A 58,248-nucleotide genomic window follows, 5' to 3' on the forward strand; every position below is an offset into this window, starting at 1 on the left:
CTCAGCTGACGCACCAATGGGTTGAAGGAGGAGTGTCAAGGAGTGTGCAGGAGGGAGCTGTAGACAGTCAGGAGCTCACATAGCATATTGAAGAATTCCTTTCCACTTCATCATGGTTCATCCACTCCCACATAACCTGTCAGCTGGCTGTTTTTGACGGTTATGAGACTTGAGAGGCCAGGATATTGATAACTGTGTACAGGTAGTCCTCGCTTAATGACTCTAATTGGGACCAGCAACTCTGCCACTAAGCAAAGCAGTCGCAAAGTGGGAAACCACGTGACTGCAACTGTGCTTTCCAGCTAGAAACAGACAAGACTACTCAGTTTCACATCCTCGGCTTTTGTTTGCCTCCTTTGTTTTGTTTTGTTTTATATAATTTTTATTAAATATTTTTTAAAAGGAAGATAAAAACTAATAAAAACTAATATAAAGTAAGAAAAAGAAAAGAAAAAGAAAGAAACAGCTGAAAGTGCAAGAAAGGAAAAAAGAAAAGAAAAATAGAAAAGAAAGAAAAAAGATATGAAGAAGTAACTTCTGGTCTTCTTCACACAGTTATAAGTAAAATTATAAATTTACCTCTTCCTCTATGGTTACAACATAACTCCCTTCCTATAATCTATCCTGTCTAATCATCAAAACCATAAATCATAAGTTCATTTTTTTCTCTTTCATGCAAAAAGTCCATGAGGGATTTCCAGTCAGCAATAAATGTAGATATTGTCTTTTCTCTGATCAAAGAAATCCATTTAACTATCTCAACAAGTTCCATCATCTTCACCAACCATTCCTCCATTGTGAGTAGTGCCTAATCTTTCCATCTTTATGCATACAATAGTCTCGCTGCAGCTATCATGTACAAAAACAAAGTCCCATAACATTTTTCCAACTGTTTGTCCATTGATCCCAAAAGAAAAACCTCTGGTCTCAGCTGTATATTAATCTTTAAAATCCTCTGAATCAGTGTATGTATTTGAATCCAGAATTTTCTAATTTTTTGACACATCCACCAAATGATAACATGTTCCTTCTTGTTGTTCACATTTCTAACATAAATTTGAAGTGCCTTTATACATTCTAGACAAATTCTCTGGTGACATATACCAAGGGTACATCATTTTATAAAAATCCTCTTTAAAATTATAACTTAGTGTACATTTAATTATTTTCAGGCACCTATTTTCCCATTGTTCCATCTGTATATTATAACCAAATTTTAGCCCACTTTATCATACATTCTTTCACTTCTTCTTCTTCTGTTTCAAATTTCAATAAAAGTTTATACATTTTAGCAATTAGGCTTTTGTTTGCTTCCTAACCACTCCCCTGTTCTTTGGAATGCCCAGGTGCCTGCTTACTGTCTTGTACACATTGAAAGCTATGCAATCACACCACAGCCCCGGGCTGGGAGCCACAGGTGTGCTATGCGAACAGCTTACTCTCTTGAAATCCCTTTTCTCCAATCTCTCCACTCTGTAAGGGGGAGGGGGGAGAGAAAAAGCAAGTGATTTCTGTAGGCGATCTTCCCTTTGCCTGACCCTTTCTTGCTGCCTGCGCATTCGCATTGCTTTCGATGTGTAGAAGAACAAAAATCTTGAAATCCCTCTCCAATCTCTTTGCTTTGTGGAGAGGGGGAGGGAAAGGTTCAGGCAAAGGAGAAGGAGAGATTGTCTACAGAAATTGCTTGCATTTTTTCTCCCCCCCCCCCCACAGAGCAGAGAGATTGGAGAGAAAGAGATTTCAAGAGAGTACTGTAAGTTGTTTGCATACATGCCTGTGGCTCCCAGCCCTGGGCTGCCAGTGGGATCGCATTGCTTTTGATGTGTAAAAGAGCAAGCAGCTTATTCTCTTGCAATCCCTTTCTCTCCAATCTCTTTACAATGCAAGGCGGGGGGGGGGGGGGAGAAAAAAACACAGATCAGGCACAGGACAATGCATACTAACTGTAATGGCAATCACATGACTGAGGGAGGCTGTGAAGGTCATAAATGATCATAAATGGGCTGTAAAGCTATTTTTTCAGCACTGTCATAACTTTGAACGGTCACTGAATGAATGGTCCATAAGTGAGGACTACCTATATACCAGTCTTTCTGTCACTTGAACTAAAAGAGGAAACTGGCAGAACTTGTGCCAATTTCACCCAGCTCCCAAATATCCCAATCAATAAATGCTGCAAGGAAATGGCAGTTCTGGCGGTGAATGGTAGCACCTGGCAGTATCCCATGGAATATGCAAAATGACATTAATGCAGAATGACACTGCCTTCCTCCCAAAGTAATAAAAACAGTAGAAAGCACTGCTGTGTAAAACTCCCCCATCAGCAGAAAACCTTTAATGCGCTGATGTGAGGCAGAACCATCAATATATCTTTTCTCCTATTCAGCATGACTGGCTGCTCTGACTACCTCTCCTTTTTTGAAAACAGACAGGTTTACTGGTCTTTTGAAAGACTGTTGAACATACATTTAGTAACAGATCTAGTGGTCTTTTTTCTTACCTCATGTCCATAATTGGTTTGCTTATTTCTAACTCCTTTTCTGAGTTTTGCATACTATTTCTTACACTGTGTAGAGGATAAAGAGGATGGACTTGAAGAACAGAAGGAAGCTCCATTACCAAGACAATGATCAGATAAGCAAGGCTTGAGACCATACCAAGAAAGAGATTTACGAACATGCCTCAGACAGCGCGCTCTCTCCCAATTCACATGAATATAGTTGTTCTAATAAAAGTAGCTTTAGGCCTACACAGTGTCTGTTTCTTAGTCTGGTCTACCTTACAGGGCTGACACACTGTAAAAGAATAGTATGATAGGGGTGGGTGGGTATGAAATTTTGTCACATATTTCTGAGAGCAGATTTTTGAGATCTGTCAAAATAGACTCCCAAGCATAGACATCAACAATGAAGAGAATCAATCAGCCAAAATCAGCAGCAGCACCTTCCCCCCTGCCCCGCTCCAATCTTTTAAAATCCTACATTGCAGAAATTTATGTTCAGGAAAAAAAATGTGTTAGAAACTGGTTTCTTGGAGAAGAAACAAGAAAAGGTAATATTGCCCTACTAAGTTTTGGTGGCGAGGGCATTCTTTTTCTGGGAGTTTGTTTTGCACAGTCTCTGTATTATTCTATTTTTAACTGCATTATGTATACCATTCACAGTTGGGATAAATAAATAAGTAATGCAGTCAGCCAGTTTATTAAATAAATAAAGGAATAAATAAATAATGCAAACGGCAAAGCAGATGTGATTTGTCCATTCTGAGTCAATATCTAGATTGGGGATGGATAAACTGTGATGATATCAAGAATTGCATTCCTTTGTGAAAGAAGAAATGTATGGGGACCGCATGGTGGACAAGGCTGATACAGGTGGTGGATGGAGCCAATGTCAAAACAGGGGGAAGGTATTATCTCTTTGACATCCCACTTTTTTTGTAACACCTCTTCTCTCTATCAGCAAGCAAGTGATAGTCTATTCTCAGCCATTCAGGCCAAAGCAATATTCAAACAAAGAGTTCTGGATGTTAATGCTCAAACTGATCTTGAGTCACTTGCAAACATCAGGTCATTGAAATGGCTGGCCAAAAATAAAATGTCCTTCCAAACAGAAAAAATACTTGACAATGGGTTTGACTCAATACCATAGGACAGCTCTTACCAGAGCAAGATTCAAGCAGCTAGATTCTATGGTCAAATATGAACGATTCCACCAAGTGCTATAACCTGAGAGAATATGTATTTGTGGAGCATTAGAAATAGAAGACATTGCACGTGTCCTGTTCAACTGTCAATTATATGTTTCAATAAGAGCTCAATACTTACAGACAGTACTTGACAGAACTATACATTGGGACTTTAACAAAAGATTATCTTATTTCCTTCAGGGCACAAACAAATATATAGCCATTAGAACTGTCAGATTTATAGTTAGGGCTGTCTAACACAGAACACGTTTTATAGAACACATCAGGGTTGCATGCAAAGGTGATGAATTCACCTAAACACATACTCCTTTCTAATTTTAATATTTATTTTATTATAGTATATATCTCTGCACTCTATTTTATCTTATACTATTTTATCCTACTTTTTATCCTTACTCTATCTTACCTTACTACATTTATGTATTTTATCTCACTGTAGTCTGTTTTATCCTATTTTACTGTATCTCACTTCACTCCATTTTATTGTATCTTACTCTGGCTAATGCCTATGTTTTGATATGGTCAAATGACTAATCAATAAAGTATAGTACTACATAACATTTCCAATGGCTATGCTATAGAACAGTATTTTTCAAACTTGGCAACTTTAAAATGTGTGGATTTCAACTCCCAGAATTCCCCAGCCAGCATTCTGGGAGTTGAAGTCCACACATCTTAAAGTTGCCATGTTTGAAAAACACTGCTATAGAACCAGAATGATGTAGGATCTGGGTTAGGGTTAGGGTTTGACTTACAACCCCCTCCTTCTGTGATGTCAAGTGGGATAGGAAGACAGTAGTCTAATGGTAATCATGAAAAGCCAAGCTGCCACAAAGATGACACAAATTGCAGGAAAAAGTGCCTTTGCCCCTTTTAAATATGCCTACATGGAAACATACAAGGATAATTGCTCATATTGCATAAGATCACATGAAACTAAAGGTTATAGAAAACAGCTGGAATCTATTATTTAAAGAATAAGCTGTATTGCCTAACCTTAATGTTTAGCATCCATATTATAGTAGTATTCAATTCATATGGAAGCAAGCTCAAAGGAGAACCCTGCAAACACACTACAGTACAGGATCTAAGGACATGGATCAGCTGTTTTGGACAGAGAGAAGATGCTGGATTTAGTCATCTCTGCTCTTCCTTACTTTTTAGTTGACCGATCTATGCAGCCAGAGCTGTTTTGTACAGTACATACACAGAAATTTAGATGTCTCTTGTAGACCATAGAAATTGTGCTGTTAAGGGCACTGAAGAGCTCTTATTCTTTCATTTCCCCCTTTGGCAGTTTGAGAATATTTATGACTTGGCAGGTGGCAACGGCCGATCTTCCTTGTCTGGACTCTGATACTCAGCTGGGTCAGACTTGGATGTACGGAACCACCCAGAGATTTCAAGGCCACAGGCTAAACTGGAAAGTAAAAGAAGACCAAGAAAGGGCAATGGAGAACCACTTCTGTCCTATTGCACAGATGGATCCATTCAGTCACCAGATATCAGGCTTCTGACACAAAATACCTGCTCTGGATAAGAAGGTGGGAGATGGATACCTATTTTTTGATTTGATAGGTAAAGGTAAATGGATTTTTTAAACTGATGGGATGCTTTGTTTAGTTAATTCTGTAAAGACAGCTGTCTTGACATGCAACTCATGTTCAAGTTTATTATACATGTATTGTATAATACATGTATTGTTATATAGTCTCTTTTGTTATATAGTCTGCCAAATGGTTTTAGGTTATTTTATTGACCAGGCATATTATTTATGTTGTCTTAAATATGAAGAAAAACATTTGTTTCAAATATGAAAACCTCACACTTTCCTAAAGAGCCCATGGATATATTCTGAAGAGATTATGCATTGCATATTGTAAGGTGCGATGACACTAGTCTATAAGAATAAGGTTTTTGCACAGCTAAATTCTAAACTTGCAAGACACTCAGTCACTGATTTTTATTTGATTTCATATTCAGCTCATGGATCACACGTATAAAGAAACACCATTACCTGTTAAATTATTTCTGACATTTTGGAGAATTGCAATTCATTTTTGATGATAATGATATCCAACCACAATTGAGTTCAATAAATACAAAAAGATGCATTCATATAGTTATTGAAACTGAGTATCACTTTTTTCATGGAATGGTATCTTTGTCTTTATGAGAAAGTATACAGAAACAGAGTAATAGGCTTGCAGCAAACAAACCCTTTTTTCTTAACTGAACTTGATGTTTCTGCCTGTGAAAAGTAGATAGTGATGACAGTCCAATTATTCTTTCCTAAACAAGCAGCACTGATAGCCAAGCTGTGAAATGCGGGTAGGAAAAAACTAGTCGGTGAGGAACAACTCTTCTTCATACTCTTAAGGGCCAAAATGATTCCTCGTATTATACAAAATTATATAATTCAAGGGTATTTAATACATTATACTTAACAATAATAAAACATATTTAAACAATAAAGAACACAGAACACTCATCCATTCGGATAATTATTCCTCAGAATATAAAAGGAATCAAGGCTTTTCTTGATCTTGGATAGCCAGTGAACTTCTTCAAATAATACCTATAAGAAAACATATACAAACATGAAAATGCAGACATCTCCCCTAAATTACTATATTATATTAGTCCTGCTTTATGAAAGTAGAATCTCATTTCTCAAATCTCTTCTGTTACACAGCTGTTCAAAAATAGATCATAAATGGATCTAGAAGTTTCCAAAGGATGTTAACATTTAAGTGATTAATGAAAAGTTAATTTTATGTCCTTCTAACGAAGGACCGTCCACCACTATGGAAATAATTTTGACGATGTTAAAACTCACTGTTTTATATTCAATAATTTATTGCATTGATTTAATTACTATAAACATTTGATATATTTGTAATGAAAAATGGTATAGAATACTACAAATAAATTTGTTTGTGATTTTTATACATGTAATTTTGCTTTAACTTGGAAGCCACCTTAGAAAGACTCAATACCTCTGAAAGACAAGATTTAAAAAGCCATCGGCAATGTTGTGTCTTCCACTGGGTTGGACTACAACTCCTGTTATGTGTAATTTGAATAGCTGCTAGCTGGTGAAGGCTGATACAAATCACCTTCAAACAAATTACTGAATGTTAATGTCAGAGATCTTTTTTCAGCACTATTTATCCGTCATGAGAAAAGTCCAGCTTCAGTAAAATACTTTTGAAAAAATAAAAGAAGAAACAGTGGAAGAGCCAGTATTTACAAAACATATTTTCTACACAGTTTTTATACCAGGCTAAATGAATCTTAAGTAGCAGAACAAAAATGTATATATTCCAATTAGGTTCCCTGTTGAATGTTTACAGAAGCCTCAGATTTAAGGATAACATTAAAAGAAAATAAAGTTCTTATTCTAATATTCTAACTTGTCTATTCAGTGTGGCTCCAACAGAAAGCATTAAGTAAATATGTATTCATAGTGGCATACTGTACACAATTCAACATTTGAAGTTTCAGGGCCAAAGTAGGAAAGACAAAGGGAATGCTGTGGGCTATGTCCAATACATTACACAAGTCAAGCAGATCTGTGTGGTATACAAGAGAGTAAGGGCAGATGGGACAATCTGAAGCTTCAGCAGTTTCTATTCCACTGGTAGAAGGCCACAACTGGATAAACCCCTGACCATATCTTATGCAGTTTGACAATAGCAAAGACAGCCATAACGTTCCCATCTAAACACAAACACATCTATATAGGCCTGTTGTTTGCCTTCTAGAATAAAATACAAAGGGACCCATATGTTCTCATGTGCCTTGTGCTATAGGCAGATCACACATAGATTTCCTAAAAGAGAGAAGCCCAGACAAAGTTCCTCAGGGTCACAGTGCCAGTCCAGACAGAACTACAACCTGCAGTTGCATTTGTCATTTTAAAGGCCCACAGATTATTTTACTGCACTGGAATCAATTTTGATCAAAGGCAGAATATTAATATTTCAAATAAGTAAGCATCATCTTACTGATCTTCTACTATTTTATTTATTTATGCAATACTGAGGGACAAATATTTGAGCAAGCTACATTGAAGCATAACTGCATGCTGCTTGCAAATAATGCAAAGCAATTTTTATGAGGGAGAGGGAAATGTAGTGAAAACTGGCAGGTAACCATCAAGGCAACTTACAATGCAATAAAAATGAAACAAAGATGTGGCTGAGAGTGTGCATAATCTGTTCCCCAGAACAAACACGCACTGTCACAATGTGTGTCTGGGGAAGAAAAGAGTGCACAAGCACGGAGGGTGAAATCTGTGAGAATAGAACCAAAGAAGGAATGCAGCTGCTTTAAGAGTTGCTTTAGCTTAAACAGATGGCACCATTTTTTAGACTTGAGCAGAAGCCTGAAAAAACTGGGCTGCTTTAATAAACAGCAAAGAGGCATCACACTCATGCATGGTCCAAAACACTTATTCTGAAGCTTTCACAGCTCTAATGAGTTTGCCATTTCGTTTGATATACGAAGGCTCCTATATATTATTTCTTGCTTCTGAACAATATTATTTCCTAGAATGTTGACAGATACCATATCATATAATTTATATACTATAAATACCTGTGATGATGATAAGCACGTGGTCCAATGAAGCAGAGTGTAAAAAATGCAAAGGCTAAGGCTGGTAGAGACCAGGTCGCTATAGCATACCCGAACCATTCCAGGATTTCCCCAAAGAAATTTGCTCCTGAGACGTACGCAAACAATCCTCCTGCGTGAAAGAGATTTGTTTAAACGCTCTTGAAAAACAATTAACCTTTCTGAATTCTTCCTAGTACTACCAGCTTGATGTTTTGAGAGAAAGATTCTCATCCCCCAAATGCTAAGTGAAATTAAGGTTGCAATCCTGCAAGCATACAGGGTATGGCTTTTCAATCATAATGATTCTCAAAGCTGCTCACAGTGATATATTGGATTTACAGACTGATAATACTGATCTCACAGTGACCAAGTAGGAATGTGCTTCTGCTTCCTCCAAAGGAGTGGTGTGGGCAGGATTCCCACAGCAGACTTATGTCAAAAGCCTCTCCTACTAGGAAAGCTATTTCTGCTGTTACTACAGCAGTATCTACTGCTCTGAGGCTATCATATCAACAGCAACTACTAACCTTAAGACTCTCTTGGCAATTACCATTTGGAGCCATTTGAAAGACAATGTTCTATTGTGTTTTTTTTCCTTCAGCTCCTCTGTTGACACAGTATGAGCCAAGAGACAACGGTTGCAACAAATCTGATCACATGGGCAGGGCTATCATATGCTGTGTGTAGGCTGCAAAAAGCTAGTCAGAAGAGTCAGCATTTTCTTTAACTCCTTGCCATGTCTAGGAATCATCTAAATTTCAACAGCCTACACCTGGGAGCTCATGCACAAGGCCCCAATACTTGTAGCAGAAGACCAGTGCAGAAGGAAAAAGGGGGTTAAACAGCACTCAAGGCATGCTACATTTGATGGGCTTTAGACTCATCCACATGTCCTCCTTGCCACAGCACGAAGAAGCCCACCAACCATTTGCCAAGGGTATGTCTTCATAGCAGAACTCCATCTCATGGCCAGCCTATTGCTGAGTAGGCTGAAGTCAGGCTAAGGTGTTCTGGCATAAAAGGAATCTTTTCCATCTTATGCTGGTACTAGACCTCCCAGGCAGGGCACCGGGAGGAGGAGCCTGCAGCAGTCAGCAATTTGGGTTCTGACTGACCACCATGGGGCAGCTCTCTCCCATCCAGCTCTTTTGTGCCTCTACGGCCATTTTGGCTGTGGCTACCAGAGGGACTGGACACCTCACTTAATTTTTTAAAACTCTGGTGTGGTAAGAGGTTAATATTCCTGTGGCTAGCTTTTTTTATTATTATTATTGCATGGTTTTGGGCCCCTGCCTCAGGATTAAAGGGTTGCAGCTTAGGATGCTGAGTGTTCAAGATCATGCAAAGATGAAGCTTGCTGAAAAAGACTTCCAAAGACATTCCAGGGGGTTCCTGAAGCAAAGCATCAAGGGTGGACAGAGCAGAGATTTAAGGGCAGAGGGTTCCCAACTGCAGCACCTCTGGCCAGATGGTGCTAGAAGGCAAGGTGGACTGGTGTCATCTCATAGATGGGAGTCTGGCAGGAGGACACCAGGCTGGTGAAAGATGAATTAGGCAATGATAGGATGGCTGGCAGAAAGAATGAGACTGAAGCCAGGGCATGCCAACCAGCAGCCAGACAGGCAGCTCAGCACGAAACTGAGGACAAGAAGGAGTGGCAAAGCCACAAGGCAGCTGGGTTGGGTGCTTCAGTGCAGCAGCTTTGAAAAATAAAGGCTATTTCTGCCATGGGAAGATCGATCCTCCAGTAGATAGAGAGATCAATATTCCCATTGCAATACGTACAGGGATACTGACCCTGAGCTGTCATCTAAGAAAGCGAAAGGAAAGGAAAGGAAAGGAAAGGAAAGGAAAGGAAAGGAAAGGAAAGGAAAGGAAAGGAAAGGAAAGGAAAGATTTCAGCCACCTGCTGATAAAGAGATAGGAAGACTCAGAGTCCCCCATCCCAATTTGTCACATGTCTAGGGAGCAACTGGTGGTTTTCTCACCAAGAGATGACCAAGAGAAGAAGAGGGAAAGACAGCAGGGATTCTGCCAACCACCCCATGCTACACTGCATGTGGGGAGTAACTCTGATGGTTCCTGTTGCTAAGGCACCATGGGCAGACTGTACGGGCACTGCTTTACTTTCCTCCCAATGCAGGGATGGGAAAAAAGTACACTATGAACAGGAGGAGGAACCCTTTCATTCACATATCTGTGCCATTCCCATATGAAGAGGAATCTTCCTGTATCCCAAAATTATCTCTTCTTACTCCATTACTTCAGCGTACTGTATTTCTCTGATTTTGCCAAACATTTAGTATCAGAGCCAGAAATGCAGAAAACTATTTGAAGAAACAGGCTGGCAAATGGTAAGGTGCAGAAGAGGACTTTCCGAATCCTTCTCTCATGTCTTCCCTTCTTTTCTTTTAAATCAGGATTCCCCAGAGTGATCAATATTGACTCCCAAGAGTTGATGGGACTATCCAAGGGATCAATATTATTATTATTATTATTATTATTATTATTATTATTATTCATAGTACTATTAGTTAAAGTAGTATTTATTAAATTATTTTCATATAACAAATATTTGGGAATCGATGAACAATCTGAAACTTCATGAAGGGGTCAATGAGCTGAAGAGTTTGGGGACCCCTGTTTTAAATCAAGAGTTCATTGTCACCTGCTTGTATGTGAATAAGAAAGACCTGAGGAAAAAAGGATGTTCAGCTGCCACAGCTGTTTCTCATAGCTCCTAAGTTGATGTGGGTTTACTGCCTAAGATCAACATCACATTAGAGACATTTATTATCTGTAGAGAGCCAGGGAGATAGCCTTGAAGCAAATATTCAGAAACCATTTAATAAACAAAAAGGACAGAAACATTTCTTAAGACCTAGGAAGGGAGATAGTTTTAAGAAAAGACTCGGGCTGGTGGCTCCTTGACTCACTGGAGTATAAGAGGGAAGGGAGGAAAATAATAATAATAATAATAATAATAATAATAATAATAATAGTAGTAGTAGTAATAATAATAATAATAATAATAATAATAATAATAGGTGGTGGTGGTGGTAGTCACACAGTCAGTCAAATATTTAGAATGGATTTGGCATTTTTATCCACCTATCGAGTTTTGCCTAAGGACCTGGGATAGGCAGATGTTGTTTGCTGGTGTTAAAGATATCATTGTAGGATGTAAGCTGTTCCAAGTAAAGTGGCCTTTTGCCAAAGTAAGCGTGATCTTTTCCAGTTCTCCATTCTGACTTCTGAGCAAGCCTTTCTCATGAGGATCCCATTATTTTGTCTGATGAGCAGGAGGCTAATTAAATGGTTTCACATTTCCAGCTACTTTCTTCTTTACCACGCCATAAGGATGGGCTCTTGTGGTACAAGCAGGGTATTCAGCATTATGCTATATTTTTTGAAATTTGGAAGGAAAATGATATACCTTGTGGAATTTTGTAAGTGAACTCTCCAGGCTTTCTTAGTTGACGCAGAAGAAAATCACTGTGAATATTGACTCCCATGCCAAACAAAAACAACAAGAGGCCTAAAGAAAAAATAAATATTTGTGAGTTGGATAGTACAAATATTTGATCTATAGACTTTATTCAAACAAATATTGCACTCTGGCTTTATTCTTTGGCCACTGGGAGAATATAATCCCTGTTTTTTTGTGGAAAGTAGGCAGAAGAGATGCCTCAAGAGCAACTCCAACCAGACCCATGTAAGAGTCTTTCTTCAGTCTTACCTTGTGGCAATAAAAGCAGTAAAACGTGCTTATTTCTCCACCCTTACTGCATCCTCCAAGAGATGGCTGGCAGCCCTGTTCAGAGTGACGTGATCCTTCCTAAGTAGGGAGGGACCAAGGAGATTCCTACAGGATCATTAGGAGGATTATTCTTGACACTTGGTGGATAAAGTTGCTTGGCTCCACTTTGAATTGGATTCCAGGTTGTATACATGGTCTTGTGAATGCTGCTGATACTCAAATGTATCTCCATCCCTGGCTGAGCAAGTGAGGCTGTTGAGGCTCTGCCTCAGTGTCTGGAGCTGTGGGGGCCTGAACAGGAAAAGCAGTCTTTGGCTCTACCTTGCCAAGACTTTGGGTTTTCAGCCCTCTGAATCCCAGAACTGAAGATTTTCCATCTTTGGTTCAAACAAGGTGACGCTCCCCTGCTGATATCTAGTGTACAAGAGGGGGTCCTACTTCTACAGGACTCTAAGAGCAGGTGGCAGCTGTGGTCAAGAGGGCCTTTGTACAATTTTATCTTGTGAGCCAGTTGAGTTATTCCTGGATTGGGAGGCCGTGCTCATTGTCACTTACACCCTAATTACCTTCTGGCTGGACCACTGTAACACACTCAGCTTCGGGCTGCACTTGAAGACCATCTGGAAACTACAACTACAACAAACTACAATACAGCAGCACAGGTAGTTATGCATGCATTTATTATGCCCGGGTATCACCTCTACTTTGTGAGCTACCATGGCTTACATAGGCTTCCAGGTGCAATTCAAATTGCTGGTAATCACCTATAAAGTCCTACACAGCACAGGAGGAGGTTTTTGCAGGACCACCTCTCCTCATAGTATCTACCCATCCCACATGCTCCAATAGGGTGGGCGCGCTTTTTGTCCCTTCTCTGAACAAATGCCATCTGGTGGGACCCATAAGGTGACTCTTTTCTATTGCAGCACTTGCCCTTTAGAATGACCCCCACACACAAGATATAGTTGGCCCCATGTCTGTTGGCTTTCAGAAGGCAGTAAAAATCTGGCTTGTTCCTTGGGCATTGGGCCAGGATGATTGGAGTCCCTGTCTGAAGTGGCAGGGCAGGGGGGTGAGAATAAATGTGAATTTCTGATTGTCCATCAATGTCTGGTTGGATTTTAATTGAAAGTGTTTAACTTGTTTTGTTTTTAGTCTATTGTACACTGTCCAGAGTCACAATGTTGAAGTTGGGCAGCCATATAAATTCTTAAGATTAAGAAAAACCCAGCACATTATGACAAGAGGGAGATGTCATAATGTAAAGTAGGCCACGTCAACCTACTTTTCTCTGCCAGAAGGAACTGGGACCACCCTGTCTCTAGCCTTTGTCCAGAACAGAAGTTGCAGCTTCAGTGCCTCATCCTTCCTCACCATTCCTGTTTGTATCACATCCATTCCACTGTGAACTCACAAAAAAGGACTCTTTCATTTTTTGGTGTCTGGACAGCACTTAGAAAGTGTTAGATTATTTATAAGTAAGAAAGTACATATGTACATAGCCATCGCATGATTTCTTTTCAGGGAAAGCAACATTATGCAAAGTGCAAAAAAAGAATAAACATGACCTGCATTGCCCAGGCTGGTTTTGATCAATTGAGCCTTTCACATAATGCTCTACTTTCAGCAGGGATTGTATAGACTAGGTTACCAGCTGATAATGACATAATTGTAATGGAAGGCATGTGTGAGGAGGATACTGGAATGGAAGATCAAGGCTATCAAGAGGGAGGGAGTGCATTCCAGGAGAGGGTACAAGGCAAGTGCTTTCTCAGCCCTCAACAAGACCGTGAGAAGAAGAAGAGGCTTAGGCTAGCCCCTCCTAGAATCTCACAGGGTATATCCATTAGTTGCTTTAGCATAGATTTAGTCTGGCGAGATTCTGTCTTTAGAATGTAAGCAAATAAAGGAACTACACTGGACTGAACTGTCTCATTGTTGTTCTTGGGCTGGGCCTGACAACAATACTGGTCAGTTTTGGCAGATTTTTGCTAGTACAGGCAGTCCCTGGGTTAAGAATGTCCAATTTATGGACAATTCCTACAGACTGCCATAAAGCCTATTATATTAAAGCGGTTTGTTGGCTTGAGGAAAGAAAACACCATTTGCCATTTTAAGTTGGATCATGAATGCCCCTTCTGGTATGCAAGATGTATTAGTGTATTTGGAAGTATTTCTTAAGTGTGTTATATGCATAGAAAGGTAAAATATATACTATATACTAAGACAGACATTTGACTAACTGACGCTACATAACTGTTCCGACTTACCTACAAATTCAACTTAAAGACAGACTTAGGAATGGATCTCATTTGTAACGCAGGAACTGCCTGTATGACACATGTCTGACATATGCCACATGCATGACATAGTTCATATTATTCTATGCAAGCAAATATCTTTAAATGAACAATTCCATTGCAAGCTAACTAAGAACTAAATGCATATATAATAACACTCAGCATTTATGTAATGCCTCATAAATAGCACTTTTAAGTAATATTTCATAAGATAGACAAGGGAGGGGGACATAATACTGTATATCTCTGATATACAGGCCCCATAGATTATTTATTTATTTAAAACATTTATATGTACCTCTTGTACCAAACTCTGGGCGGCTCACAACCCAAAGATAAAACAACATCTATTTACAATAATAAAAAAAAATAAAACCACAAATATTAAAACCACAAATAAAACCTGTGATGGACTGGAATTGTGGGGGCCAGAATCAGGGAGTAAAGAATGCGCTTTCATCTCCCGAAGCGCGGGGAAGAGATAAGCGGATGAGGCTGGCACCTCCCTGAGGAATTCACTCTGTTCTGACTGGCTGATTTTGGGAACTGAGGTTTCGGTCTGGGAAGATTCGTGGTAGAGGTTGCAGCTAATAAACCTTGTTGGATTGAATCTGCATGGTCTCCTGGAGTTCCCTGGGCTAAACCTAACAAACCTGACACCATAGCTAAACTTTCACATGCAGCCCACAAGTTCCTCTCACCAATCTCACCCGATCCCAACACTTGGGAGAAAAACCAGGTCTTAAGTGCATTTTGGAAGACTAAAAGGATGGGGGCCTGCCAAAGAAAAGGCACACTTCCTAGATCCCATAAGATGGCAATATTTAAGGGAAGGGACTAGGAGCAAGCCCACCCTATCCAGTCTGGTAGGGTGGGCAGTTGTCCTTAGGGAGAGGTGTTCCTGCAGATAATCTGGTCCTGTGCCATATAGGGCCTTAAAGGTAACAACCAGTACTTGAATTGCACCTGGAAGCTTGCACAACAGGGGTGTAATGTGGGTATACCTAGGGGCATCCATCACTGCATGCGGCATTCTGGACCAGTTGCAACTTCTGGGTGGTCTTCAAGGGCAGCCCCATGGAGAGTGTGTTGCAGTAATCCAAGCAGGTTTAATAAATTATATTAAATGTTTGAATTGGTCGACATTTTCTTCTAAAACTTCCTTACTTGTTTGAGGCATGACCTTTGAACATTTCTAAATACAGTAACATTTTCTCTGAAAAAGATTAATTAATAAAAATTAATAAAAGATATTGTGATTGGCCTATAGGGCCTGACTTTGAATTTAAAATGTTTAGTATAGACAAAAATACTCATTACGCCTTTAATTTTGCAGGGTTTTAGCCTGGCTGCATGAAGCAGAACAGAAAGCCATTGTACATAAACTGAAGAAAATAATACTTACATTAGGTAGAAACTTACTCTCAAAAACAATAGTATGATTGGGCAAAACTGTCAAGTTTTATTTTGCTCAGTTTCTCATTTTTCAAACCTTAAGTTTATTTTGTCTGTTTTCTGCATAATTTTGCAAAACTTTCCACATGAAAAATGTGCATAAAATAGCATATACATTTTTTCCTAATATCCACAAACACATTTCCCTAATACATATTTGGGCAAAGTATTCTAAGCAGTGAATTGTAGTGTCAAATGCAGAAAAATGCTAGTACTGTAACAATGTATAATTGCATTTAGATTCACAGTCATAGCTTTTAAGAATACCAGCTCCTATTAAATGTCATTCATTTCTTCCATTTAAGAGATAAATCCCTTTTGATATTAGCCTGAAATGTGTTCAGAATTCCCTCTGACAACTATCACTATGAGTGCAGACTCTATTTTGTACCTATTGCATAGCATTAGTATGAGGTTATTGCAGGAAAACAAGCTTTTTGTTGATTTTTTTAAACTTTTCTTATTTCATTTTTCTGCCTTAAGATTTTCACAAGTACTTTGCCCTCCTCTCCTCCTAACGTTGGCAGAGTTTGGTTGAACTGGATTGCAGATAGGTGACGTATCATAGACAATACCTGACATAAATCGTATGTCTTTGCACCAGTCATCTGGGTATTCAGCACAATAAACCATGTAGTAACCTTGGAGGAAGCCATTATAGATACAGAACAGTACACCAAAAAACAGTATCTTCAGTGGGAAAGGCCTGCCTCTTCGGAAGAATGAGTAAATGAATGTCCTGAGGTACACCATGAAAAAAAAAGAAACAGAAATCACATAAAAATTAACATTAAACCTTTCATTCACAACAGGTTCAAGATCTCAAATAGTTTTACCTGTTGCTAAGCATTCCATGAGCACATTCTCATTAGGACCTTAAAAATATTTACGTACACCTTCAATTGCAGAATGAGTCTGTGCTATCAGATGAAGCTTACAACAACCCCAACCCCATCACACTCCCTGTTGTTTTATAGCATTTCAAAAATACACAACAAAATTAGTCATCACAAATAAGACGCCTGACACACTTTTTAAGCACAGGGCATCATGTATGCAAAATTGTTTTCTCCTTTTCAGAGACATCTACTTCCTGAGTTTGATGTTTTGTTTTGTTTTGAGTACTGTAATCCACAGGGATTGTGGTGCCGGGATGAATATTTCAGAAAACCAGGTGTTTTGGCCCATGGTTTTCCCTCCAGCTATCCTTTGAGAAAGATCCCTCTAGGGAGAAGGATAATCATCAAGAAATCTTCTCTGCTGAATTTCTATTCCCTCTGCACAGGACCATCACCACCAAATGCATTGTTGGAAGGTTGTTATTAAATAATATGTATAGCATTTTTATTTACAATTGTTTACGTTGCTTGTAAACTACTTTGGGGGGGCTGTTATCCTGAAAGGTGGGATATAAATAATTATAATAAATAAGTATGCATAATCCCAAGTAACACGTTGCCTTTAAACATAAATAAAAATAAGACAGGGGGGAAGGGGGGGAAGGAGGGGGGGCATAAGAAAGAAAGAGTAGCTTCCGACTTTCCTTGATACAGGTATAGATACAGAATATATTCACCTCTTACTCTAATATCTAAAAGTTTACATAGTAAAAAATAGTTTTTAATCTAATATTCAAAAAGATTCCTAAAATCAATCTATTTGGATAATACATATAATTTGTACAAGATATTTCTGTAAGTATAACATCAATCAGCAAATCCCAAAATCAAATCTGGATTTTTTTGAGTATCAAGCAAAAAGTCTAAAAGTGATTTCCAATTAGAGACAAAGTTAGATAGTGCCCTGTCTTTGAGGACAGCAGTGAGTTTCACAATCTTTGCCAATTCCATTAATGTCAACATCCATAAATCCATAAATTTCCGTGTTGTCTTTCCATTTGTTTATCCATCATATCTAAAAGAAAAGCCTCTGGTTTCAATTGCAAGTCTATTTTTAAAATCTTTTGAATCAAAATACATATCATATTCCAATATTTCTTAGCCTTTTCACAAGTCCACCATAAGTGCTAGAATGTACATTCACATTGATTACATTTCCAACAAACATTTGAGGTTCCTTTATACATCTTTGACAATTTATCTGGTGTCAAACACCAATGCTACAGGCTGCTGAAATCTCTCCAGAGTAAGGAGAGATCACAAGATTACCCATATGTACTCTGCACAGCTGTTTTTTTGTGAGCAGATGGCAGGAACTGAGTTTTTGCAGTCAGCTTGCAATTGGCTGGGAGTCGAAGGATTTCAGCATGCTCATAGCTGCTAATGTCCCCTACAGGTAGTCCCCAGTTTAAGAACGAGTTCCGTTCCCAAGGTCTGTCCTTAAGTTGAATCTGTATGTAAGCTGGAACAGTATTATTGTATAATACTGTATAAGTAGTATTGTGTAATTAACTCAAACCATTGTATATTTAACTCAAATCATTGTGCATTTAACTTGAATTTTGCTACAATAGGCTCCATTCTTAACTATGGGTTGTTTGTAAACTGGGCATTCATAACCCAGGACTGCCTGTATATGGACTTTAAGTTCCACTTAGGATCATGTCTTAATTACTTTGGATTTAAAAAAAAATTCTGCTGTTTCTTTAAAGATTGAGAACCTTCAGAGTGGCAAGTTTTATTGAAATCACTGGGTGAGCCTCCTTCAATCCTTTAAAAAAAAAGTTTAACTACAAGTTTAAAGATTTGTAACAAAACAAATTTTTTGGGACTATACAGCAAAAGGATGACTAATGTTGGCTTTAGAAAGTTTTAAATGGATTAAGGGTTCAGATGGAGTTGATTTAAGACTTTGAAGCTAATTGAAAGGATCCTTTTTCATGGGAAAATGTCTTAGTTTATACTTTGAAATGACTGATAAGACGACTTTGAAGGTTGGACACTAGAGGGAAACAGATGGCTACCTTAAAATTTTTGATGAGTGGGCTAAGTTATTTACCTTTACAGAAGAATCAGAAGGTGTTACTGAAGAGGAACAAGCCCCACTGAATAAAATTGAAATGGACTTGGATTCAAAATGATAGCTTACAAGAAAGAGATGGAAATAATGGATTTCCAAATGAAACTGGATGATTTTAATAATTTAAAAAGACAAATAATAAATCAGAAGAGTGACATGGATACTTTTTTTACATTGGATTTTCAAAAGGGATTTGCTGGAGTTGCCACACTGGAATTACAAAAGGGGCTTGATGAAGATGTCAGGAACTTTGAGAGAAGACAGTACGGGAAAGCAAATGTTAGAACTTTCTTTGAGGAATTTAAAGATTGTTGGGAGAAAGAAGAAAGAATACAAAATCAGTTTATTTGATCAAGATTAAAATAATGGGTTGTTATTTTTGGCAATGTCTAATGGTTTTTGAATGGGACTGGATGATGATGTCCTAAAGATTTTGTTTATTTGAAGAGAGGAAATAGGGGAGATATAGAAATGTAGATATAAATATAAAAAGGATTCAAATTGGGTGTAATGGGTACAGAGTCTAATAGTTATGTTGTTATTTCTGATACCCCTTAATGGACTTTTACTGATTAATATTGAGAGATGGGTTTATAGAGAATGGTGTGAGGTATGGGATAAAGAAATGTTTGGTTTTACTTTAAAAGATAGTGATAAGTTGTAAATGTTGATTATACTTGCTGGGGATGAAGGGGAGATTTCTTTTTCTCTTTTTCTCTTTTTCTCTTTTCTTTCTCTTTTTCCTTTTTTTTTCTGCACTTTCTAATTTTTTAAAAAAATTTCTTCTTTCTTTTTTAATATATCCCTATACTATGTAGATAGTATTAGTTTTATATGTATAATATAATCCTTAATAAAACTATTGAAAAAAAGAATTTATTTTCTCTGAAACTTCCCAACACTGGGAACAAATAGCTCCCAGCATTGTTTCTGCTTAACTACAGTCGTGTGAAAAAGTAAGTACACCCCATGTAAAGTTTTTTCTTTTTTAACATATGTGGACATATCAGTAATTTATCTTCATTCAAATGGTATATAAAAATAAAGGTGATATAACTGAACAAAAAAAAAGTGAAAAATAGACTTTGCAATCATTTATTCAACAAAATATTAACAGATAGGCCATTTCCTTCTGTGGGAAAAGTAAATACGCCCTTTACTCTAATATCTGGGCTTGCCCCCTTTGGCAGAAACAACCTCAAGTAGGTGTTCTTATAACTGTCTGTGGATTGGGAGGTATTTTTTTCCTACTCCTCCATGCAGAATTTTTTCAGCTGTGCAATATTTGAAGGGTTTCTTGCATGCACAGCCCATTTCAGATTATCCCACAGCATCTTGATGGGATTTAGATCTGGGCTTTGACTTGGCCATTCCAGAACCTCTTTCTTTCTTTCTTTCTTTCTTTCTTTCTTTCTTTCTTTCTTTCTTTCTTTCTTTCTTTCTTTCTTTCTTTCTTTCTTTCTTTCTTTCTTTCTTTCTTTCTTTCTTTCTCTCTCTCTCTTTCTTTCTTTCTTTCTTTCTTTCTTTTTCTTTCTTTCTTTTCTTTCTTGCTCGCCTGCCTGCCTGCCTGCCTGCCTGCCATTCCATGGTACAATCAAAAATTCATAGTGAATTCTGGGATGGTGAGCTGCCCAGGCCCTGATGCAGCAAAGCAGACCCAAACCATAACATTTCCACTACCATGCTTTACATCTGATACCAGGTTCTTCTGGTGACATGCTGTCTTTGGTGTTCACCAAACTTGTCTTCTGGTACTGTGGCCAGGTAACTCTATCTTTGCTTCGTCTGTCCAGAACACATTGTTCCAAAAGTCCCGGTCATTGCCTAGGTGTTCATGAGCAAACTTTAGGCTTGCCCTGATGTTCTTTCTAGACAGCAAACGTTTCTTCTAATTTGTGCAGCTTCTTTCTAATGGTAGATTCATGCACTTTGACATTAATAGTAGCGAGAGCTATCTGTAGGTCATGTGATGAACTTCTAGGGTTCTTAAGAGACATCTTCATTATTTTGCATTCCACCCTTGGGCTGAACTTGCTGGAATGGCCTGGCCAAGTTGGCAGTTTGAAATCTTTTCTACTTGTAGATGATCTTCTGGACAGTGGAATGATTATTGTCCAATTGTTTGGTGATAATTTTATATCCCTTCCCAGACTTATGCACATCTGTAACCTTCTTTCCGAAGGCCTCAGAGAGCTCTTTCAATCTGGGCATGGTGATACCACACACTTCAACAACAAACAGCAAATCAAGCTAAACGTCTGAGGTTAAGACAGATTCCTTCCAGATCCTCTCTAACAATGTTCTAATCATTTGCACCTCATCTGATGCACCTGATTATAATTTTAGGTATTTGAGGTAGTGATAAATGTAGTGGTGTCCTTCTTTTTCGATATGTGAAATTTGCAGTTGTGTTTATTTATATTATACAATAGGCTACAAAATGTAAACAGTGCATGATATTTGTTATATTATATCCCTTGTATCTATCAATATTGTTGAAATGAAGATCAAATATCTATATGCTGAAATATGTTGAAAAAGTAAAAAAAAAAAAATCAATGGAATGCACTTACTTTTTCACATAACTGTACCTCCATCCCCAAAAACGGTAGTCATGAGTTTTCCTGCTAAAGCCTGAGGGTTTGTTTTGTTTTGTTTTGTTTTGCAGATGAAACTTTGTGATGGTATTCCATAGCATGATGCTTCACTTCTGTGTCATAATTATGAGCCCATGTTTCATTGGCTGTCATAATGCTGTGAAGAAATTTCTCATCTTCATTCTCATAGCATGACAATTGCTGGCAAATTCCAACTCTTGAAGCTTTTATCTCTGTTGACAGCATGAAAGGAACCCATCTTGTACAAACTTTCCAGTACTGAAGAACATCAATAATGTGACCCACTCCACTGGCAAATTCCCAATGAGTCATCTGCTGATTGTCTTTAATCAGTTCATCAACTTTTCTCATGTGAAACTCATTGGTTGCTGCCATAGACCATCTGCTTTATTCTCGATCAACCCAATCAGCTCTTCCCAGTTCACCATCTTCCTGTGCTAACAAACATGTCAGAACTTCTAGCACATCTGTGCTGTTATCTGTTGGTGACTTATAACAGTGAAGGCATTACTTTTCATTCAATCCTCCTATTTTTTCATAAATATTTTTAAGCATAGCAATTAATCAGACTTTCTTGTGCCGAATCTGAATAGAATTTCTAATGCTGAGTGCTGAGCAATAATTTAGTTAGCTGCCAATAGCAGGAACATGACCAGTTTCTTTTATGATATTATTATAACCATTGAACAATGGAGGATATTCACTTTATTTAGTCACAGGATTTATTTCATCAAAAACATCTCCCCGGTATTTAAGACTTAGACCATCTTGTAACATGATAAAGATCTCTCTTCCACTTTTTGTCTAACTGTAACCTCAATTACATTCCAAGTGAAAAGAGATAATTTCAGCGTCAGATGTAAAATGTGCCTTTGGGGGAAAAAGTTTCTTTCACATGATTATTAATAATGGAATACTGCCACCTAGTTTGCCCTATTCCTAGTGATTTTTTCATGAATAAGGGAGAAAAATTTTGATGCAAAGATGTAGCTTAAGAATATGTGTTTTATTACCACTAAACTGATAATTTTCTTTTTTAGCCATTCATGCTATTATTAAAGCAAACATTTGTTGTTTCTGGTTCAGTGTTTTAACAATTTGCAGTGCATTCATCAAGAAGAGAGCTCTTACAGCTCAACAGCCAATTATGTCTTTCTCATGGCTTGAATTATGGCTGGCCACACCGACTAGGAAAGATGGAAGTTGTAATAAAAACACATCTGGAGGGCATCAGCTTTTGGAAGGTTGCAAACATAGCTCATGTTCAATGCCCTTATTTTATTTTCACAACTCAAAAAACAGAGCCCTGTGAAGTGAGTTGGCTTATAAATCTTGTGAACAAATAAATAAATCTAAACTCCTGTAGAACAAATCTGACATAGAACCAGTGGAGCACATCCTATTTTTTTCTGCTCTTGGTATAAACATTTAAGAGAATCCTGCATCCCTTGCTTAGATTTTCTGGGAAGACCATCATGTTTTTTTATGTAATATTATTTAAAAAACAAATGTATTTTTCTTAATACAACCAAATATCTAATAGCAGTGATCTACCTTAAAGTAAAAATTATGTGACTTAGATTTGATCTTAATAATAATTCACAATCTTTTTAAGGCTGTATATATGCTTTGATTGTTTTGTTGTGGTTCTTGTTTCAGAATTTATAACTTAAAGGTTTTTTTTAATGTTTGATTTAATTTTGTATTTGTGATTTTTGTATTTCCTGGATTTAATATTTCTTGTAATGGTCAATAGACTATATAAAGTACATTGTTACCTCATCTATTTTCTGGGATAATTTTTTGTAATGTTTTAAAAGATAGAGAACCAATAGATATGTTTCAACAGCACCCTTAACTGGGTCATGGGATTAGAGGGCTAAGCCACAATTCCCTCCCCCCTCCCCGCAATATACACATACACACATGCACAAGGGGAAAAAAATTAAGTGAGGCCTTTTCCCAGACCCCACTTATGCACTTTCCTTCCATCCTCAAGATGGAAGAAAAGCATACAGCCTTGAGGGACCCTGCCCCACAGCATTCTCGCTACTCAAAGTTTTTGCCTTCATGTGGCTGTAACTGCTGGAGGCTGCTGTGGGGAATCATGGAAGTAAGGGCAGGTGCAGGGAAGAGCAGAAGGGGACAAACAGACATTTGTTGGAGAAGAGAAAAACCTTGCTCTTCTCTAGCAAGCCTCCGCAACTGCTGAAGAAGAGAAAAACCAAATAGCGAGGGTTACTGGTAGGATTAGCAACCTTTTGGAATACCTTCTGGGAGACTGCTATTCTTATCTGAGTCTAGAAAGACAAAAAGAAAACTCTGGTTGCCAAAGAGTTTCTGTTCTCTCCAGCAGCCAAAGCAGAAATGTCCATGGAAGCACAGACCCCTGTTGCCAGATGAGGGCGAATGGCCCTGCAGCAGGCCCGCAGAAGCTGTAGAAGGCATAGTGTCATGGCCAAGGATTCAAACTCGGACTCTGATGAAGCTGCTGCAGCTGAACCTGTAGAATGTCAGCCTCAGGAAACACCAAGCCAAGAATCACCTGAGGCTGATCAAACACAGGCACCACCTGAACAGCTGGAGCAGTCAGATGATGGGGCGTGGCCCCCAGGCCCGGCGCATGGAGTGGAGAGCAGATCAACAATGCTCAATGAGACTTCTTGCCAAACAGAGGGAGAAGCCTTTGTAACTGAAGGCAGCTGGCTGCAGCCAGATTTAAGAGACAGCTTTGACCCAAGTTATCTTGTTGGAAACAACTGTCTGATCTCCAGCTCTTGCGTGACATTCTTGTGGATTCTGCTTTTGAAACTCTGACCCTTGAACTGGCTGACAAACCTGATTTGGCTTTCTGAATTCAGACTGGATTTTGGACTTCTCCCCTGCTGAAAGCAAAACCATTAAAGTAAGCCTTCTTCCTCAGAGGCTTTTGTGTTGATTTATGATCCTCCCTTGTCTACTGTTATCTGTTTAACATTGAAGTAAATTGCTAATCTCCATAACAATTGTGTTTGAGTGAGTAATTGAAACCTGAAGCAGGATACATAGGGAATGGCCTTGAAGGATAGGAGGAAGAGCCACTGCTAAGGCAATGGCCAGATAAAAGGAGCTTGAGTTTGTTCCAAGAAACTAGTTTGAGTAAACATCTCAGAAATGACCCTCCCTAGTTCACACAAAGTTAAGGTGAGGGAGGGATGGTGGGAGCACATTCAGACTTACCAGATTCTGTTATCAAAGTTGTTACAATTAAAAATAGTCCTGACCTATACAGCATTGGTTTCTTAGTGTGGTCTACCATATAGAGCTGACACCATCTCAGTGCCAGGGCAAGAGGTGTATATGGATAAGACCTGAGAGGGAGGATTTAAAAAAATAGTCACTGAGGGATAGATCCAGTTAATCCATGTCATGTGCTGCAAGCACAGAGCAATGAGTTTATTGTCTAGAAGGCATGATGATCAGCTGGGTTAGCAAACACAACCAGGGTAAAACCAATAGTATTCACTTGGAGTAGGAAGCCTTCCCTGTAGATTGTATGAAAAAGAAGAACCATACCCACTAAGACTGATGAACTGCACATCCTATATCCCACAGTGGCCAACCACTGTCAGGCGCAATAGAGGGCACTATTCTACCTTTCCTCCAAGAATTCAAAGTGGCTTAAATAGGGATCTCCCTTCCTTTTATCCCCACAGCAATCCAAGGAGGGGGCTGGACTGAGAAGGAGTAACTAGCCTGATGTCACTCAATAAGCTTCTATGACTAAGAATAGACTTGAACTGAGGACTCCCCTATCAACCTCTTATACCTCTACCACACTGACTCTCACTAGCAGCTGGTATAAGGAAACATGCTGTTTCTCAGACCCTGGGACAGCATGTAGCTATCATGTGTGTAGGTACTTATGTATGACAGCATGGAGCAGCCTCATGCTGCTGACATCTGGCATCTTAGCCTCAGACCATTAATTCTTCAGGAGGACTTCAGAGGTTTCTTCAGGAAAATGAACTGGAAGCTAAGAATTGCTTCCTACTAAAGTGCTCACACTGAAGTTCCATCAACTGAGGGTCAGAAGATTGTCCTGGTTCCCCAACATCTAGTGGAGACCTTGTTAATCCAGGCAACATCTGAGCTGGCGTGACTTTCTTAGTTCGTGTCACTCTCATATCTGAGGCAGGCAGGTGAAGCGTTAGGTGGTCTTTGCCCAAGGACTCCTACTGGTAAGGTAGGTAGCAGCTGGGATTCAAACTCCCATCTCCCGTATCAAAAGGCAGCGCTCTAGCCACTACGCTATCCAGCTGCTTCATACATATATATCCTGAATGATAATTTTGCTTTGATTAAAAAAAAAAGTGCTTTATCCATCTCTCTTCCCCACTATGGTTGTGTTTGGATGGACATTCTAAACAACTTCAAAAAATAAGGATAGGAAATGCTGCTCTCTACAAGGTTGGAATTTCAGTCTTCATTAACTCTGTGCCAGAATGGCCAATGCCAGGGATTTGTAAGAACTGTGGGATAATACAAAAGTAATTAGCCTTTTCTTGTTTCTGACTAAGCATACTCCCACTATGCAAACCAACCATGAGTGGCTCATCCAGCAGTTTCTAAACCAGTGCTTCTCAACCTTGGCCTCTTTAAGCCATGTGGACTTCAACTCCCAAAATTCCCCATGCTGGCTGGGGAATTCTGGGAGTTGAAGTCCACACAGCTTAAAGCAGTCAAGGTTGAGAAACACTGTTCTAAACATTTGTAAATGGGTGTGTGGTATTATCCTTCTGAAAGAAGGCTGCAGTCCTATTGTGAAGAGAGAGGGTATCACCAGCTTCTGATGACTATTGAACTTACTTAAATATAAGATTTTATTGTCAGGAGCACACGTCCTTGGGATATATCTATTATATTATATAAACAAAGCCTTTTCTATAATTTAAATTTAAATAAGACTTTTTACTGCCATGGCTTGTTTTAAGAACTATAGAACAGCCCATGTGTTGTTGGGCTATACAGTATGTTTATACCATATACTTGAGAACGTTCATTCTTGGAAAATTCTACCAAAATGCTCTTTCATGTCTACTTTCCATTTAGACTTATTCTACTAATCTTTTTTATCTACTAGTTTGAGATACATATTAGTTTACAACCTAGCAGATAATGCAAAATTGTCATTCTTGTGTTTCAACAAACTATCCTTTGCTATTTTTCTAGAAAATAATCATATGAAATTTTATGAAGACAGATCAGTTTGTTCCTGTTGCTATAATGGGTGTCATATATCTGCCAAAGGATGAAAGATGTGCCAAAATGGCTTAACCAGACTAGACACTTCAAAAAGTTGGTCCCTGGAATAGTGCAGGGTTCTAAGTTTCATTATGTGGTTTTGAAAGTTCTAAGATTTATTATGTGGTTTTACTTATAAGAACAAAAAGGACTTTTTGCATATTAAAATGGAACATAAATGCCATGGCTACATATTAGTTGAGTTCATGCAACAAAAAGCATAATTAAATTTTGTGACATGTCTGTACAATACATAACAAGAAAGACCATGAGTAATTTATGAACATTTAGGTTTGTCAACATGTTTGTAAATGGATAAAGGAAAAGAATGTAGACTGAAGATCAATTTTATTTTTAAGAAACAAAGTCTTTGCATTCTGGGTCTTTAATTCATTTAATCCATTAATTATTTTACATTTTGAAGATCTCCTCTGCAAACATGAAGTAAGGTATATGAGGACAAGATTCTTGATTTTAAAATTCTACTGTTATGAGCTATGGAATAAAAATTGAGTCATGCAGATCCTATGATCTTATTTGTTTTTAACATTCTTTAGCTTCTCCTACTGGTAACCTGTGTACAGGCGAGATTTAAGGTGTCATCACTGATGATTACACACAGGCACCCAAACTACCAACAGATATTAGTGCTCTGTAAAAGAGATCGGATATACCATCAATTATATTTTAAACCTGGTACTTTAGGGGACTCTGTAGCCCATGCAGATATTAAAAGCACACTCATTAAGTGCAAGTTATTTTACTCATAGCTCTTACTTAGAGTGAATGCTTTGAAGCTGTATTTTCTAACTTAGTGCTCTCCAGATGTGTTGAAGTGCTCCAAAGTCTAATTGATCTGACTGAGGGCGGAAGGTTAGTTAAGACTGCTGCAAATTTCTTCCTATTGAAGAAGAATGCAAGAAATGTGAATTTAATTTTAAAAATCTCACTTTCTTATTTTCACATAAACATGAAAAGGATTGGTTTGTTAGCTTAGGCATCCCTGGAAGTCACATTTAGCCCTGAGTATGCTCTCACTTTCTTGCATTATCGAGTTTTCATAGGCGGTCTACATTCTGGGAGATTTATACCAGCCTAACAGAGAGCTGGCGAATAGGGAGTGTCTCAGTATCCATTCTGTGGTGCTGCAGGATATTTACTGGCCACAGCAGGATACTGCAACAATACAAAACAAAACAAAACAAAACAACCACCAGCAGCATAAAAAGCTAGCAAGTATCAATTTACTAACTTTCTCTTTTGCCCTGTACTAGACTCATCTTCCTTCTGTTACAACTCAGTTTCTTCCCAACTGATAGCTTTTTTATCAGACTCCACTGTATACCAAGTGATTATCTTAAAGCAACTTTAGGAATGACACATAGAAAGGTCTGTCCAGAAATGCTCAGGATCAATTAGGTGGAAAAAGGATGGAAGGAGAACTCTGCTGTTGTGGTCATTCCAGTACACAATGAAGCTTCAACCCAAAAGTCAATGTATGTATACTAGATCAGTGTTTCTCAACCTTAGCCATTTTAAGATATGTGGAGTTCAATTCCCAGAATTCCCCAGCCAGCAGGCTGGCTGGGGAATTCTTGGAATTGATGTCCGCATATCTTAAAGTGGCTAAGGTTGAGAAATACTGTACTAGATACATAAAATAACACTATGCAGCAAAAGCTGCGTCAAAACCTTACTCTAAGAAGTTTCCTATTGAGCCATATCTGGCTAACCCATACAGATGTTCCAAAGCCTTGCCATAGAAAAAAGACCAATTCCCTCCCCAAAAGCAATTCCGTACAAGCAGAAAAGGCACACCCCAAAGCACAACCTTTTTGGCAGGTTGTTCCTGTGGATGGCAATGCAATTTGGGATCACAGAGGAGAAATCCCCTATCACAGACAATTCAGTCTCATGTGGTTGAGTTGTATGGACAGTAGTCTAGCACAGCTCCATCCCAAAGGGATGGAAAGCACGCACTCTGGAGTCCTTGGGGTTCTCTGAGCTTGGTTGTTTTCTTGCAAACATTTCGTTACCTAGCTAGGTAACATCTTCAGTGCTAGAAGGGAGTGGGTTTGACCCCACTCCAAGGACTCCACAGTTCAACCCTGAGCAACACATATTCTCTTCCATTGGAAGCACACACTGTGAGGCAGCTCCTGTGCCTGCATGTTTTCCTCCCAGTTCTGGGGCAGAGGGAAGGAAGGATATCACTGCTGCTGTGTGGATGAGCCCAAAGAGAGCCTCTAAAGCAGTGTTTTTCAACCTTGGCAACTTTAAGATGTGTGGACTTCAACTCCCAGAATTCCCCAGCCAACATCTGGTTGGGGAATTCTGGGAGTTGAAGTCCATACATCTTAAAGTTGCTAAAGTTGAGAAACACTGCTCTAAAGAGACCTTACCCCTTTCTCAGTCACTTTCACGGCAGCAGCTCCCTGAAAATTGGGTGGGACAGAACCAAAGGAAGGCTTAAACTGGCTAAAAATGAGGAAGTATGCATTGTACAGGGTCATTGTCATCAAATTAACATTTTAGCATACTTTGATTTTATTCTTTCCCACACTAGGCCATTTTTGTTAAATATATATTTTACACAACTTTATGAATTTGAATCCTATCGGAAGTATCTGTCAATACCATACTCTTATTTTAATCTTAAAAAGCCAGCACAAATGTCAGATCATTATACAGTTGAATATTATAAGCTGTATCTTCCAAAACCAATTTTAAAGGGTAATTAGAAATATTCATTTGATTTTTTTTATCAAGAGTAAAGTGTTGATAACAAGATTTAAATCATTCTCAACCTGTTTTTAATGAAATTATGTAACAAGACATTTGCACAGTGCCTTTAGCACACACTTATTAAAGGTTTTACTTTTACTTGCCCTTTCAAAGTAATTGCATCAGAAACATTACACCCATCCAAACATTGCCTTTCAAGAGAGACAACTTCCAAGGGCAACCTTAAAACTGCACTTATAATTCTTATGCAAGGCTATTAAAACTGCAGCTGTACATATTTTGGAAGCAGGTACCACTGAATCAGAGAGTGTAAGGACAGGAATTGTCCTTCAATATCATAATTCATCCTTCTGCCTGTGCAGGAATTCACTACTACAACAGCAGCAGAACTTAGTAGGATTTTGTGCACACAGATACACGTGGAAAAACCCACAAATGGGGCTAACAAAAATCTTGGTAATTGGTTCCCTCACCCCCCAAATTTTAGACTGAGCACTATCCCAGTGTATTGGACTTCAACTCCCACAATGCCTAGAAGCAATTGCTGGATAAGGATTGTGAAAACTGTAGTCCATATCTGGCCGGATGTGTTGGGAGTGGCTATCCTACACAGGAACTTGGTTGGGAAATTTAGTCAAGAAATTTATCTGTTTATTCTTATACTTTTTAATGTGCCATCTTTTAAAAAAATATTGAAAAGGATTAGGCAGACAGCAGCTATGAGACTGTGGAAGGATAATGGTCGTAGAAGGTGAATGGTGTAAACTTTTCAATAAAGTGTTACAATTACAAAAACAGTTTCATATGGCACCAAGGGCTTAGTATGCCAGGGAAAGCAAGCTGTTCCATCCATAGTTTTACTCTTCTTTCTTCCTCATCTGAAAACCATTTTTCGAAAAGAAGCTGAACTTTTATTGCAATAAATTACAGCAGAGAGGGAAGACCAAGACTTCTCAAGATAACATCTCTGCATGTGTGCATATTTTTAGACTGCTCTCTTAAAAGACAAAACATAAGAATTAAGGGTCACAAAGCCCAAGCCTTTCAGCTAGTCAAAGATACTGTTTGCAGGAACTGCAGATCCTATGCACTAAACCGGGCAGTGACAGCACCACGAGTCAAACTCGACAGGAAGATTTTTTTGAGAATTCAGCGGGATTTACTCGGCTAAAACTTTAATCCCAGTGCGCGGGTCCACGATAGCACAAGCCTCAGTTGAGCTCAAGATCTGACGGGATAGCGGAGGGCGACTTCTCAACAACAGCCTCATAATTCTCACTGAGCTTAAGGCTGGAATCCTGTGCACTTGCTTACATAAGAATACCTCGCAAATCCCTGTACTTTTTGCGGAATTGCAACGTACTAATATCCCTCTCCCTTAAAAAAATAAAATAAAAATCTGTGCGGGGAGTCAGTCCAAATGAAACGGAAAAGTTTAATTCTTTCCAAATCGCTTGCGGCGGTTCCAGCTTGGATCGCCTACTCTAGGGCAGAAGAAGAGGAGGTTTAGTTCCACGCTCCGTAGTTCACGCAACGTGCAGTTTAACCTTGGAACACAAGCCCATCGCGCGTTAGAGGACCGGGATGTGTAAAAAGCGCCTTGCAGACCCGACATCCCTATGGCCACCCCCGCGCCTCAACACATAGCTAGTCGAGTTAACTACAGGCTAGAAGAGCGAGCAGAAGATCTAGCGCATCTGCTTGAAAAAGCAACGCAGGGAGGTCCGCGCCCGCGCTTCGGCGCTGCTTTCCTCTCCTCTTCCAGTCCGATCTCCTTCCCTCGCGGTTACCTGTGGAAATAGTGGCCGCAGAACATGCTGCCCAGCAGTCTGCAGCCGAGCGGCGCGAAGCGTGGCGGGTTGCGCAGCGCCAGCAAAAGCACGGGCACCAGGAAGGCGGGCAGCTCCTGCAGGAACCAGGCGCAGCGGGTGGGCAGGTGGGCGCGGCGCGGCGCCCTCGCGGCGGGGTGTTTCCCCTCCTTTGGCTGGCAGGGCTCGTGCTTCCCGTAGCAACTGGGCTGGTGATGGAATAGCCACAAGTGCAGCACCCCCAAGGCCACCAACAGGGCGCTGAGGGCCATCACCAGGCTCGGCAAGCAGTGCATGATACTGAGTCCTGCCGAGGGGGCGCTCCGCAGCGATGGAAGTGGCAAAGGCGAAACTCGCCATTAATAGAACCGCCTCCCCTCCCAAAGAAGGGTTGGTCGGCTGGGAACGCCGAGGTGGGAAGAAAGGAGGGTCTTGCCTAATCCCGCGTCGTCGGAACCCGCCTCTCCTCGCCGGGGCGCTTGCCTCTGCTGGAGGCCTGCAGGAGCGAGGCCACCCTCCGCTTCTGGCTGTAGAGGCTCAGGTTCAAAGTTAGCGGATGGACTTCGCGCCCCTCATTTGTAACCCGCCTGCTCCTATTCACCGGTCTCCAGCAACTTGTGCCTTCCTACTTCAGCCTGAACTCCTGTACAATTTTCAGGATTCCCAGTCTGGCTGGGGACCGCGTCAGTGCGCTCAGACAACGCGTGTGCGGAATCAGCACATCTGTGGTCTTCCTCAGGTCGGAGGAGGCTGCGAAAAGGCAACACTTGCTGAGTTTTGAGATATTGTACATAAAAGTTGTAATAATAAAAACAAGCCATCCTGAGTCCTGTTGCTGTACTGTTTTCTGGTCCATCCTTATCTCAGCTAGAGATAATTCCTTCAGATTAAGTCCCATTGATCTTGGCAGAATTTACAACAGGTCCTTTCATATTCGTCTTTCCTTTTGATTGTTTATGTGCCATCAAGTAGTTTTCAATTCCTAGTGACCACATACCTAGATTTTCTCCATGACAGTCTGTCCCTAACCTGGTCTTTCAGGTCTTTCAATGGTGCACTCATTGCCACTGTTAACTGAGTCTTTCCACCTTGCTGCTGGTCTTCCTCTTCTCTTTCCTCTCATCTTGCCCAGCATAAAATAAAAGGTGGAGCTATGACAGCATCTTTGAAAGGGATACTGGGACCTAAGAGCTGAGTGTTGTGTCTCCTTGGGTGTCAGTGAGTCTCCAGCCCAGGTGGCCCAGAGATGGTTCTTGCACACAGAAGTCAGCTAGACTTGCAGATCGGCCTTCAGACTCACAGCAGCAAAGCATCTACCATCATATGTGAGCCAGTTATATGGCAGGCACACTTCTGAACCCAGTGTAATAAAGATAAAAGGATGGCCTGCAAGTTTCTGTTCTAAAATCAGTCTCTTCCAAGGTGCAATACCTGAGGTGAGTCAAATCTTGCAAACAATTTGTGGCAGGAGGATTGCAGAAGTAAGTGGGATGGGGGTGAGGAGAATGGTAAAGCATCCTTGCTTCTCTTTTCAAAATGCCCCCTCTCAAAGCAACTTTTTTTTTCTAGGAATGGTAACTTCTAAGATTTTTTTATAAGTATTTGAATATAGCAGCAATGTTTACATAACCTGCTAAGCCTTAGCTGGCTTAACCATCGTTTATTGATTAATAAATGCAATTATTACAGTATTAAAAAAACAACTACCAAGTGTATCACTCTGACTATACATATTATGCTATACCTCCCCTTGTGCTGTGAAACTGCAACATTCAAATATTTGAAAACATAGATGTCATATATGTATATTTATCATGTCTGGTTGGACTGTTTCTGAGGCCTCTCTGCATGTGACATCATGGTAGTAGACAGGGACCAGAAGACAGTGGTGGTGATAGATGTAGCAGTGCCAAGTGACAGCAACATCAGGAAGAAGGAGCATGAGAAGCTGGAGAAGTACCAGGGCCTGAAGGAAGAACTAGAGAGGATGTGGAAAGTAAAGGCCAAAGTGGTCCCAGTGGTGGTAGGAGTGCTTGGGGATGTGACCCCTAAGTTGGGAGAGTGGCTCCAAGAGATCCCAGGTACAACATCTGAGCTCTCTGTCCAGAAGAGTCCAGTGCTAGGAACAGCTAAGATACTATGCAGAATCCTCAAACTGTCAGGCCTCTGGTAGAGGACCCGAGATTGAGGAAGACACATACCACCCAGAGGGATGAGAGGGGATTTTTTATTATTATGATTATCATGTTAAAAACCTAATGGCTGGGTTCACTAATCATGCTGTGCAATAAACCATGTTTTAAAACTCCCAGGGCCCACAACATATTAAGCCAAGGCTACACTAGTCACATAATGGCAGGGGTCTAGAATTTTTTCTCCTCTGTGTGATCCTGCACAAGGCATCCCCCAAATTGTAAAAGTTTTAAATCTCATAAGATTTCAGAATCCTACCATTGCAAGTTTGTGATATGTGTGTGTGTGTAGATAGATAGATGATTGATAGATGATAGATAGAGTTTAGGAATGCTATTTAAAGGTTTCATGGTTTTTAGGACTTACTCTAAAGTTTTTGACTGTTTCCTACCTCCAAATGATGGAGAACTGTAATAAATAAAGTATTGATCATTGTGATCAGAAAAGCTCCTGGGAACATGGAAGGGCTTCCGGGGCCACATGCAATCCTGAAGGTTGAAGTTTCCCCCCTCCCAGAAGACTATAACCAAGCCATTGTACTATAGCATTTGCTACCACTTTACTCTTCCTGATAATGTGAGAACCTAAATAATTCAGAAAGATTTCTAAAGCATATTGTCTAAACTTATGATTCTGGCTTGTTCTAAAACAACCTAGTAGTGTCAAGCCAGAAGCTATTTTGTTTGTGATAGGCACTAGGTGTAGTGCTGTAAGGGGAGAATGGATGGGACCTAAGAGAGACACCAGTAGGCCCAATGGGAATCTTTGTCATCTGTAAATGGCCCATAATCCAGAGATCCCACAAATATTTACTGAACTTGTTCAGTGATTGTTTCATATGTTGCTGCTGCTCTGCACAATGTTCAGAGATACTAATCAGACTTCCAGAAATACTAGTTCTTGAAGTTGCTTGTTGCCTGCAAGTAGTGCAACCTGGAATAAAATCTCCTGTGTGATTTCACTAAGAGCCAAGTTGCAATTATTTCAAATTCTCAGCAGAGTTAAAGAACTCTTGTTTTGTGATGCCTCCAGGCTTCTTAGGTAAAGATCCTGTCCACAGCAGCTTGTAATAGGGAAACTTTTGTTTCTGCCTGAAAAGTTGAGCATTGTGTATGAAAGATTTATATGCAGTAATTTTAAAACATAAAGGCTTTTATCTCCAAATTGTGTTGGCACATATCCCACAACAAACAAGTGCTTAGATTGGCAAAAACACTATTAAACATTTCTTCACTTGTTGAAAGTGAAGCTGAATTATTTCTGTTCTCTTAGAATTCCTCAAGACTGGAAAAATCTGACTCTGCTGCCAGGTATTGCTGCCAGGATGCTACTGGAGCTCTGATGTGGGTGCAGGTCTATCTATCTATTGTTGCAAGATTTTTTAGGGGGCTCAACTATTATTGCTATTTTTTCATTATGCCATTTTTTAAAATATCGATTGCTATTGTTGCTTTTATTTGTTTGCCACCCAGAGTTTTTTGGTAAGTGGGCAGCCACATACGGTACTGTGCAAAAGTTTTAGGCAGGTGTGAAAAAATGCTATAAAGTAAGAATACTTTCAAAAATATATATTGTAATTGTTTATGCTTATCAATTTACAAAATGCAAAGTGAGTGAACAGAAGAAAATCCCAAATCAAACCAAAATTTGGTGTGACCACCTTTTGCCTTCAAAACAGCATCAATTCTTCTAGGTACACTTGCACAGAGTTTTTGAAGGAACTCAGCAGGTAGGTTGTTCCAAACAACTTGGAGAACCACAGATCTCCTGTGGATGTAGGCTGCCTCAAATCCTTCTGTCTCTTCATTAATCCCAGACAGACTCGATGATGTTGAGATCAGGGCTCTGTGAAGGCCAAACCATCACTTCTAGGACTCCTTGTTCTTCTTTATGCTGAAGATAGTTCTTAATGACATTGGCTGTATGTTTGGGGTTGTTGTCCTGCTGCAGAATAAATTTGGGGCCAATCACATGCCTCCCTGATGGTATGGCATGATGGATAAGTATCTGCCTGTATTTCTCAGCATTGAGGACACCATTGATCCTGACCAAATCTCCAACTCCATTTGCAGAAATGCAGCCCCAAACTTGCAAGAAACCTCCACCATGCTTCACTGTTGCCTGCAGTCACTCATTATTGTACTGCTCTCCAGCCCTTCGGTGAACAAACTGCCTCCTGCTACAGCCACATATTTCAAATTTTGACTCATCAGTCCAGAGCACCTGCTGCCATTTTTATGCACCCCAGTTCCTATGTTTTCATGCATAGTTGAATCGCTTAGCCTTGTTTCCATGTTGGAGATATGGCTTTTTGGCCACAATTCTTCCATGAAGACCATTTCTGGCCAGACTTCTCAGGACAGTAGATGGGTGTACCTGGGTCCCACTGGTTTCCACCAGTTCTGTGCTGATGGCACTGCTGGACATCTTCCAATGTCGAAGGGAAGTAAGCATGATGTATCTTCCATCTGCTGCATTAAGTTTCCTTGGCCGACCACTACAGCTACGGTTCTCAACATTGCCCATTTCTTTGTGCTTCTTCAAAAGAGCTTGAACAGCACATCTTGAAACCCCAGACTGCTTTGAAATTTTTGCCTGGGAGAGACCTTACTGATGCAGTATAACAACCTTGTGTCTTGTTGCTGTGCTCAGTCTTGCCATGGTATATGACCTGTGGCATGAAACTGTCCTCCACAACCTCACCTTAGTAGCAGAGTTTGGCTGTTCCTCACCCAGTTTTAAGCCTCCTACACAGCTGTTTCTGTTTCAGTTAATGACTGTGTTTCAACCTACATATGAAATTGATGATCATTAACATCTGCTTGGTATAATTGGTTAATCATACACCTGACTCTAATCCTACAAGATCCCTGACTGTCCAAGTGTGCAAGTGTAAGAATTGATGCTGGTTTGAAGCCAAAGGATAGTCACACCAAATATTGATTTGATTTAGATTTTTCTTCTGTTTGCTCACTTTGCATTTTGTAAATTGATAAACATAAACAATTACAATATATATTTTTGAAAGCATTCTTACTTTACAACATTTTTTCACACCTGCCTAAAACATTTGCACAGTACTGTAAATATGTTAAATAAATTTGCCCAAGTCTTGAACTTGGAATTGTGATTTCAGCCCATGAGGAAACAATCCGATTATTCAATCTGCCTTAGAGCACTGGTTTACCTGCAGATGATCTTCAAAGGGGGACCAAGTAGACCAAAACACGTATGACAAAACACTATTTTTATGAACTTGAACAAACAGAGGATTTGTCCAGCTTGTAATTTTTCCTTGTCAGCAGAGTTTTTCCTAAATGTAGAGAGGTGATCTTGACCCAGTCCTTTCCCTCTCACCATCTCCACCTGCTTTTCCATGAAGAATGATAAAGGACATGATGTCAAGGACTATAGAAAGAAGAGTATTAATGAAGAGTGCTATCCTCTTCACCAGTGGGGTTGCTCTGCCATAAGAAAGAGTCACCTTATTTGTGACCTGCAGGTTTTGGACCAGTCATATTATAATAGGAGTGTGCTTGGTCTGGCAACTGACTGATAATGCTTGACTGTTGGCTATGCCTCTCCTGCTTTGTTGTACTTCCATTCCAACAATGACAATTCAGTCTCCCATTCCTCCAGCCAAAATTGACTCTTCTTTCACTAGGAAGCTTAAAAAAAAAACAAAAAAGCAAAGTAGGTTGTGGGTTCTGCATATGTCCTTGTAGTCAGAAATTGTAGTCAGAATATATCTTTTTCCCCCAGCAGCTACAGAGGAAACAAGATGGGTTATAGTTTAATCCTTATTCAGGAGGCTGTATTATGGATGGGTTGCCTTTATGTACTTCACTGTCGCTTAATTATTTGAAAATGTTAGCAATTTAAAATCAAAGCATATATGTTAAATTAAAAAAAAACTGGCAGTTTAACAGGTGTGTATACCCACTGTTCTAAGCATTTGCCTATACTTGCCCAACATTTGCCCAACCCTACTTTTCCTGCCAGCAGATGGAAGGGAAAAAATGCTAGGTGAATCTACCAATCTCTGTCTTGACCTTGGCCCAGAATAGGTATGTAAGAACAGCACCAGTTCAGTTTCTCTAACAGAGTAGCAATCAACAATGGAGGCAGTACATTTTATGTCAACATGTTTTTCAGCTGGTTCAGAAACTGACGGATGGTGCTTTGGCACAGCTGTCTGCAAGAGCTCTAGATACTCTCACTTCTATGATAAGTTTAATGTAATGAGCATGCATGTCTGTAAAAATATATATCTATGTGCATCACAGCATGTATATTAATGTAGTCTGTCAACATTCTAACTGTAGCTCCTTGAATACAATAATCTTATTGGAGTGAGAGGAAGAAGTTGGGAAATGGACATCTGGGCTGAGCATGAATGACATCATGCAAATGGATTGAACTATATGGATACCATACTCATTCCTCAACTCTGCCTTAGGACAACACAGAAGAGACTCTGGTAGCTCCAGGAAGCACCTTTAGGACCTCTTTGAAAGCCTTGGATGAAGTAGCCTGCAAAATTCTTCAGGTAATACTGCTTCCTATGTTTGGAGATAAAAAAGAAGGTGGTTCCTGAAACTGCCAGTCTCTTTTGTATTGCCCTAAAGGCAGAGGGAAAATAACAGTGGCGGTTATTAAACAATTTCTTTAATAAAATTTCAAAGGATTAAACACTCTAAATTTCTTTAAACTTCTATTTTTGAAACAGATTCCTAGGATAAATCTGTGTCTAGGATGGATTAGAAAAAGCAAGTTAATAACAATTGGATGGTAATAAATGTCTAGATATGACAAATCACTACAAACTATTTTATTCCCCCCCCCCTTGATGGTTTTAAAGTTTTTTTTCTTTTTCTTCAATGTCGCACATGTTCTGGTTTAATTTATGAGTCCATTTTTACTTTTTAAGTTGCAGTCCTGCACCTTGATTTTTTTTTCCAGATTATATCTTCTCATATCTGTTATGGCATCTTCAGTTCACCTTGAACTGAACTAAGAGCATAATCAGATCATACTGTAAGAAGATTTTGTGGTCCTTAATAAAGTGTTAGAGGACTCTTCTCTGTATTTGTTACAAAAGATTAGCGTAAGTGGAAAGAGATAATATTAGGAGATTATTATAGGAATGCTGATTAAACATATATACAATAGTGAGTCTCCTGAGAAAGTTTTTATCCCTTTTAGTTCAAAAACCTTATAAATCTATAATTTTTCAGCATAGTCTGGAACTAATTCTAGAATCTGGAAATTAGAAGAGTTGATTAAAACAAATTTCACTTTGGATTTAATTGATGTGGATAAGTATGTGTTCTGGAAGACTTGTTTTTTCAGTTACCTCTAGATGGGGGCATTTTTTTCTTCTTTGAAAAAGGTACTGCTGGTCCTCCAGAGCATGAACATTTGTTATGAGAAAGACTTGGATCAGAAGTCAAAATAGCATTCCGTTTGTAAGGAATGGAAACCAGTTCTCCACTGCATTTTTAAATAGAAATTTAATGCATTCATGAGCTCTCAGTTACTATGAAAATTATGGTCAGGCACACATAAAACAGTTTTAATGCTACCAGCTAACGAAACCAACTTTTTTGGTGTTTCATTCAAGCTTATTGAAATGCCATCAATATAAAAGCAGTTAAATCCTTGTGACTAAAACAAACAGGGGCCTTTGAATTGCAGAAAAGTAATATTGAATAGAGAGAAATCAGTGACAAAGGACTGTATATTTCTTGGGGGCAATACCTGTATTTATTGATTGATTTATGCTGGAGCTCATCCAGGAGCTCAGCATTTCTCAGTCAAACCCTCTCTCAGTGTGAAGGGCACAAATTGGAGGAAGGCTAATATAGATTGGGAGAATGATGAGGGCTAATGAGATGGCCCCAACCCTGCTAGCCTTTCATAAGGCTTTAAAAACTTGGCTATGTGCCCAAGCCCTAGGCTCGAAATTGCTCACACACGCTGCTCCTCCACCCAGCAGCAGCCACTTACCTGCCTGCTGGCCTCCTTGTGAGCCACCTGGGACTTATAACTTCCTGCTGGCTTCCCCACTGACTTTGGTTGCTGGAAACCATCAGAAAGTTGCAAGGAGGCACTCGCTTAACTACCAGCAATTCTTGTGTAACAACGGCAACAGGGACTGTGGAATTGCCATCACTAAGCAATATGGTCATGTGATGTCATGCTTTATGTCTGCATTGCTTAGCAATGGAAATTCCTGTCCCAGTTACCATTGTTAAGTAAGGACTACCTGTAACTGAGTCCATCCACCTTGCTACTGGTTGTTCTTTTCTTCATTTTCCTTCTACCTTTCCCAGCATTAGAACTTTCTCCAGAGAGCTAGGTTTTCACATAAAATGTCCAAAGTAAGATAATTTGAGCCTGGTCATTTGTGCCTTAAGTGAGATGATTTGTTCAATGATCCATTTCTTTTCTTGGCTGTCCCTAGTATTCTCAGGAATTTTCTCCAACACCAAAGTTGAAAAATGTCAATACTCTTTCTATCTTGCTTCTTCAAAGTCCAACTTTTGCTTCCATGGAGTGTCACGAGGAAAACAGTTGCTTGTACTATTCTGATCTTTGTAGGCACGGACACAGGTGTATTAAATGGGTTAGGCCTTTTCACCCTAAGAGAAGGCAGATGACTGTAGTGACTTAAAAGAGAAGCAACAGAGACAGAAAAGAATAAGCAATGGGAACAGCCAATTTCATGCTGGTATAGTTTTCTGCTGACCTAAGGGTGGGTGGATTGCATTATTTCGATAGTGAGGAAAAACCCACAATCCATTTTTATCTTATTCTGCCACCTGTTGCCACCTTGCTCTGTTACATATGTAGACCAAGCCTCGGAAATAGCTAAAATACTTATATTTCTGAACCAAAGTGGTAAATAAGGGAAATATATGATTGCTTTCCATCATGTATCTTCATATTCATTCCAGGTGGGCAACTGCCATTGACATTATTGGCACTTTCTCACCATACCCGTCCATATCGGCAACTTGAAGCAAGATCCTGTGTCTTTGCAAAATTAGTTTCTCCTCAATGTCTTTTTTAATTGGAAATTCTTGTACAGTCCATACTGTCCATGGACTAGAGGTAAGTTCTGAACATATGAGTTGCTATTTGTTTGCGTAACTGATTTGGAAATATAGTTTTGTTGTGGAATTTTTGCCACAGGAGCACAACACTGAGGAGAAGAACCAACGTTATTGCAATGATCATTGGGTGCCTGCTTTCCAAGAAAGCAGGACCCTGAACAATAGAAAGCCAGAGATTCTTATACACTTTGGTGCTGAGAGGCAGGAAATCCTTGGGATCTGATTGGTGGGCAAGTTTTGGATAGGTGTTAAATGGGACAAATGGTTTTTTTCTGTGAGTCAAGGAATCTATTACAAAAGAGAATGGAATGTGAGCAGGTGCATGTTCTTAATAAGGATGGAATTCCTGCGGTTTCTCACTTCTGCAAGCCCTTAAGCAGACAGGTGATGGCCCTCCCATTGTTTCAGTGTGATAGTGTTAAGAGGGCTTATTTCAGCAGCAGAAACATGGTTATTTTGGGGTCATGCCATAGCTTGGGATTGACTCTGTTTTACATGTGCAAGTTGGGGGGGGGGAAGAAATGGCAGAGGGAAATGGGGAAAAGAGTTTGCAGGAGAGTCAAGGAGGAAGGGGGGGGGGTAAAGAGTTCGCTGCAGGAGAGGCAAAGGGGAGGGGGAGAGAGTTTCCAGCTTTATTTTATTATTTTTCCATCACAGTTTTCCGTTAAAGTCTTTAGTTTATCTATTTTTTTATTGGCATCCAAAAGCTGATCAAATATAGCAATGATTGAGCTGTTAAGAGGCAATTCTTAGCAATCAAATCCAAGTCTCCATTTAAATTACTCCCAGTGTAGACATCATCCCCTCTATCTCCTATTAGAGCCTCATTTTCAGAGGAAGGGCAATCATCCACTTCCCAGTCTAAGGAGGAATAAGAATTATTAACGGAGGTTACAAGGAGAAAAGGAGAAGGAAAGGGAGACGTACATGTTGTGTCCTTAAGCTGGAATAAGCCCTTTATCTTCAGTTGCCTAGAAGTCATTACAGTCTTGTCTTGTTTGGAATTTCCTGTTGGCTGAATCTCCAGTTTGTGCCTCCTTTTAATCTTTCTTTCCATGTTCTTTTTTTGTTGCTGCTTTATAATTTTGCATCCTTGATTAGTGTTTGAAATTATGTATAACATTCTGGGGTATCAGTCTAATTACTGAAACTGCTTGAGGAAAACTAAATAAAAGCATTAAAATGAATAGAAATTCAGGAGCTCTTTAAAGAGCTGTCACTCTGTTGCCATGTACCCAAAATAACAGTTTTGGAGGACAGCTTCCATCAGGATTGTGGTGGGTCAAGGAAGATTAAATATCTTTTCCGTACATTGCATGGCCCCAGTTAAAATTCTGTCTCCACATCTGACTATAACAACCAAGACAAGATAAAATGCACTTCATATGTGTTTCTCATACCTTTTCATTTGACCCCATATCCAACAGTCTTATAGACATAAAATATAAGTCAGCTGTCAATCAAACCTAAAGGAAGATGGGGCTAATACAAGCAACTTTTTCCATATTCTCATACTGTTTTTCTCAGTGTTTGTCTCTTTTCTATCTCTCCTTCACTCTCCTTTCTTCTTCCATTCCCTTTCTATCAGGGTCCTCAAGAAACAGTCTTCTGAAGAACAAACCAGAAGGCCACCAAAAAAGAAAAAATTATAGCTATAAGGATGCTATCCATATTCTTTATGTGCTGGTTTGCTGCTGGAAATTGCTCCAGTGAGAAAGTATTGTTGGCTATGTATTTGTTGCCTAGACTGTGTTAAACAAAAATATTCTTATTAATATGAAAATATAATTTAGTTAGATCTAAAATCTTGGTTATGTAGATCAAAGGTTAAGTAATAGTAGTGAATACAATAAATATTTGAGAACACGTAGAAACAAGTGATCACTTCACCCTATAGTTTAGCATAGTATTGCTTAGTATTATCCAGTGCAGTTTTATTCTATTCTCTGCATAGACAAAGGAACATAAGTCATGATGAAGCCTTCAAGAAATGGATCCAGCCATATGGATTCATAAGTTATAGGGAGGTACTCAACAATTTGGTTAGACATGGATTAATAATTTGGTTCAATGATGATCAAGGTTCAGTTAAACTCAAGTGTTTAGGCCATAAAAATCTAGCCTTGCCCTCTCCACCCAAGGTATGAATAGCTTCCATAAAGTACTTGTTTTGTTCTTGGATCCCATCTACGGTGTTTGGTGAACTTCTGTTGATTGGGCAATACAGCCTTTGTGGGAATTTGGTGAAGTAGGTATTCAGGTGAATCTAGTTGCCTGTTTGGCTGGACTAAGATGCCAAGTTCTGAGTCTAATCATATTATCTCCTTAAACCCACCCCTCAATCCCACTCTGCTTTGGCCATGATACATGGATCCTATATGGCTACTTCATCTGTATTAAATTGTGGGTTACAAGCTTTTTGTTTCCATATATAATTCAGCAGACTTACTTGTAATAAACATAGAAAAAGAGAAGGAACTAATACTCTGCATTTTTTCGCTTCTTCAAGCCTTGACATTTTGTAATTTATTCTGTAATGAAAAGGTTAGCAGTAATGGGACTGAGTATTTCAATAATGCACACCTTATGTGTCTGTGCCACTAATAAATTTTGGGTACAGACAGCCACAGGATGTTTCCTTCTTCTGAAACCAAAATTTTAATGTAGCCATATTAATTTTATATATGAAGGCCCTTTGTATTGTTCTTATTAACAGAAATTACAGGGGAAAAATAAACTGCAGTCACATTTATCAAGTTTAATGGACTTTAGAGAATTTTAAACAGCAGCACTGAACCAAATTGCAATAGAAAATAAGTTTGAGTGGCTGATGCTCAACTAGGCAAAAATCTCTTAGTTTTGTAAGGCATATAAAGAAGCTGTGTAGATCAGCCATCTAGCAAGAAAAAATCCAGGATCTAACAAAAGGAAGCATAGATATATTACATAGCTCTTTATCTTGGTTGTTAGGGAACATTTTATTCTATATATTATACTATATACCAAAATATAACAGCAAATTCAGGCCTAGCAACTGAAGCAACTTCAAATAATCCTTGATTTGCAAACTTGATGTAACATCTTGCTGCTGTGCTTCTAATCTTCTGAGGTAATCACTTGCATTGGTTGCATTAAAGAATAGATGGATTGCAAATATCAGGTTTGTTTAAAATAAAAGTTTTGTTCAATAATTAAAAACATTGTTTCTAATTACAGTAGAAACAAATGTCAGTTTTTGACCGATAGGAGTGAAATACTCTGATAAAGGTTTTGTTGAGAACAGATGATGAGTTTGAAGCAATTATGAAAATCATCCACTCATTGCACAGATTATTAAAAGGAATTATTTTGTTCTGTCACTGTAATGGAAATAGCATATATTGGTTATATTCCTGAAATTTGCTCAACTTAGCTGACTAGTTCAGCATATATAGTCTAAACACACACACACACCATGAACAGCTTGATTGATTGTATATGAGTGTGTTTAGTTTTTACTGGAAAAATCCTGCCTCACACAGCCAGATATTAATTCATTGTCATAAAGATTTGATTTCCGGTTTGGAATGCCAAGGACATTTTTTAAAAAAATATTTGCCTAGAAATTCTAGTTACTGAGCACAAAGAATAGAGAGATACAGGTATTATTACATCATGTCATGTCTCCAGGTATGTGTGGTATTTACACTGACCACCGGAGGCACCATATTGCCAGTTTCATCTTTACTGGGAATTGTCAGATGTGGGTAGTCAGATGTTACTCTACCTACCCACTGAAATAGAAAAATCCCCCCCTCCATGAGTGATGGAAGGCATGTAAAACCCTGTACATGACATAATATAACATATGTATTCCTCTGCTCTGATTGCTTAACAGAAGGTAGAGTTTATATACCATTGTGATAGCCTCTATATACCCCTTCCTGCAAACTGTTGAGCACCAGCACCTGGATAGCTCCTAAAGCTAATGCTCTGTATATAGTCATCCAAGGGTGAAAGCCTAAGAGTTCAATACCTGATAGAGGGTTGAATCCCATAGAATAACGTCTATCCACATCTGATGATACCCCAAAAGGATGAAACCAGTAATGAGGTGCCTCCTGGTGGTCAATTTATTACAGTTAATGAGCAGAGATAATTTAAAAGTTAGAATACATTCATATTCTGTTTTTTAAAAAAAGGCTCTGAAATCCAATTTCCAAGTGATCCAAACCAAAGTTCATATCACATTAAACTGTAAGCCATAAAACCTCCAGAATCTATACTGCACTACCTGTTCATGGCTTTAAATGGTATCAATAGAAGAGAATATATGTAGTTCAGGGTTGAACTGTGGGTTCCTTGGTGCTTTCTGAGCTTGGTTGTTTGCTTGCAAACGTTTCATCATCCAACTAGATGACATCATCAGTGAGACTGAGTGTGGGGTTTGCTCCCTGTTTATGTACAGTAGCTTGCCCTGCCAGTGTTGGTGGGGGTGGGGTTTTCTCCTTGGTAGTTCCTTGATTAGAGTATTGTTTTCTGCTTGATTGTTCGTCTGGTGTTGATCCCTGCTTATCTGGGAATTGGTTGCTGGAGATGATGTGTTCTGGTCTTTGTCCTGCTTCAGGTTTCAATTACTGACTCACACACAGTTGCTGTGGTAAATCACAGTTTACTCAAGGTCAAGAGATAAGAACAGTCCAAGCATGCAAACCAAACAGGGTCTCAGATGCTTGCCTGAATGTTTTGCTTTAGATAGGAGCACACAGAAGAACAGTCTAAAATCAGTCCAGGGTTCCAAGAGCCGGGTCAGGGTTGCCAGCCAGTCCAAAAGTCAGAGGTTCAAGGTTTCTTACATGAATAGGATTCACAGGAGTGTCATGCAAGAGCTGGAGGTAGACACTGTTTCCAGCAAAGGGAGCATGGGTCAGGGCTGCCTCTTAATTCAGGCTGCAGACAGCTATCATTAATCAAGAGAGTTACTCCCTTGCCTGGCAAGGAGCCTCATAGTCCATCTCTGCTTTGCTCTCTTCTCCACTTGTTGGGTGCAGGGGCTGGGTGGCCTTACATCATCCTCATCTGACTGCTACAGCTCTCCAGGTGATGCCTGTTCTTAGTCAGCCTCATGTGACTCCTGGCTTGATGTCTCCTGGCGCTGACATTTCACAGGTTCCACTGGAGCAGCTTCTTCCGGTTCAGAATCTGAGTCCTGAGCTTGGGTCATGACAGTGTTTTTGTTTCCTTCTTAGCGTTTTTAATTGTCTTTTTTGAATGGTGTGTAAATATGGTTTATTTCTATGTGTCTATTGATGGGTTGATTTGTCTGAATGCCAAGCTTCCAGGAATTCCCTAGTATTTTTAGATTTAGCTTGGTCTAGGATGCTCAGTTTCCCAGGTGAAACTGTGGTTGAGTCTGTCCATGTGATGTGAGATTAAGGAGTTTTCATTGTGTCTTCTGATGCTAATTGGTATGCATGGATGCATACCATCTGCTAGTCTTCTGCCTGTCTGTCCTACATAGTGGCTGTTACAGTCCTTACATTGTATGTTGTAGATGACTCCTGTTTTTTTCTTCTTGAGATACTGGGTCTTTTGATTTACTTAAGATGTTGGATATCCTCATTGGCAGAAGAAATGGCGGCAAATGAGAAATGCAAGTCTTTTACCAAAACAAATGTCAATGTTAATGATACAGGAATGAGAAACTCAATTGAAATTTACGAAACAGAAATATTTTGAATCTGCAAATAAACCAGGTAGATGGCTAGCTTATAAATTGCGTAAACAAAGACAGAAAAGATTAATTTCTAAAATACAACACGAGGGGAAGACTTTAATGGATAATGCAGGCATTCAAGAGGCCTTTTTTTGTTATTATTCATCATTATATAAAACACAAGAAGTTCATTCAGATGATATTGACAAATATTTGTCTAAACAAAAATTACCTATTCTCACTGATCAACAGAGAAAATTACTTAATGATCCCATCACATTAGAGGAAATATCAACTGCCTTTAAGAATTACTTAGAGATATTAGACAAGATGACAAAATTTTGGGAATAAGAGTTAAAAAAGAAGAAAATAAGTTAAAAGCCTTTGCTGATGACTTAGTCATTACTTTAGAAAACCCACTGGAGGGGGTTGAATCGTTAATGCAAAAATTGAGAGACTTTGGGTCCCTAGCAGGGTTCAAAGTAAACATACAAAAAACAATGGTTTAAACTAAAAATATGGATTTCCATCAACAGAAGAAACTGAATGAACTAACTGGATTAACAATAGAGAAAAAAATAAAATACCTGGGAGTATATTTGACATCTAAGAATGCTGGTTTATTTCAGAATAATTATGTTCCACTCTGGACAGATATTAAAAAAGATTTAGACCGTTGGGAAAAGTTACAATTGTCATTATTAGGAAGAATATTGGTGATTAAAATGAATATTTTGCTGCGAATTCTATATCTTTTCCTGACAATTCCAATATTGACTTCAGAAGCACCCTTTAAACAATGGCAACGCGACATTTCTAAGTTTATATGGCAAGGGAAAAAACCAAGAATAAAATATAAAGTTTTGCAAGATGTGAAAGAAAGAGGTGGTTTGGGTCTTCCCGATTTGAAATTGTACTATGTAGCTTGCTGTTTAGTATGGCTTAAAGAATGGATTACTTTGAGAAATGAAAAATTATTAAATTTGGAAGGTTATAATTTGAGATTTGGATGGCACGGATATTTGTGGTATGATAAAGTTAATGTGGACTTTAAAAACCACTATATTAGAAGATCTTTATTAAAAGTTTGGATTAAATGCAGACCACTTTTAAGCCCTAAGATGCCGATATGGACTTCTATACAAGAAGCGTTTTATAGAACTGAAACGAGAGATAAAAATAAATGGATGAGATAAAAGACTTATTAGAAAAAGAACAAGAAGAATATAAAATCAAATCAAAAGAGCAATTGGTTTTAGAAGGACATACTTTTCAATGGCTTTCTTATATGCAATATAAAGAAAAATTCAAAATCAATAAAAAAGAATTTGGATTTGAACAGAATAAATCGGAATTTGAAACTCAGCTATGTGAAACAGATGAGCACTTAATAGCAAAAATGTATAAATTATTGTTGAGAGAAGAAATGGTTGAAGAACAAGTTAAAGAATGCATGATTAAATGGGCAAAAAATATTGGATATAATATACATATCAGCAATGGGAAAATATGTGGTCTAAAGGATTAAAATTTACTTTATGTTATAATTTGAAAGAAAATTTTTATAAAATGATGTATCGATGGTACATGACACCCCAAAGATTATCAAAGATGTATGGGACAATTTCTAACGTTTGTTGGAAATGTAACCAACAAGAAGGGTTGTTTTACTATATGTGGTGGACATGTAAAATTGCAAAGAAATTTTGGACTCAAATACAATCTTTGATGCAGAGCATACTACAGATACAGGTTCCATTTAAACCAGAACTATTCCTGTTGGGGATAATGGACTTTCAAATCAGAAAGCATCTTATCAGAATTACTCAATACATGATTACTGCAGCAAGACTTTTGTATGCACAATTTTGGAAAACTCAGACACTACCAACAATATAAGAATGGTTGCTAAAACTGATGGAAATGACAGAAAATGATAAACTGACTTGTTTATTAAAAGAAAAATCAAATAATTATTACCTTAAGGAATGGAAACCATTGATGGACTATTTGCAAAATGCAGGCGGGGCAAAGCTTACATGGGGATTTGAAGATTAGATTATAAATGTAATGGGATATGTTCTGACAAAGAATTATTCCTATTTAATGCATTAAAAACTAGCACCTATGACACTCTTACTATTCTTAAGACCAGAGATAGATTGGAAGCTATCTATTTTTCATGCCTTTCTTCTTTTCCTTTACTTTATCTCATGTTTTCTTTTCCTTTTTCCTATAATTTGTATTTTTCATTTTCTTTTTCATTTCTGACTTTTAATCTTGTAATTTTAAAATTTCAATAAAATATTATTACGAGAAATACAAGTCTATCGAAAAACAACCCACACTAACCAAATCCTCCATTACCAAAGTAACAACCCAACCTCCCACAAGAAGAGCTACGTAAGAACATTATTCAGATGAGCACAAATGCACTGCAGCAACCGAGAACACCAGTTATCTAGTTGGGTAATGAAACATCTGCAAGCGAACAACCAAGCTCAGAGAGCACCAAGGCGATCACACTTTAAATGGTATTCTAGAAAAATACCCTGAAATGGTACTACATTTCAATGAAACTGGTGAATTAAGGTGATTTAGAGAGCTAGGAAGGCGTCAGACAGGACTATTTTTTCTGGAATATAATTTATTACCTGAAAGAGTTGACTTTGTGGCTTACTGCTGTTTTCTATCTAGTCCTATGTGATGGAGCAATATAATTGGTTTTGCAGCCAGTTGGGTCTGCATGTGAAGGAGTTAATAAAAGTGTATTATCAAAAGGACTTAAGCTGTAAAATATAATTCTCACATCATCCCACTGTTTGTTGGCAGCTTTATTAATAAAGGAGCCGTTCTGTTCTGTCTTTTATACTCTCCCTATTAACCATGGGATACACTTCCTATTTTTTTGTGTGGAGAACAGCATGTGTCTTCTTCCATTTTGAAAGTGTCTGAACAACAGGTTTGTTGGAAGCCATGTAAATCCCTGGGACTCTGCCCAAGCAAAATACTATGTCAGTCACAAGGTATTTTTGCTTAAGGGTGCCTGCATTTTTTCCCCCCGTAGCTATAGTTGTAGTTATAGATATTTGCAAAGGGAGGGTTGCATTTGTTTTCCTTTTAAATACCCTGCACATTTTCTGTTCTGATGTTTCTGAATACATTTCATTTTATTGATAATCACCAACTGATTTTTAATAATGGAAAACTTCCATTAAATCCTTCACTACCTCCCTGAGTTTGCTCAGTTTCATGCTCATTGCTTCAGTGATGCTATCTAACCATCTCATCCTCTGCCATCCTCTTCTCCTTTTGCCTTCAATCTTTCCCAGCATCAGGGTCTTTTCCAAGGAGTCCTCTCTTCGCATTAGGTGACCAAAGTATCTGAGCTTGAGCTTCATTATCAATCCTTCCAATGAGCAATCAGGGTTGATTTCCTTTAAGATTGACTAGTTTGACCTCCTAGCAGTCCAGGGGACTCTTAAGAGTCTTCTCCAGCACCACAGTTCAAAGGCATCAATTCTTTGGCGCTCAGCCTTCTTTATGGTCCAGCTCTCACAGCCATACATTACTACTGGAAAAACCATAGCCTTGACTATGCGGATCTTTGTCGGCAAGGTGACGTATCTGCTTTTTAATATGCTATCTAGGTTTGCCATAGCTTTCCTCCCAAGGAGCAAGCATCTTTTAATTTCATGGCTGCAGTCTCCGTCTGCAGTGATCTTGGAGCCCAAATAAATAAAGTCTGTTACTGCTTCCATTTCTACCCCTTCTATTTGCCAGGAATTGATGGGTCCAGATGCCACAATCTTAGTTTTTTTGATGTTGAGTTTCAAGCCAGCTTTCGCACTCTCCTCTTTCACCCTCATCAAGAGGCTCTTTACATCTTCACTTTCTGCCATTAAAACTTGGACTATAAACTAACAAAATCATAGGTCTTCACAAATTCCAATCCATTTCAGCTTGTGAAACAGAGCAATGTGGCTAACTCCTTGGATTGCTTACCAAGGTCATTCAAGCAGAATATCTAGAACTACAGTTATCAATGTAAACAGAATTGTGTTCTGTATAGTTACATTTTTAAATGTATGAAAAGAAAAATATTCTTTAAAGCAGGCTACCACAAGTTGGTGCTCTTTACATATATTAGGACTACTGTAACAGTTGGTTCACAGATGTATAAAGTTTCAGGAAACCATTATGTAAAAAGCCAGCAACCAGCTTTTCTGTTATCAGTGAAAAGACTTGCTACCTCACCAGTTCACAGGAAATCGGTTAGAAAGAAAATAGAGAAATCTCACCCCAATGTACATTGGGATATATCTGTGTCTTTTCGGGGGTACAAATGGATCTCCTTGAGTGTGGATTAGCCTGACAAATGTGTAGAGAGTAAATAGATATGCAAGCTCTGTTGCCAAGACAACAAGCAGTAAAACATGTTTTAAGTCCAGAATGTCCAGATAACATTCAGAAGTGGTTCAGACAGATGAGCCTAATTTATTGGAGTATAAGAAAGGGGAAGAGGTACAACACAATCAGATTTGCAAGATGTACAATGGGGAATGTCTTGCACACAAAAGTTGTGATGAGGTCTTCCTGGCCGTAAGGTTGAAGAGTAAAGTTTCATCTGAGTTTGTGTGAAGTATTTATGGCCCTTGGGCCAATACCTGCATAAATGCCATGGCTACACGAAGCCTAAGAAGGAGCTCCAGTTTCCACTTGATAAAACTTTTGGTGCTTTGCCATATCTGTGGTTTTGTTTAGACACACATCCAAAACAACTTAGAGCTTCTAAATTACAGGAGGCGGAGGGGAAGAGGATGCAGAAGCAACTTGCAATTCCATGGCCGAAGCTCCTCCTGATATAGCATCCCCATCTCCCCATGTTAGTGTAGCTTCTGCTCCAGTGACAGTATGCTCCAACTGGCCAGCATACTAAAAATATTTAGAAATTCATCTTATGAGATTTTAGATGAATAAGTTCCTAAACAATCCTTGCCCATACTCTGGTCATCATCCCAATGGCTGCACCCCAGCAACAGTTGCCCTACTTGCACACCACCAAACCAGGTGACTCCCACAACCCTAGTAAGTGTGCCAATGCCTTGATGCAGATGACCTTGGAAAAGACTTCTGAAACCCAAATCCTTCTTAAGACTCCTGCCAATTCCCCCGGGCCATTTTCTATTTGTTTGTCCATTTCAGATTAAGAAGAAACTCTCCATGCAGAGATAAAAATTAATTGAAAGGTGATGGAACATAACTATCCCATCAGGATCATTTGTAGGCACCTGAAAACCTTACAATCTGGATTTAATTTGACTCAATTTGCTTTACCACCTCAGAAGTTCCATGGATTCTTTCTTGATACCCATCCTGACATTCTGTCCCTCACAGCCCCTTATCCAGGACTTATCCAGACCCCCCAGACTCCACAGTGATTCAGGTATTGTGGACCTGAGAAGACATGATGAATTAGAGTTCAACATTTCCAAAATTAAGAGCAAGTCCAAGGGAATTCTGTCAAAAATTAGCTCAGCTCTTTACTGTATGCAACCTCACATGAGGAAATGTAGAAATGCTGCTTTTAGGTCTGCTCACCCTACAGCAAAAATTAGCCCTTCTTATTAAGTCCCAAACTGATCACCACTGAGGTGCCTGGCCTCTCCATTATCCTGGACATGATACTTATGTCCTCTGAGTCCATCTTAAAGATTATCAAGGCCATTGGCCAATGGATTTACAGTCCATTACTACCATGGCTCCAGCTCAACATGACTGATCCAAAATTAAGTAGGTCATCTGAGCCTCTGAGGAGCACCCAAGGGATCACGAGGTTCACTTCTGCATAGCCCCTCACTGATATTCTGGAATTGATGCTGCCACCACTGCTACCTGTTCCCTGCTTGTGGATACTTTCATCCATGGATTATTACATGACACCCACACTAATTTGATGGCTGCCATCTAAGATTGGAGGACTCATGACTTGGATGCCCTAATAGAAGCTGGCACATGAATCTGGGAGCACCTGCAAAGTAAAAAGGAAACAGTCACCAAAAAGGTCACTCCAACTATAATTGCCTACTAGCTCTACAGAGCCAAGACCTGCAATCCAAGTCTTGCCCAAGTTCTTGAGAGGACAAAGAGTTAACAACATAAACCACCCCTAACTTTTCAAATGATTTTTTTTTCACTCTCACAAGAAGGAACATTGGAAATCAAGTTGCCCTCAACTTAAGTGCCCTATTTTAAATGTGGAATCAGCAGAAACTTCTCAAAACCCACTCATTCCAAAAAGATGCCTAATCCACCTGTGGAAAACTACAAGCCTGTCCTTTTTTGTTAGGAAACCTCAACTCTCAATTCAACTAGCAAAGAGTGTGTGGTTCTTCCTGTGGACCACTGTGGTCCTTCTGTCTGTGTGTCTGACTGAACAGAATCTTTCTTCATTAATAGTTACCAGTGCAACTTATTCAACATCTTACTATCTTACTGCACTGTTAAAATACAACTGGGTCTTCTTACTGCTCAACATGCTTTTCTCCTCAGTGATCATGCTTCTGTGAATTTGTTGGGGATGAGACCTCTTATGTAAACTGAATGCTATAATTTATTGCCCTCCCCCCCACTGCAATGTTGTTGATTGTTGTTAGCCCTCCAAGATAGGCCAGGTCAAGAAACAGACATCACAGGGATTCCATAAAAACTACTTTATTCTGTGAGGTATAATAATACAATATTGAAAGCCTGTCCAAGTTTCTCTGTGTCTCATCTTATATTAAACAAATCAAGGAGGGGCTACTTTGAGTTTCTTACTCACACTTGCTTCAATGTCTGGACTGTGCAGTCTTTCTGCAAGTCACTCCTTAGCAGTTTTTTTCATCTGTTTTCCAAGATCATCTTTAAATTCCTTTACAGAAAGGAACACATGGGGTTGGTTGATTATGCCCAAATGTTTTCCCAATCAAGAAGCTCACGTCAGATTGAGTTTTTAATCTGGGAAGTTTTACCCAGGGCCCACATAGAACTGAACCCCTATCTTGAGGTCTCAAAAAACTGGGTTTCATAAATTCTTTAAAGTAATGGTCTGCAGGCTGGAAGTCTCAGAAATTGAATGGATTCTTCATAAAATCTCTGATAATTTAGAACTTGCCTTTAATGCCACTCTTAATTCTGTAGAAGCTGTACAGGAAGAAGTCTCATCTTTGTCAAATACGGTTTTACAAAATTCTAGAGCTCTAGATTTACTGACAGGCACACAAGGGGGAGTATGTACCATGTTGCAAGAATAGTGTTGCTTGTACATATAGAAATGGGAATATAAAGCAAGATCCCCAAATATTCAAAGGTGCTATCAGGTTTTTCCATGAAGTAGTAAACTCTACAAAAGACACTTTCTGGGATTTTTCATGGTTAACTTCACTTTCCCCAACACTGGGTCATGGGGAAAAACTATTTTTAAATGGATTTTAATGGATTATACTTAACAATAAATATAGTTCTCTTCTAAGCATTATATTTATGTCTTTGCTGTGGGATAGAGATATTGATCACACTCTATGCAAGGTTCAGATGAGAAATACCTAAGATTCCTAAGAAAGAATTTTAAATTCGATATAGTCAAATGAGGGAACAAGAAAATAGAACTACAATTCAAATAAAGTGCCTAAAGTTCCTAATTGTGAGGCTAACAAAGATGCGAAGCACTTTGTCAGCTCCAAAGGTGGGAATTGAAAGAGGAAATAATGTTAGGGTAGGCAAATAAATTGCCCCTTCTCCACAATACTCATGGCCTTTCTTAAAGGAAAATAAACTGCTAGCTCAGCTATAAAACACTTAGACACAAGGAATGCTGATTCAGATAAGTGGAGGCACTGAAAAAGCAAGGACATCCAATAGCACTTAGAGAAGGTAACATCTCAATGAGACACATTCTAAGATCCTTTTGTTTAACTCAAATAAGCCATTGTATTTACCCCATTACCTCACCATCCTGATTCTGCTAACACGCATTTTGCCATAACCCAGCAGTTAGTATAGGTAGTCCCAGGGTTAAGAATGCCCAGATAAGCAAAGGTTACCACCAGGCACGGAATCAAGCAGTAAACATATGCTAATCAAAGAACTACCACAGGAGCAAAACAAAACCCGCACCCTTACCAGCATTGGCAAGACAGGCCACAGCACATAAATAGAGCGCAAACCCCATCCCATTTTAGCACCGAAGATGTTACCTAGCCGGGTAATGAAACGTTTGCAAGAAAAGAACCAAGCTCAGAGAACCCCAAGGACTCCACTGTGAACTGTAGCATAGCAGATATTGTTTTAGACGATATTGTGAGATAGAAATAATGCCACTGATAAGATAACTGCCTTCAGCAGAGTTGATAAGTATTTATCACCATAAATCATCATCATCATCATATTTATTTCGGTCATTGACCAATAAAAATAGATACAATAAAACAGACACAGTATTACCCCTTTCATCAATAACTACTAGCAACCATTTGTGGGCGAAGCTTACACATTATGTAGCAAAATTTTGCAACTTTTAAAGAAATAGATGTGTCTTGATCAGGGGTTCTCAAACTACGGCCCGTGGGCCGGATACGGCCTGCCAGGGTCATTTATCCGGCCCGCCCGCCTGACTGGCCGCCACCGTCTCTCAGAAGTGGAAGTGTCGGGGCTGTATCGGGAGTTGCAGGCGAGGCACTAGGAAGGAGATCGCAGAGCTGGACTCTTCTACATTACAGATATACTGAGTCATCTGCGGGAGGGATCCTCCGTGCAGGGTGATCGGTGTCGTTCTTGCAATCCCTCGGAAACCATCTGGGCTTCCCCAGCTCTCATGAGTACAGGCGCCCTATTTGGAGAACAGCAGGAGCCCCGTTCTCATGGTGCTTCACGTTTGCATTTTATGTTCCTTCCTGTTTTACCCACACAATGGATTTCATTGGGAATGTCATTAAAATATTCCCAATAACCTGCTGCCATGACTAGGTTTTAGTCAACAGAAGGCACTATCAGTACCTGAAACTTATTTCCAAGATTAAATTCCAGTTTTACAGGGACAGTCATGATTTTGGGGAAGGCATCCTCGAACTAATGGGAGGGCTCAAGGTAGAGCAGGCAGAACAGTATGGGAACAAGTAGCCAAAGAAATGATGTCTTTCCATTACTCATCAAGTCTCGGGGTACCTTATGGTGGAAGGGAACATGGGAATGAAGCTATTCCATTATCCATTTTACTGCCTGACTGATTAGTACTAGTCTGCAGAAATCCAGAATAAGAAGCAAAGTTAGTGTTTCCTGTATCTCTTTGCTGACAACTAATGGATTTTTGCAGATCAGGTCTGATAGCCTTATGATGGAGAGAGTGGTCAATTGATTGTTAGTCATTTATTAAATTAATTTGGCCTGGAAATAATTTTTCACAGAGTGTAAAAGCACAACAGGGAACAGGAATGTTTGGAACTACTTAAAGTTGCTTCATTCCAGGGAAGTTCTTCTAAACATCTTTGGGTCCTTTTTCTTCTGGTAATTTTTGCCTGTGACTTTGGGGAAATTGACTTGTAGATTTGTATACATGTATGCATTTTTTAATATTTGTATATCCAAGTTTTTATTTTTGGAAATCAGGTCAGCCTACTTCTTTGCAAATTATCAGGACTGCAGAAAGCATTGTACTCAGTTTCTGTTTCACTTTCTCTTCTCTTCTGTTCCTTGCATTTATATCCAAACTCCTCTTCCTTGCCCAGACCTGTTTCATCATCTCAAATTCTTTGTACAGGTAGTCATCGCTTAACAACCATTCATTTAGTAGTTATGCTCAGTCCCCAAAGTTACAGCTGTTGCAGCACCCCTGCAGTCACATGATCAAAATTTGGGCACTTGGCAGCCCGTCCACACTTACAACCACAGGGGCACTTCAACTCATACTTCCTCATACTCCGCGGGAGGGATCCTCTGTGCAGGGTGATCGGTGGGGTCCAGGACGCCCTATTACTTTTTCCATTTGGGCTGTGTGGTTGTCCCTCAAGTAGGAGAATGGCCACTGGCACTGACCAATAATGCGGGAGGCAGGGGGCGGGGGGGATGGGATGGGGGGAGGATAACATTTACTGACACTGACCACCAATGCAGGGTGGGGTTTATGTTGGTTAAAATTTTTCTTTGTTTTAATTATTGTATTGTTTTTTTCCTGTTTTTTTTTTGTACTACAAATAAAATATGTGCAGTGTGCATAAGAATTCATTCATGTTTTTTTCAAACTATTATTGTGAGCCGCCCAGAATCACCCATTGGGGGAGATAGGCAGCATACAAGCTTAATAATAAATAAATAAACAAACAAATAAATAAATAGTCTGGCCCCCCAACATTCTGAGGGACTGTCAACTGGCCCCCTGTTTAAAAAGTTTGAGGACCCCTGGTCTTGATTATTTAACAAATAATGCAAGTAAAAATTATCGGAATGCCCGGGGAATTTAAATAAAAGAGGGGTAATCAGCTGAAAGCGAATGTCCCTATAATACTGACAATACAAAAGAACATGAACTGTGGTTTCAATGGCACCTGTACCACAGGGGCAGTACTGAATATCATAAGGGATTTTCCTGTATTTTCCTTCTAAAACAGCTGTAGGGAGAGCGTTAAATCGAGCTAAAGATAAAGCTCTCCTGAATTTTGGGACTGTAATATGATACACGTATGAGACTGGTTTGTTCACTAGAATTTGGTTATTTGCAATTATATTATGGGTAAAAACAGCAGTTTCTGCTTGGTCTTCTGTATCTAAGATCCTTTGCCTTAGTAGTGACCTGGCTCGGTCAAACTCAAAAGTCAAAATGGCGTTGTTGGAAAACCCATAGAGACTCAGTTTCTTTTGGATAGCTGTTTTCCAGGTCATCTCAAAGTTATCTGCCAGAATTAGATGGGTCAGTCCACTGGGGTTATGGTGTAATTTTAGCCAGTGGGTAAAGATATTAATCCATAGATTGGTTTCAAGTGTGCTGACTCCTGCTTCCTGTCTGAGTATTGCATTTGGAGCACAGCTGGGTACCTAGAAGATGTTTCTTAGAAATTTTGTTTGAACTCTTTCCAAGGTAATCATGTTGTTGTATGGTCCTAATTGGGCCCCATATAACAGTTGTGGTCGAGCTTTGGCTGCAAACAACTTAACTGCAGCAGGAATAAACTGCAGTCCTCTGGAAAAGTAATAGGTTTGGATGGCTAAGGCAGACCTCTGGGCATTACGGGTTACATAGTCCAGATGGGCATTTCTATTTCCTGAGGCTTGAAAAACTATCCCTAGATATCTGAAGATTTTAACCTGCTCAATGGACTGTCCGGCTAAATTCCAACTTCTTTGTTTAGGGCATTTAGAAAAAGTAAGGATCTTAGTCTTGGTATAATTTATTATTAATTCTTCCTCGATAAAGTAATCTATAAGTGAGTTCAAAGCTCTCTTAAGGCCAATAGAGGTTAATGATAGAATTATTGCATCATCAGCATACAATAATAAGTTAATATGTCTTTGAGCTAATTTAAGGGGGTGGAATGTAGAATTACTTAAATAAGAGACTAATGAGTTTATATAATAATTAAATAAACTCCCCTCTTTACAGGTATTTCTTTTGTGCCATGGCCTTGAGTGCTGCACCTAACCTTCAATCTGGTGTTCTCATGGATTTTAATAAACAGCAGTAATAGGCGTTTATCTATTGTGGAATTTTTTAATTTAAGCCACAGTTAGTTCTAGAAACAGTATCAAAAGCTGACCTAAAATCAATAAATGCTGCATAAAGAGATTGTTGCGATTTATGAGTGTACTTCTCAACTAAATGTTGCAGGACCAAGGCATGGTCTAATGTTGATTGTCCTGTCCTAAACCCAGCCTGTTCATCCTTTATAATATTTTCAGATTCAAGCCAATCTAGTAATTTCTCCTGCAGGTGT

General features: G+C 39.1%; 1 protein-coding gene across 1 annotated transcript; it reads right to left on the reverse strand.

Moving 5' to 3' along the window:
• Positions 1–6,059: 6,059 nt before the first annotated feature.
• On the reverse strand, positions 6,060–31,575 carry SRD5A2 (steroid 5 alpha-reductase 2). The gene is made up of 5 exons (XM_007433852.3): positions 31,262–31,575; positions 16,422–16,585; positions 11,768–11,869; positions 8,311–8,461; positions 6,060–6,286 (listed from the first exon to the last, which is right to left on the reverse strand). Exons 1-5 carry the CDS (start codon positions 31,573–31,575, stop codon positions 6,220–6,222), a joined length of 798 nt encoding a protein of 265 aa, XP_007433914.1. The 3' UTR covers positions 6,060–6,219.
• Between the last annotated feature and the right edge of the window lie 26,673 nt (positions 31,576–58,248).

The sequence above is a fragment of the Python bivittatus genome, unplaced genomic scaffold (assembly GCF_059951505.1).
Source record: "Python bivittatus isolate LINGU-HERP-01145 unplaced genomic scaffold, Pbiv_v1 ctg000020_np1212, whole genome shotgun sequence".
In the NCBI taxonomy this organism is placed as follows: Eukaryota; Metazoa; Chordata; class Lepidosauria; order Squamata; family Pythonidae; genus Python; species Python bivittatus.

What these genes read in the sequence shown, in the direction of transcription:
- SRD5A2 (XM_007433852.3), bottom strand. Translation starts at nt 31,575, where the DNA reads ATGCACTGCTTGCCGAGCCTGGTGATGGCCCTCAGCGCCCTGTTGGTG. An exon ending in TGCGGCCACTATTTCCACAG is followed by an intron (nt 16,586 to 31,261) that starts GTAACCGCGAGG and finishes GGTGTACCTCAG; the next exon opens with GACATTCATTTACTCATTCT. An exon ending in CACTTACAAAATTCCACAAG is followed by an intron (nt 8,462 to 11,767) that starts GTATATCATTTT and finishes TCTTTCACGCAG; the next exon opens with GAGGATTGTTTGCGTACGTC.